Genomic DNA, 71,623 nt, shown 5'->3' with positions numbered 1-71,623 from the left:
AATTATGAGAAATGCAGTATCTCGGATACAAAAAAATATAGGAGTAAAAAATTGAGACCAGAATTTTACCCTTACAGTATCCCCTGAATATATCCTGAAAGAACCCCATCCTTAAGGTTGAGAATTTCAAGATCAATTATTTTTTTTAAATTGAGTTTTAAAAAATTTGAAAAAATCATAAAAAACGCCACTTCTTGAAAACCAGAAGGATTTGAGCAGTGACTTTGCAGGGAAGAATTACAACCCCTGAAAGTACCATGACAGCACCCCATAAAAAATAAAATGACTTGAACAATCATATTAGGTTGCCAGATTTGCAACTCCTGAGTGCACCCTGAATGCATCCCGGTATGGATTGAACTTAATTTTTTTTTCAGTTTTTCGAGAAAAATTTTTAAAAAATTACAGAAAACGCCACATCTCGGATACCCAAAACGATTTGACCAGTCAGCTTAAGAATCCAGTTTTTAAAACCTGAGTGTACCCTGACAGTACCCCACTATAGGTTTGAGAATTGCTAGTTCGAGTAGTTCTTTTTATATCAGTTTTTTCGAAGAAAAAAAATGAAATCATAGAAAACATCCCAAAAACATCACACCTATAAATTCTAAAAAAAAATGATACAAAAAGATTACAATAAAAACTACACCCGTTAATTAAAAACAACACAAAAAAATTAAGTTTTTTACAAACTCAGCCGGAGAAAACCAAACTCTTGAATATCGTACGACGCCCGCCACATTCTTTCAAAGACGAAACAGTTATGTCAAAATTGCAAGAAAAAATATTCTGAAAAATTTTGATCTTTTTTTCGAAACTAATGAATTTTTCTTTAAAATTTTGGAGTTGTATTTGAAAAACGTTTGAAACATTCAAATAATAAGCAGTTAAATCAATTTCAAATGAAATGTAATTGAATTCAAACAAACCAAACTGAGTAAAACTAACACTAACTCCATGCAATTTTAGTACAAAATAATCAGTAAAATAGAATCCAAAAAACTAAATGATAATTGGAATGCACTAGCGCATGATTCACACCTACAATGCTTCAAATAAATCATTGAATATGAAAAAAGCTTCCTAAAACATGTACTAAAACAGCGATATTTTATGCAACCATGAAGATAAACTAAGCTCATCTATCAGGGGTTTCTTTTCCATAAAAAATGCCACATCCCAAAAATCAAAACGAATTGAGCAGATAAAATTAGAGGGCAGAGTTGATATTCTACATTTTTCCTGGACAGCATCCCACCATAAGTTTAAGAATTTCAATTTCAATTTGTTGTTTTTATCTGTTTTCTTTGAAAAAGTATTGAAAAAATCATGAGAAATGCAATATCTCGGATACAAAAAAAAATACAGGAGTAAAAAGTAGAGACCAGAATATTACCCTTACAGTATCCCCTAAATATATCCTGACAGAACCCCATCCTTACGGTTGAGAATTACAAGATCAGTTGGTTTTTTTTTTTAAATTAAATTTTAAAAAATAAAAAAATCATAAAAAACGCCATTTCTTGAAAACCAGAAGGATTTGAGCTGTCACCTTGCAGGGAAGAGTTGCAACCCCTGAGAGTACCCTGACAGCATCCCATAAAAAATGAAATGATTTGAGCAATCATACTTGGACGCCAGATTTGCAACTCCTGAGTGTACCCTGACTGCATCCCAGTATAGGATTGATTTTAATTTTTTTTTTTTAGTTTTTCGAGAAAATTTTTTAAAATTCATCAAAAACGCCACATCTCGGATACCCAAAAAACGATTTGACCAGTCAAATCAAGAATCCAGATTTTCACAACCTGAGTGTACCCTGACAGCACCCCACTATGGGGTTGAGAATTGCTAGTTCGATTAGTTCTTTTTATATCAGTTTTTTCGAAGAAAAAAATGAAATCATAGAAAACATCCCAAAAACATCACACCTATCAATTCTAAAAAAAATGATACAAAAAGATTACAATAAAAACTACACCCGTTAATTAAATTAAACACAAAAAAATTAAGTTTTTTACAAACTCAGCCGGAGAGAACCAAACTCTTGAATATCGTACGACGCCCGCCACATTCTTTGAAAGACGAAACAGTTATGTCAAAATTGCAAGAAAAAATATTCTACAAATTTTTGATTTTTTTTTCGAAACTAATGAATTTTTCTTTAAAATTTTTGAGTTGTATTTCGAAAAACTTTGAAATATTCAAATAATTATCAGTTAAATCAATTTCAAATGAAATGTAATTGAATTAAAACAAACCAAACTGAGTAAAACAAATACTAACTCCATGCAATTTTAGTACAAAATAATCAGTAAAGTAGAATCCAAAAAACTAAATGATAATTGGAATGCACTAGCGCATGATTCGCACCTACAGTGCTCCAAGTAAATCATTGAATATGAAAAGATCTTCCTAAAACATGTACTAAAGCAGCGATATTTAATGCAACCATGAAGATAAACTGAGCTCAATTATCAGGGGTTTCTTTTCTATAAAAAAAGGCCACATGCCAAAAACCAAGATGATTTGAGCAGATATAATAAGAGGTCAGAGTTGATATTCTACATTTTTCCTGGACAGCATTCCACTATAAGTTTAAGAATTTCAATTTCAATTAGTTGTTTTTATCTGTTTTCTTTGAAAAAGTATTGAAAAAATCATGAGAAATGCAATATCTCGGATACAAAAAAAAACAGGAGTAAAAGTAGAGACCAGAATTTTACCCTTACAGTATCCCCTGAATATATCCTGACAGAAACCCATCCTTAAGATTGAGAATTTCAAGATCAGTTAGTTTTTTTTAAATAAGTTTTAAAAAGTTGAAGAAATCATAAAAAACGCAACTTTTTGAAAAGCAGAAGGATTTAGGCAGTCACTTTGCAGGGAAGAATTGAACCCCTGAGAGTACCCTGACAGCACCCCATAAAAAATAAAATGATTTGAGCAATCATACTTGAACGCCAGATTTGCAACTCCTGAATGCACCCTGACTGCATCCCAGTATATTCAATTTAAGTTTTTTACAAACTCAGCCGGAGAGAACCAAACTCTTGAATATCGTACGACGCCCGCCACATTCTTTCAAAGACGAAACAGTAATGTCAAAATTGCAAGAAAAAATATTCTGAAAAATTTTGATCTTTTTTTTCGAAACTAACGAATTTTTCTTTAAAACTTTAGAGTTGTATTTCAAAAACTTTTGAAATATTCAAATAAAAAGCAGTGAAATCAATTTCAAATGAAATGTAATTGAATTCAAACAAACCAAACTGAGTAAAACTAACACTAACTCCATGCAATTTTAGTACAAAATAATCAGTAAAATAGAATCCAAAAAACTAAATGATAATTGGAATGCACTAGCGCATGATTCGCACCTACAATGCTTCAAGTAAATCATTGAATATGAAAAGATTTTCCTAAAACAAGTACTAAAACAGCGATATTGAATGCAACCATGAAGATAAACTGAGCTCATCTATCAGGGGTTTCTTTTCCAGAAAGAATGCCACATCCCAAAAACCAAACTGATTCGAGCAGATAAAATAAGAGGGCAGAGTTGATATTCTATTTTTTTCCTGGACAGAATCCCACCATAGATTTAAGAATTTCAATTTCAATTAGTTGTTTTTAAATCTGTTTTCTTTGAGAAAGTATTGAAAAAATCATGAGAAATGCAGTATCTCGGATACAAAAAAATATAGGAGTTAAAAGTTGAGACCAGAATTTTACCCTTACAGTATCCCCTGAATATATCCTGAAAGAACCCCATCCCTAAGGTTGAGAATTTCAAGATCAGTTAGTTTTTTTTAAATTGGGTTTTAAAAAATTTGAAAAAATCATAAAAAACGCCACTTCTTGAAAACCAGAAGGATTTGAGCAGTGACTTTGCAGGGAAGAATTACAACCCCTGAAAGTACCATGACAGCACCCCATAAAAAATAAAATGATTTGAGCAATCATATTTGGACGCCATATTTGCAACTCCTGAGTGCACCCTGAATGCATCCCAGTATGGATTGAACTTAATTTTTTTTCAGTTTTTCGAGAAAATTTTTAAAAAATTACAGAAAACGCCACATATCGGATACCCAAAACGATTTGACCAGTCAACTTAAGAATCCAGATTTTCAAAACCTGAGTGTACCCTGACAGCACCCCACTATGGGGTTGAGAATTGCTAGTTCGAGTAGTTCTTTTTATATAAGTTTTTTTGAAGAAAAAAAATGAAATCATAGAAAACGCCATATCTGGAAAACCAAAGTATTTGAGCAGTCATACTTGGACGCCAGATCTGCAACCCCTGAATATACCCTGACTGCATCCCAGTATAGGATTTAATTTAAGTTTTTTACAAACTCAGCCGGAGAGAACCAAACTCTTGAATATCGTACGACGCCCGCCACATTCTTTCAAAGACGAAACAGTTATGTCAAAATTGCAAGAAAAAATATTCTGAAAAATTTTGATCTTTTTTTTCGAAACTAATGAATTTTTCTTTAAAATTTTGGAGTTGTATTTCGAAAACTTTTGAAATATTCAAATAATAAGCAGTTAAATCAATTTCAAATGAAATGTAATTGAATTCAAACAAACCAAACTGAGTAAAACTAACACTAACTCCATGCAATTTTAGTACAAAATAATCAGTAAAAGAGAATCCAAAAAACTAAATGATAATTGGAATGCACTAGCGCATGATTCGCACCTACAATGCTTCAAGTAAATCATTGAATATGAAAAGATTTTCCTAAAACAAGTACTAAAACAGCGATATTTAAATAAATTGTGAAACAAAAATGTTGACAGCGCTCCAACCCATGAGTAAACATTTAAACCCTTGCAAAAATGGCCTTTTACTAAACAAAGATATCTCAAACATGTGCCACATGAAATTTTTTAAGCAATAAAATATATGATTTAGCTTTAACTTGAAAAATTTCTTTCGTTAAACATGCAAGAAACAAAACATTGAAAAAGCTTAAGCATGTCAACCTAGAGACTTCTTTGCTTGTACAAGCACAGCGGAAACTAAGCCAACAAAAAATTGAGCATGAACAAATTTAACTTTCTCCTGAAAAAAAAACTCCAAGACTTGTATACGAGTACTCACTACATTTATTACTCTTAAAAATGCCATAAGAAACTGTTAGCATAAATAAATGTTGAGCAACCAAGTAAAAACAATTGAACTTTTACAGGACAACCTACCTGATTTCTTTAATAAACCAATTTCTGATTTGAAGCGACACAAATGAAGGTAACTAAGCCAATAAAACATAAGCCGAAAAAATTTAAGCCGAAAAAAAATTTCAGCGAAACAAAAACAAAAAATGGAAGTATACGAATTCAGGGCTAGTAATTTTTTATATTATAGGAATTCATCAAGAACACTTCCATCTACGACGAAAATTGCTGACAGCAGAAGAAAATTCCCAAGTCGACAAAATATAAGCAGGCGAACAAAAACAGACACTTTAATTTTTCCCGGAAATTTGTTTATAGTTTGATACTTACCGAAAAAGAGCAAGGTCAGGCCGCGAGTCGAAACCCAGAAGTTAGGGTACAAATACAACCGCGCTACCTCTAGGCCAAATATGAAGCAGTCTCGAAGTTGCTACGGTTGACTAATAAACTAACTTCAGTTTTAAGAAAACGTTGTTTACGGAAAAAAGCGTAGTTCCCGATTACAAAACACTTGCTTTCGCAAGCGTAACAAAAAGAATAACTGTTTAAGATGAAACTGGTGACTTCCAGCCAGAGGAAAAGATGCATTTTAATAGAGTAAGGGACACCAAAGACAATTCAAACTTCGCAAGTAAACTCAAATGGTAATTACTGTAACGAGAATGATTTCAAATATTCAATCTTACATTGAACAAATTTGATATAAAAGTAGTTACGCAGAGAATTTTTTGTTTACAGCGGAGATGAATAACCGTTTTTTTGGTAATGGGGTTTGCGAAAATCTGAAATCAAAATAGCACAAAGGCCCGGCCATAATAACAAAAAACTAAATTAAAAACGGTTTCAATTTTTTCAAACTGTGTCCTTGTTAGTTCGTGGTGAGAAGAGAGGATCTGAACAAAAACCTAGAATAGGCATATATTCAAAAGAAAAAGTATATTAGGCATCATTGGCCCTAATTTTTTTCAAAAAATGAACAGAAAGACAAAAAAAGTAAGTAAATCAAAACATTATTCTTTTAATTGCAGAATTTTTTTGACTTTCTATTTCCACTAAGGCGGTGAAAAAAAAAAGAGTTTATTTTATTGCAGTTAAAATAAATTTCCATAGCTTAAATAAAACCCTGACGTCCTTTTATATGCCTACTCACTCGCTCGCTTTATTTGCTCGAAAGAAACTAGACTTAACATCTTTCCATTTTTAAGGTTGTTCGATTTAAGCTCGAAAAGTCTTTACAGACAAATAGCAGTTCTAGAGTTCTTAAAAGTTCAATAAGATGGAGTATGAATTAAAGCCTCGAATTAGTATAAATTCTGCGACTTCTCGCACTCGAAGCTACCACCTATGGCATAGAAATTTGAAATCTCACGCACTAACCACTCAGCCATAGAGGCTTAGTCCATCAAACACTAGCCACAAATAAAGCCGAGAACAGATGCTTTACCATTTCCAATGCTACAGAATTGATTATAGCTAAAAGGCACACAAGTGAACTTATATTTCTTTCTAACCTAACTCGCAAATAACGAAGTTCACTATTTTCATTATTTATTTCCAAACCGTCAGCATTTAGCTCTTCACGTAAATTTCTTGGCACCGGTTTTGCTCAAAGAACTTGTCAAAGGTCTTGATTGAGATTCAAAAGCAGTAAATTGCCAACAACTATGCATGGGATATTCTTTTGCTACCGTCACAGAAATTACAATTTTTTCCGACATGTACTTACGTTCCAACCAGTCGATACAACAAGTTAAATAACGTTTTAAAGAGTTACATTCAACGCCAATTAAGAACAGTCAGTCATAACAAACATCCGATTCGCTTACCTTTTTTGGGTGCATTCAAATCCTTTTATATCGCGACATAATTGTCGCACGAACTTTCGTTCTGCGGATTTGAACGATGAAGGAAAAGTCAATTCTGTCGAAAAACACAGTAAATCATTTTCCTGTTAAGGAGACTAATACTGTCTATATTTTCAATATTTTTGAAAGCAATAACAATTCCTGGGACAGTATTTTCACTATGTATAGATTTCAACCACTATCAGTTTAAATCTTCATTTGAAGTTTCAGGTAACTAAGGCGACAGCTGTAAAAAGGAGTTTCTTCCAGTTATTTATGAACTTTACGACAACAATTAAATAAGCAGCGAAATTGGGCAGTCACTACTTCAATTCAAGTGATAATATTTGCGTGCCTAGTTTTAGATAAAAACTAATCAGAGGACTGAAAATTTATTTAGACGTCTTAATGACTTGTCTTCATAGTGTCCTGTCGTCTTATTTACCTAGCACTGTCCCAGACTTACACCAACTTACTTTTTCTAGGACCCTTTTACGCTTTAAATTTGAATAGTAGTTTGAAGTACTTATTTTGAAAGTGTCTTCACCAGAATCTTAATTTAGTCTTGCATATAAAACTGCATGTTAGCAAAAAGCAAAAAAACTTTCAATTCAAATATAACAAAAAAAGTAAATAACCTTTCTCTTGATCTTTGCACTGAAAACGTTTGACAGCGCTGATAATTGCAGTTTCAATAACTTTTTCGACGCTTGTCTGAGCCACCATTTGACCAGACGATTGACGAATCAATCCCGTTTCTGGACTGTTTTGACTTCTCATTAATGAAATATGAACTTCTTAACTTCTGAAAATTGCAAACCTCAATTTCAAAACCCGACGACACATATCACACCAACCAATTAAGAAATAGGTGATAACTTTGTAGATACATTGAAATAGATTGGATCAAAACATTTTATTCCAAGCCAGACATAGAAATAAACCTTTGAAATTTAGAGTCATCAAAATCATTATTCAAATCATAATAAATTTCTTTGAGACCACTAGAAAAAGTCTCAAATTCAATCTTAGTCATTTCAAGTTGTTCGCATAAAGACTTCGTTAATGTTTTTATATATACAATAAGCTGCCTAGAACTCGTTGAGTCGTTTTCAATATCTGATTCATCGGTACATTCGTTTTCATATCCATGGAGTTTAAGCATCGATGTTAGAAGAAACTTGAGATACCATAATTGGGCCGATCGCTCACAGCTAGTCGTATTTTTCAAGTTCATAATTATTTCGCATCGCTTGTCGTGAGTTATCTTTAAAAACCAATCGACTAACTGCAGATTGAACTCGCTTCGATGATCATCACAAGCGATTCCATAAAAACTTATACATCGTGAGAATTGGCAGAAAGTATCTAGATCAGCGTGAATTTCTTCGATTCTAGAAAGCATAATGAACAGAAACCCGCTTACAGTTTTTGCTGCCGCAGTATTGGGGTTCCGTTCAACCATCTCCGCGAAAACTTTAATCAAAGTTTTATAATTCGCCGTCTCATTTCTGCAAAAATCATTCAATACGGTATAAAAACTTGTCTTCAGCTTTTCATTGGCATCTTGCAAATGATCAAAAACAAATCGCGCCAACCGAATGATTTGTTCAGTCTTCAGAGAGCTACAATTTTCCAATATAGAAACAAATTTTAAAAGAAATCGAGACGTTTTCCCTTTGCCGCAATGTATAATAAATCCATCTGCTAAATTTAACAACTGAACTAAGTTTTTGTTGTTTGAACTCAAAGTCGCATTTTGCACGTAACTTCCCAGGTACTCAAGTAAAGATTCTGACAGTTTCAAAATATCTGACCGGCTGCTGAATATTGGAAGTAAGCTCACCTCCATTACACAATGATTCAACTGCTTTCCGTAGAGCATCGGTTGACCTCTTAAAGAAACTCGGTACGGGAAAGACTGCAGAACATACCGTGAGAAGTTTGATGCCAGGAGCGTCCAATCTAAATTGTATTTTATACCCAGAAACGGCTTTTCATGTAGAATGATGATATCTTTTAGCACCTCAAGAGCATAGTATAGACTTTGCAGACATTGGTCGTAGCTGGTTGGATTTGAGACATTCTCTGATAAATTTTGACTAACTGATATCCAAATTTGGAAAAGAACATTGGTCAAGGTGATCATTGATGTCGAGATTTCGTCCATTCCTTCGTCATCAGGCGACTCGTGTTGCGACGTGAACAGCGAGTGCAGGTTGATAGATGGCGTGTTGAAATACTGCACGTGGAACCCACACTCTTGATTCAATTTTGGTTCTATGGTCTGAAACGGTTTTAAGTTAATCCGAGAAATAGCTAAAGTGATCTATTTTATATTGAACAGACGTTAAGTAAAATTGAGACACCCACGCCTTAAAAACGCACTGCTACAAGTCAATGACGTCCATTTCTATAAGAGCCATTTATTTTTCAAAGAATTATGACTGAACTAACAAGAAATTTGGTTTGGAAAACCTGTGATTATGAGAGGGTCTGATAATGAAATTGGATGACACCGCCAGAAATTGCTCCTTATGTTATTAATTGATTTCTACAACACGAACGGGATAAAAAACTAAATAGCTCAGATACGTCCACAATCCCTAGTTTCAAAATTATTGTCTGAAACCGAAAAAAATTATCTGCACTCCAATGCACAGTAAAAAAAATGACAAACCTTTTCGGCAAATCCGTTTTGTGTTTCATTCTGCTCGACGCACATTCGACTTAGATACTGGTGCACTCTTTTCATAACTTCTGTCTGCTTCGCCATATCGTCAATGTTACAGGATGAAGCATACTCGCCTGGTTTAAGTGATTTGGATCCGGTGAAAGAGTGAAATCTTTTGGCGATTGTGGATACCGGCAGAGGAGCTAGAATATGCACAAGTACAGGCAGGACTCGTCTCCCTTGTTTGACAGCAAGCTGGCCGTAATTTTCAAACACTGAAAAAAAAACAGATTTTTTATTGAAAACCCCGATAATGTACAGCTTACCACGGATGGCCTTGATAAGATATCATGTTCGGGACATCATAACCCAATTATTACCTCGGTAGAGAAGCAACAATGCACTTTTTTGTATCGCCTCGTCGACGTGTGTCAATGCATTGCACAGATGCGCCAGGAAAACATCAAACAGTCCTTCGAAATCACGCTCGGAAACCGAATCGCAGATTTTTCCGAACAGCGAACAAGCCAGTTTTCGCACTTGCAGGCTGGCGTCACACAAAACGACACAAAGTTTTCGTACAATCGCACTTAGATTCGCCATGAGATCTGATTTATTCACAGCTTCGAGAGGAAAAAGAATTTCATCCAAAGATGTCACCGCGTCTGCACGCATATTTTCGTTCATATGACAAACTTTAACTAGCAATTCAGGGATTGTACGTTTCTTCTTATCGACAGATGAATGCTCATTTATTCCTGATTTAAGCTGCGATTTGATTATCAATTTCTTTGTCTGCAGATCAATCTTGGTAACGTTGAGGTTTTTAGGAAGAGTTTTACCAACTTTCAACTTGGGCTTGTTGAAATCAGATTTATTCAGCTTCTTTTTACGTTGACTCACCATATCTGAAACCAAATAAATCAAGCGGCGCAAATAGAATAGAAGAAACTGCGTCCTTGGCTCGAATATTTCAATAGATCATAGGTATAATATCATCATGAAATGGTTCAAACCCCTCATTTAACAATGATAAGAGAAAAGAGTCTATCAAAACGAGTGTGAATAATACGAAGTATAAACTAGCCAAAAAAGCGCAAACTCTATGAGCCAGCAGAAAAAAGCCTCATTTGACAAACCTTTTTATATAACATTTACGAACTTTCGGCTGGCTGATATACTTCGGTTGGTTCATACACAACAATAAAAACTAAACTGTTCATATTTTCAAAAATTTAAATAAAAACAGAGTTCAAGAAAATCAAGGATAGCCAGCTGCTGTGCATGTAGCACAAAAGTTTTTTCGAATCTTTGTTAGTGAGTGGTGTGATCAAAAAGATCTGAACGAAAAGCCTGAAACCGTGGCATAATTGACAGTTAGAGTTAAATAGGTAAAATAAACAACTGTTTTCGACGAAAAATGATTAGAAAACAAAAAAATCACAAATTTTTTCTATTTTAAATTTTGTTTTTAAGCGCCGTTTTTATTCCCAAAATGGCGCTTAAAAACCTCCAAAAACTAAATTATCTGGGGCTTGAATAAAAGTTTCACGGCTTATCCTTGTATAAAATATTTGCCGGCTCGCTCGCTTTACTCGCTCAAAATTGGACAAAAACTCAAACATTCAAACCAGTTTTCCTCGACATTGCGACTATTTTGTGATTTTTTTTACATAATGTTCGAATCACCACTGAGAGCTTTTTTATGATATATCACGACCCAGTCCGATGTTTATTACCTGATTTTGCTTGTAAAATTATAAAAACTGAAACACCCGAATGTAAAGCTCCTCCATTTTCACTGGTCGGAACAACAGGAACACAACTTCCCGCACACTAATGGATCATAGGGGGTCCTTCAGAAATTCAACAAAGGCAAATAAAATTTTTTGCATAACTAAGAGAAACATTTTTTAATCAAACAATTCCATAAAAGTTAAAGGAATAGTCGGATATTTCATACTCATTGAGGTTCTCGAGATGAAAAAGTCAGACTCCATTCAATACAGAAATGAGAGGGATATCCCGACATTGAGAAAAAATTAAATTGAGAAGAAAAGTGCAAGACCAGAAAAACAGTGGAGAAACAACTATCAGGATTTAAAAAGCTGTCTTTTTAAGTGCGGTTAATAAGCCAACAACACGTGAATAGGAACACGTTGACCCGAAAACAAAAACAACTCATAAAAGAACAATGTCTCTTTTGCAACCATCCTCATGAAACGCTCATCGTTTGCGCATCAAATTATGCACAAGGCGACGATGCGATGCGATATACAATAAGCCAAAAGCATTTGATCTTCTAAAATTTACCAACTTGGATAATCAAAAATAAGCACCAGAGCGACTATCACTTAAAGTAAAAAAAATAAGCCGACAAAAAGTGTACAGATAAACGGAGGTCCGACTATTCCATTTTTCTTAGACAAAAATTAAATTTCATGCATACTGAAAAAGAACAAGAACAGACCAGGATTCGAACAGCACACCTCGCCGTGCGAATGCGCTCGTAACACCTCTAGTTCGAGTGAAAAGGATCGAATAAATTGTTTCGATAGCAAATCAGGTTCAATTTCTTACAGTTGGTAAAAAAAATGTTTCGGGAAAAAAGTCAACCATCCGATTTCAAGTCACTTGCTCTCGCAAGTGAAACGTTCGTTTTCCAAACTATGCACTTCTGTGACTCTTCTGCTCTAAAATAAAAAAGCAATAACAATGATAGCCGGTTTTAAAAAGCGCCGAGCACAAGAAAAAAGTTAATTTTTTTTTAATTGTTTCGTTTTTGATTCATGGAAAACTTAGGCTTATTCGACATATCAAATTACGCATATTGGACAAAAATGTTTCTCCAAGGAAAAAACTCCGAAACTGAATTTGACTCCAGTAAAATTAACTTTTCACAACTCATATAATGGCTTATTGCACTATTTTAAGCCTGATCTCTCGCTTTATTTGCCCGAAAATAGACTGAAATCCAAAATATCAAACCGATTTTCTCGAAACGCCAATAACCTTTAAAAATTTGGTCTGTAGCTCGAATTAAGGTTAAAAATGCTTAAAGTTGCTATATCAATCGACCCGTTTCGATGATTATTTTAGGTACCAAATTTGGAGTGGAAAAAAACTTTACAAAAAAATTGAAAACATTTAAGACAAAGTTTCTCCAAACGTCCACATCGGGTCCAAACAAAAACAAAATACAAGGATAGCCAACAGACAGCTGGACAAAAGTCAATGAACGCAATTACACAGAAAAAAAAACTAACTTATTTTTTTTTAACCAATTTTAAAGGAAAAACAGACTCACTTGAAGCTCTTTGAATTTCTAGAACAATTCATCACTGACACTTTCTCGATAAAATGAACCCAATTTCAGAAAACTGCATCAATAGGGAAACTTTTAATTTCACTGGGAAATTTGAAAATTAAATTCCATATCGAAACTAGAAGTCGATCACGTTTTTCGTGCCCTTTTAAATTTCGCTGTTCGATAATGGAGTTTGCTTTCCTTTCAACAAAAGAAATGAACTGAACTTAAAAATAAAACAAAAGTCGATCCGCAAAAATTAAATTTGAGCCCGAAGAAGTCTTTTTCTTGAAAAAAAAATCACCAAGACCTATATGAGAGTGCGCTCTAGGTTTATTACTCTTAAACATGCCATAAGTTCACGAGACTTATAAGAGTCTGAACTACGTTCATCGATTCTTAATAAACAAAAAATTCTGTGGTGTGATAACTTTTCAAGGCAAATATTACAAATCGAGGTCATTTTGGCTGTTTGTCTAAACCAACCTTGCAGAAGAATATGGTACGGTACATACATGTGTTTCGAAAATCCTGACGTTAAACATTTTTCTTAGAAAAGTGTGAGTGTGGCATAGAGAGAAGTTTCTGTTGCCCTCCGACATTTACCCTTATCTCCCTCTAGTAAATTGCATCGTTTCAGAAAGATACAATAATAGCCAACAGACAATTGGAAAAGAGACAATGAATGCAAGTAAACAAAAAGAATACTGACATTTTTGGAAAAATCTGATCGATTTTCAAACTTTCGATTTTCAAAGACAAAAATAGATGGCTTTAGAGCTCTGTGATTCCAAAACAATTTATGATTGACACTTTTTTGATAAACTGACTCATTTTGAGAAAACTGCATCAATAAGTGAACTTCTGTTTCGCTGAAAAATCTGAGAACTAAATTTTTTTTCAAAACTAGAAGACGATCACGTTTTTCGTGACCTTAACACTTGCTGTTCGATACTAGAATTGGCCTTCCTTTTAACAAAGGAAATGAACTAAAACCAGAAAGAAATCAGAAGTCAAACCGCGAAAAAAAAATTCATGAAAAAAAACAAAAAAAATCATCATGACCTATATAAGAAACTGAACTACGTTCATCGAATCCTAAACAAAAACACGCACATTTTTCAAAAACTATTTTTGGTAAATTTAAACTATCATATGTACAAAGATATACAAATTTCGATTTACAATTTCATTGAGAATGATTGTGTTTGATGACAGATCAGAAGACATGTGCGAACGGCAGCTCTGCTTTGTTCGGTTGTAGTAGATCGACTAGGAAGCAAATTGTTCCTGCCCATCCCTCGTACAGACTCCAGGGTTCGTCTGGACTCCGAGCGCCCATCTCAAAATCACTGAAACAAGGGAACATGAATTTACTAGCAAACCTTCTCACTTTACTTTGGAGTTGGGTCATATAACTAGTGTTTCAACTTAGGAATCAATATAGTTTTATGAGCACATTTGCAGAAGTCCTCGTAGATACTCGGAATTATCATTTAACCTCATATTTTTAGGAGCTATTCGGACACAAAATTTTAATCGAAAACAGCAATGATTCACCGGTGACTATAGTTGAACTACAAGGACCAAACAAGCAAAAATGTCAAATAATCAACTTCCTTCAAGCAGTCCAAAAAAGACCGATTTCCCAGGTTTTTGGATACTTCTATCAGATTTTCGAATACTGAAATTTGATTGGCTAACATATTTATCGGGTAATCAGTGCTTCAATCTTAGGAATTGTCCCAACTTACCTAGTGAAAATGAATTGAGCGAACTGAAGTGCTCGGTGGTAGTACATGTCATCCCCAGTCAGTCTGTACATGAGGAGGAACGCGTACCCATTACCCGCTATTCCATGGCAGATACCAGGTCCCTTTTTAATCAGTCCCCGCTTCCATATGCAGTCAGCCGCTTTGATGCAACCCTGTATCAAATAAGAACTTCATCAGATTGTTATACGAAATAGTCATAGGATGATCTATTCATAGGACCATCGGAGTGCAATCATTGAAGCGTTCACTTGGAGGAAATTTCCATAAAAACACAAAAGTCAGACGAATCAGATACGAATTAAGAACACTATAGTCTCCACACACTCAAGCTATTTTTGCATAATTGAAACAAGATAGCTGATCTAATTAATTTGCCACAGTTAGCTGGTTTCGAATCTCAAAAACTTGATTGACAACCTAAATAAGGGCTCCGTGCAGATTCTATAGACATACCTGCAAATATTTTTCCTCTTTGAACACCAAGTACGCTTTGGCCAGCAAATTTATAACACCAGGTGCTCCGTGGCACCAATGGACAAGTTCGTGCTCGGGGGGTCTCTGAAACGTCAGTTCGTTCGTTCCCGGGTGGAAGTTTCCATTGGCAGCTTGTGTTTGAAGAACGAAGTCGACTGATCTCTTCACTTGCTGAATACTCTCTGCATTTGCATGCACTGATGGTTCATTGAGCAGAGCTAGTAGAATTCCCGTGAGACCATGAGCCATTCCTAAACAGTCATTTTCATTCTAACAATTCTAGTTAAGCACACCGAGAGATCTGAAACGTCAATGTTCTTCAGGAAAACACGCGTTCTCATTATAATCAAATTATTGGCTTATTGACATGCACTAGCAGGGTGGTGTAGTAAGCCATCCGTCTAGAAATTATTTCGGCTGCAAAAAGTACTTCAGTCCAAAACCCAAAAAATTCCACCATTAATCTCACGGCTGAAAAACTACTACTCCACCTAAAGCAAGAATTCATCATAACCACGCTTAGTATGAGTTTCACAGTTACCTAAGTATTCCTCTCCGTAGTAGGCATACATGAGAGGGCACTGTCCCGACTTTCTAAATTGGGACTCGGAGGACAGTCCACTCTCCAACATGGCAGTGGTCAGCTTCTGTCTGGTTGCACTGTGCACGGGTGATCCCTGACCCAGCACTCTAATCGCACTCTGCACGGCTGTGAGATATCCCGCTCTGCCCACGAACAGTTCGTCACTTCCGTGTTTGTGGAATCTGATTGGCTCGCAGATGCCACTTGCAGCACCCAGACGAACAATCATATCTGAACAACCCAAATGTCACTTTAAAACATGCATTTTACAATGCAATCGCAGTTCGCATCTGTACTAGTTGGAAATTAAAAACTTTGTTCTTCGTCCAACCCAATAAAGTGTAAAAATGACCGAAAAAACGACAAATACAACTATTTAATAGAGCAGAAAATTTCTAATGGTAACTTTTTTGAAATTTTTAAATTTAAGATGGAAAGACCGGGTAACTCGATTGCATAGCACTTGAATTAAGGATTTCAAAGATCAGCACTTAATTTTTCTCATTAACGCGATACCACCACTGGACCATACAATCAAGCTTATTCCATCTGTGAACCGCTTGTTTCGGACAGAGCTACACCATCTCAATTGAGCGTCCACAAAAAGGTGAAAAAATTAAGACGGCTGCCAAGTAGCAAACGAGAAGTCCAACTTTTGAAAAACCTAGCTAAGTCAGAATTTCGAAATCTTTCGACTGCGCAGCTGCGCCACGCTTTACGAAAAGGGAACGTGCCTCTCTACCCAGGAAACTCCATTCTTCTTTGACGTCGACTCAGAAAGTGAGATGGTGCCTGCTTGAGGTGTACGACTTGAGAATGAATTGAATGAGAATTGCTATTGGTGTGCGCGGCGGTAATCTGAGCTTGTAGACTGTTGCGAAAAGGCGAAAAAAATCCCATATTTACCTTTGCCTCAAAATATGGATCAGCGCAAAAACAACTTTCGGCCTGGCAATCACCTGACGAGCAGCAGCGATCTGAAAGCATTGCAGACCTCTGAGCGTCTCGACTTTGTCTTTATTGACGACCAATGGTAGGTCTATTGATACTGTTACCTATATATGACTCCTTCAAAATAAAAAAAATCGAAATCATTCATACCTTCTCAAGTACAATTTCTGGCAAGTGAATTCTGGGTATTGGAACCACAACCCTCAGCTAAACACCCGTTAGCAAGCAATTATGGGTTCAGAAATTCGAATTGAACGCATGTTTAAAATATTTTCTTAGCTTTAACGTAATTTAATTCTTAGCTTTAATGTAATTTCTAAAACATTCGTAAAATCGTTCACATCTTCTTAATTACGAGCTTCTAGAAACTGCAACGCCCTAAACTACGCCCCAATCAATATGCACCCACGAGTACAAAATTTTGAATCAAAAACTTTGATTTAAAAATTTAAACTATGTAAGATTCATCAAAAAATACCTCTGGCGTAAACCTGAAAAATAAAATAACGTATTTGGACCTCGGCTTGATCAAAGTTTCTAAGTTTCTACTATATTACGCCTCGTTTTGCTCCTTTTTACCCTGAGCTTCCCAGCTTTGCCTTGCGCTGCCTCTCCGTACTCTGCTCTGCCCTGTCCTCCTTGCTCTGCCCTGTCGTCCTTGCTCTGCGTTGTGCAGGCATGCCTTGCCTTGCTTTGCGCTCCCCTGCCTTGCCTTAAGCTGCCCTGCCAATTCTTGCCATGCGCTGCCGTGACTCACGTTTCCCATCCTCTCTTTGCGCTGCCCTGCCTTGCCTCACACCACCCCACCTTACCTTGTGCTGCCCTGCCTCGCCTTTAACTTCCCTTACGCTTCTCTGCCCTGTCCTGACCTGGTTTACCCTTCTTGTATTCCGCTGTCCTGCTTTGTTCTGCCCTACCTTGGTTTACGCTGCCTGCCTTGGTTTGCGTTTCTCTGCCTTGATCTACACTGCCTTGCGCTGCACAGCGTTCAAAATTTCACCTGGTCTGGACATTTCGCCTTGATCTAAGACACTTATTCAGACTTCGGATTTGAAAACTTCTAGAATATTGATTTTTTTGAACTGCCTTAGGCTACCCTGCGCTGCCTTGCCTTGCGCTCTCCTGTTGCCCCTCCTTGCATTCTTTTACGCTGCCCTGCCCTGCCTTGCATTGCGCTGCCTTGCATTGACTCGCCCTGCGCTGCCCAGCCCCCTCCTTCATTTTGCTCAAAACTTCCAAGACGTCTAGACATTCGACCTTAACCTTAATAAACATCAAGTTGAAATTAAGCGAGACGTTTGGGTGAATGAAGCTTCTAGGACATTGATGCCTTTCTCTTAAACATTGTCCACAACGCCTTTTGTTAACGATTGACCCAAATGAAAATCGCTTAAATGTGGCCCATAAAGCATTTGGCGTTGCGTTTAAATAAATAGATAGATAAATAGATAGATTACTAAACTGATAAACAGTCAATCGAACAAAGTTAACTTTATCTACAATTGAAGCCGTACTCCGAATGACAGCGGTTAATAAAAGCACTCGTGACAGCTTGAGGCAAGTAGTCGCTTACTGGTCGATAAAAAGATACCGCTCCATCGATGTCTCTCTTGATCCATTCAGGACAGAGAACGTTCTGGTCGCTTTTAATTTTGGACGATATAAGTATGAAAACCTTTGTGAAACCGTAGTGAAATTTACGTCCCCTTCAATCGAATTGAGTCACTGGCCAAAAATACAACTATTGCGGCCATTCAAAAATTGTAATTCACACAGAAGCAAACGAAAAAAAAAAACAAGAAAAAAATTTAAAATGTTAAAAAAAGATGACTAGGGGCCCAGCTAAAGCAAGAGGTAGGTGTTTTGATAAACTCATACACCGATGTGCGATGAAAATAGTTCACTTCAAAAATTGGACTTTGCCCAAAACGTTTACTACTAAAACCATTTCCCAATTAAATTTAGAGAAGGTGGAAAATTTACGAGAAACTCGAACAATACCAAAGACCAAAACATTTTTCTTGCAAACAATTAATGAGACACCGCTTCTGCAAAAAAAATTCTCGCAAACTGTTATTTCGATTGAATTCATCTGATTTAATAGTGTAGCTGATAGGAAATATCAAAATTTTCTAAAAAACGGCCATATGTGCAAAAACTTGACTTTCCGAAATCAATAACTTTTTTCTGCAAAAAGAGAGTCGTTGCCGCGTTAGCAGAGAAGATTTTCAAAACTGGGTTTTTCGATTGACCACTTCACCGGAGAATTAGGAGGGTAGTTGTCGAGAAAAGTCAAATAGTTTCGAAAAACGGTAAAAAAAAACAATTATCGTCGTTTCCGAGGGCCACAACATTTTATATAACACAAGCAAAAATATGACTGACAACGCTACTGGAAAACACTGAATGAGTAAAACTTTGAGTCTACACACTCAAATGATGAGTCTACATAATTGCTAACTGACGCAAGCCTATTATGACTCATTAAAAGTACCAGTCAGTTTGAAAAAAAAAGAAACTTACCAAGTAACATGCCTCAATTTATAGAGCGGACGCATTTTAACTTGTATACGAAAAAGTTCATTAAAAAATCTGACCCTGCTCAAGTTCGAACCCTCTTTTTTTGCTGCTGGTCTCCTTCCCTACCTCTACGCTACAGAACCATGATACCTTGAAGCTAAAGTGCTATTTGTAATATAATAGTCTCTGTTAATATCCATAGCATTGGCTGCACTTAATAGCTGTATCACTCTCAAAACAAACGCGTTTTGTCGCAACCATTCCATCGCAACAATATTTGCGACTTAGGTTGGAAAAAAAGAAAGCTCATAGTATAACACAAGCTATGCTTGTGTAAATAGGAGGTAGATTCCAGTTAAATAGCTGGATCGCGCTTTGTTATACTTCGAGCAGTATTTATAATTTATTTCCAAGCCTATATAAATTCTTAGGCAGAAGAAGTTTGAACTTTTTAATAACATTCATCTGACAGAGTTATGTATATGCAAAAACTATCTTAGACGCATGTACAATTGATTGAAAACAAAATTACTATATTATGCATTATAGTTCTCAAAAGTAATACATGCACTAGTACTCAAATAGTTCAAAATTACCACTTTTTGTAACATATCAACCCGATTCGATAACGCTTGCTAATTGCAAGCGTAATAAACTCCGTGGCCTTAAGATTGATTTTTTTCCTGAAAACGTAAGTTTCCTCGTAAAACATACAAAAAATTACCGCGCAAAAACACTTGCTTATAGAGATTGGGTACACTACCTCAATAAATATCATGCCGTATTGGAGAAGTCTCAGAAAAACAAGATAAATTCATTATTATTAAGTTGTCAACCTGAAAAACACTGTCTAGTTCTTCATTTAAAACACATTCTATCGCAAGTGTAACAACTAGACCTGCAACTAGTTATAGACTCTTGCTCAGTATTGATTAATTTCTCTTACATAGTATTCGCTTAAACGACTGTTGTGCAGCCTAGGGTAGCTTACTAGTTCCGCGTAACACTGGTCTTTAGTATCATAAAAAGTTCAGATACCTTTTTTCCCATCAATTTTGTGTATTTGCAATGCATCGCCCTTTCATGCTTGGGGAAATTACGACGCCAAAAACAACTCGTTCTAACCTCGTAATTTCTCTTTCTCGCCGAGTGACTCGTAAATGAAGGCAGCGGCCAAGTAGTTTCCCACATTGCCCAATAGAAAAGCTACCTCGTCAAATGCGTCTACGTGTTTGAGGAAGATCTTGCCCAGTGCTATCTCCATGTACATTTTAGCCGTCTGAAGAAGTCTTGAATTGTGTTCAGGTAATATGCCTGACTTCGCTATGTGCCAGAGACTGTATGCCATTCCACCTAGACCCACATACAGTGAGCCTTCTGCTTTGCCTGAAAAAAATCTAGTTAGACATTTACTGAAAGCATTTTGGACACCCGGCATAGTACTTGTTTGCAGTCTCAAAATATCTGGGACATTGTCAACCAATGCTAGAATTATAACCACCGCTAAAAACCCCACAGTAAAAACCCCAGTATTTTCTTTATTGACAATCTTTAAAAAAAACATCCGACAAAATTTTGACTCTTCGCTTATCTCAATCATAAGAGCCTAGATTACTTAAGAATCATTTAGGCAATTCAAAGACCTCACCTTCTGTGGCGGGGTTTTTGGGAACTGGCGGGAACTTATTGATCATCTGATTCGCCAAATCCATGATCTTCCCTTTGAGCATCGCAACGTCTGGACGCACAGTCACCCCCTCGTAATAGTCGCCCAGGTTATTTTCAAAACGTCGAACTGATGCCATTTCGAGCCGCTTCTCACATTAACTTCCTAGAAAGTCGAATTAATTTTAAAGAGAACAATGATGTTTCAAGACTTCAAATGAAAAAAGGAGGCCAATCAACAAAAAAAATGGTCCGAAAGCATTACGAAAATATGTGTTGTATAATTGTCGGTCCCAAAAGATGGGTGGTTATCCGCACAGAGCGCGCCCAACGCATTCGACTGGGAAAGTTTCCATTAGGATAAGTACTTTTATCTTAACATTGCTTCAGCTTTCTGCTCTTGGACCATTCTGCTCAAAGTTCAACCTCAACAACAATGATAATGACACAATTTCCCATTATAGTCAATGTCAAATTGTAGGCAAAATTCTTTACGGTCAACTTATCTATACGAAGTAAATTATTATAAAACTGCTTATTCTGACGTCGGATTTTAGTTTCATTGATTTCAACGTGTTAAAATGGGGTCTAGGACAACAAGCCGACGGGACTTCAAGCCGAAGGGACTTCAAGCCGAAATTAAAACTTTACAAGCACCTCAAAAACACGTTATTTTTCAAAAATTTTGGCAAGTTTAGTCCATAATAAACGTAATTCGGCTCTTTTCCAGTTCCCCCCTTGTTAAATTACAAAAAGAGATGTTCAAAAATTGTTCACACGGCAATTTTCATGTTAAAAATGTTGTGAAAATTTGTTCAACTGTTCACGCTGACACGTTTTAATGCAGTTTATAACATTAAAAATTATTTTTAAAAGACTTTCATGTAATGAATTTCAGAAAAAATGAAAGGGGGGAAACTGGAAAAGAGCCCGTAATTCATGACAATGCACCACTTGTGATTGGCATCCGTTAATAACATCAGCCGGTTTTTGAAATGCATAAATTATAAACATGAAAAATGCCTTCAACCATGTTTTACTTTTCAACTTTCCGAAAAATCATTTGGAGGCTTAAATTTTATGAAAACGCCAATAACTTGTGAAGAAAGATCATGAACTTCAGAAATTCTTCAAAAAAGTTTTCAAATTAATCATATTTCACGATTCACGAGTTTATAAGGAACTATTCGGCTTGAAGTCCCTAATTTTACGATTCGGCTTGAATTCCCGTCGGCTTGATGTCCGGCACCCGTTAAAATGGTGTACTACAAACTCATTAACCTAAAACGCTGTAGTTTTTGACAACTTAAATTGCTCAAGGTCACTGACATTGCCAACAATTTGGCATTAACTATATAACTTTAAACAAATTTATCGAACGTCTAGAATTTCTGAAATAAATCTGGTTGTATATATTAGGCAAAAAGTATGTTGGGCGGAAAAAATTGTGTTCAAATTAGGCGAACATTTTGATAAAAAGTATATTGCAGTAGAAATCCCCCTAATTCTCCAGACGACACTGACATGAAGCGGTTAAAGACTGTAAAGCCGTTTGTCGTTTCACGGTCGCCGGCTCTACATTTTGCATAGAGTCGCACCCTGTTGGCAAGCTCCCAACACGTTGGCGCGACTGCAGTGGTCACTATTTTACCGCTGATATGCCGTTTGAACAAAATTATCGCTTATTGTTAAGTTTTTTTTCGCCTTACAAAGTTTTCTTCTAAAATAGCCGCACCCAAAAAAAAATTGAAATTACAACCAAATTTTTGACCATTGCATGTGAACTGTCACAAGAGCAGACCCAAACGGTTTTTTTTGAGAGGTCAATTTTTTTTAGGTCAATCAAGACGTGCAATTTTTCAGTAGAATATAAACACATAAATCGCCGCCAAAAAAGTAAGCGCGAAGCTGCTAAGAACTTTTTCTAATAAATTTCAGCTTAAAGGTCAGATTTATTTCGAAAATTTGAAAGGTTTCAGGCAAATTTGGCACACAAAAGCTAGTTTTTAAGAAAGAAATATGTCTCAATGTCACTATAAACTCAAATTAGCATGTCAAAAAAGGCTCAAAATTGACTGATTGCTCTCTTTTTGCAACTCTCTTTATATAATAAGTTTAACAGACAAAAATAATTAACCAGAGCAATCTGCCAATTTAATGCAACTTTTGCATACTATTTTGAATTTTTAGATAACCTTGAGTTATAGTTTCCGTCAGAAAAATCAACTTTTGCATGCAAAAACTGTCTGAAATAGGTCATTTACACTTTTTAATTCATGTTGTCTGTTCCACTTTTTGCAACTCTCTACATGCTGATCTACATCAATCAACGAGTTTTATAAATTGATATTTATCTACAAAAACTTTCAATTTGAACTGCTGCATAAGTTTTTCGAAAAATTCAACGTTGAATGTTCAAAACTCAAACCGATAACAAATTCTCAATTCATTTTCAACATCAACAATTCAACCAAAAACAAACTCATATGCATCAAACAAAAATCAAATTCATTAAGAAACGTTACATCAATCGTTAATGGGATAAACTTTAAAGAAGAATGACGTTTAGAGGAAGCAATATGTTGAACTGTGCGCCAATTGAGCAGTAAAATTCACTCCTGAAAATCGATCAAAAAAAATTTCAACTGCGAAGTTGAATTGTTTTTTGTTCGCTTTTCAGGTACAAATAAAATCAGATTAAACTTCAGATGAATTTCATCATAATAAGATATTGTCGGCACATAAACTATATGAATACGATCTAATAAAATTTTGTCTCCGATCAGTGAACAAATAGCATTCAAATAACTTTTTGAATCAATTTTTTGCAGAAAGTGAAATTGATTATAATACCTATAGATCATCACTTCAAGCTTCCAAAAAAACGTGTGTGTTTCAAGAATCTGCATCGTTGCAAAACCGTGGGGCATAGCTTCTCAACGTATCATGCGAAAATTGTTTAACACCAGATACATATGAACAGTCAGCAAATTTTTCTTTTTCTGCACAAATTAAAAAACAAACTAAATTCTAGGAAATTCAGAACTTCGCTTTGAATTTACTTTTTTTTATTTTAATTTTTTAACCCGTATTTGGATGCTGTCGGGTTTTATAGGCAGGGTTGCGGATCTTTCCTGAACAATGGCTTGCGAGATATCTATGTTTCTTTTTAGTTTGCGAGATATCGATGTAAAAAAATCGAAAAAAAAAAAAATCATCACCAATGAATTTCAAGATTCTATCGTTGAAAGCTATCTACTTGTTTTAATGTTCCGACAAATCTCACGGAGCGGGAAAGAACTATGACGTGAGAAAAAATTTTTTTAGCCGAATTTTTCAAAACCCGAAAAAAAATTTTCAAAACCCAAGTGTGGTATCAGACTTGAATAATTTGTCAAGATTTGCTTATTAAAAAGATATTGCAAAAATTGACTCGATATCGAGAAAAAGTGGTGTGAATACTTTAGATTTTAGTTGGTTTTTGCTCCTTTGCTTTAAGCATGACTATAGAAAAATTTATATATATATAAATTTAGGCAATCTTATCGAAAAGAAACTTAATTTAAATCACTACTACTCTCTTTGAAACTGGTCAATATTATATTGTACACAGAGTCGAAGCGGAGCTTCGCACAACTTGCAATAAAACACAAACATGAAAAAACATGAGCCGAAAAAAATTGAATGTTGAAAAAACTGGGTGAACCAAAAAGCCTGTTTGATTTTAAATGAACTTGCTATACTGATGCGGTACGATAAACGTGATTTCAAAAAACGGACTGTGATCAAAACCTTAGTTGTTTCTTTGAAAATGAGCGTGAGTAAAAAAAAATTTCCCAAGGCGATAACATTTCTCTTCAAAAAACTAAGGATTCGCAGCTTCAGCAGAAACCATTATCGCAACCGGTTTTTTCAGTTGAACTTTTAAACCCAGATTTGATTGAGCAAACAAACGACTCTAATAACTGTCAAATCATTTCCAAAATTCATAAAAGTTTTCTACAAAAAGCATGTTATAGCCGATTAAGCACAGAATATTCCCATAACTGGGTTTCTCGAGTGAAAGCAACCTGAGAATCGGCATGGCAGTTTTCGCGTAAAGTCAAAATTTCAACAAAAAAAAACGTTTCAAAACTTCGACTTGTTTGAATGCCACAACTTTATTCAAACGAACTGATCACAGCAATATTTAGAGATAGGCTTTTAACAATCTGTTGTTTTCATAGTCCAAAAATGGTCAACAAATCAAAAAAATTGACATTTCCGAGAATCATAGCTTTTTGTGTGAAAAGTAGGGCGTAGCCGCTGATGCAGAACAGATTTGCTTAGCCTGTTACTTAGATTGAACCCGAAATCTCAGATTTGGTAGAGTAGTTCTCGAGAAAACTCAAAAACTTTTAAATACAACTGTCAAAAAAATCAAAAATTTTTTATTTTTTCAAGGGCCATAACTTTGTATCAGAAAAATATGGGAATAGTCGCATAAGCAAATAAGCTTATCACAACCCGTTCTTTGAACTGAACCTAAAACTGAGATATGGCAGGGCAGTATTTGAAAATTACCAAAAAGTTTAACAAACGTTCAACAAACCAAAAACTTGATTTTCCGAGGGCCAAAACTCAAACCAAAAATATGTAAAAAGATTGTGAGTGGCCGCTAATGCAGAGGAGCTTTAACTACCCGTTATAACTATGGAAACCACAATATCAGATTTGAGAGTTCAGTTTTCGAGAAAAGTTAAGAAGATTCACAAAACGGTCAAAATAAAAAAATTGATTACTCCGATGATCATAACTTTGTGTTCAAAAAATTGGGCTTAGCTGGTTGCTCATGTGGGGAGCTTTTCAAAATCATTCTCTTCATTGAAACCAAAAACACAAATTTTAGAGGGGTAGTTTTCGAGAAAACGAAAAGAAATTTAAAAAATATAAGTCAACTAACCGATTGGTAAACATACAACCAATTTGAAAAGTGCGGAGAGAAGTCTTGAAAATTGGTTGTGTGGAAATTAGGTCACTAAGCCGGTGAAAAATAGGACCAAACAATTTGTGCCGAGGAATGTTTTTTTAGCGAAACAAAGAAAGAAATACGAAGTCAAAGTAAGTAAAATTATCAGTTGTAGAAGTAAATCAAACACTAAAACCAACACTAAAGAAAAAGCCAACAACAGATAAGCAAACAAAATAATTCGCCACTATTTTATTTGAAACTGAGAATTTCCCGTTTGAAAAAAAAACAGGTCCTGCTCAGATGCAAACCCAGGACCTTTGCCGTCCCAGGCATATTCGTTAACACCAGGCTAAGTTGACCGGGAACGCATAAAAGATTAAAATCAAAATTAAACAAGATACAAGTGATTCTGTTAAACAAGTTGTTCATCCCAAAAATCGTCTATATTCCAGTTTGATAACGGTTGCTAATCGCAAGCGTAATTATGTATTACAAAAACATGAAAATAACTGCGGTTGTTTCATGATCAGAAACTCAAATACAATTCCATCGATAAAATAAGTACTATCATAGCAGATCAATGTGAAAATTCAAAAATTTGATTCACTGATCTGCTTCTAGTAAAATTTACATTTCGTTTAAAGGGTTTTTTTCCTCAAGATATCGGAGGAAAAATTGACATGAATCTCTTTTTTTTCGATATTGAAATCCATTTACTATATAAAAATTTCTTTTACCACGTCCTTTCTTTTACCAAGTCTCTTATCTTTCTGATTAAAAAACCTAAAACTATTCAGTCCTTTTTTCTCACCTAGTGCTAAAAAAGCCAGAGGAAATTACCACAAGGAAAAAAGTTGTATTTCTCTGTGGTGAACTTTACAGAAGACTCAAATCTTATTGCTACTATAGTCTAATCACAATTTAATCTATTTTTTGATCTCAGTGAGATATCTCCGGAGTGTGTTTAAGGTAGACTAACTTTATCAGGTAGAAAATCATTTAAAAAGTCATTGGGTGATAATTTAAAAACGCCAGAAAAAGGTAGAGAAAACATACTAAAAACCATTTGCTTCATCTTAGCAAAAAAATCGTATGCAGACTCATTGTTTTCTACCTTAAGACTTTTACGAAATCTTATTCTGGAATTCGAATCAAGACTGAAAAATAGTTATGATGAACGCAACTAAAGCCGCAGATCTTTCTTTCAACACTCAGATCAAAAATGTTGAATTTTTTTTCATGGTGTTAATATGGAACATGATCGCTAAGCACCCAGACTGTACATTAATTCAAAGAGAAAACTTCCGATGATTTCAATTCCAGTAAGTATTCAGCTTTGTTTAAAAAAAGATCATCTGCAGGAATTGCTGTTTAGCACGCTGCATCAAACCACTAAAAAAACAAGTTTTGTGCGAGTTTATCCATTTTTCAACTGTATCGAAAAATACATTATTATTGCACAGAGACGAAGTGGAGATTCGCAACACCCGAGATTCAATGAAAACATTGCATTACAAAATTTGAACAAGGAGTAAGTCTTTTTTTTCAAAATTGAGCTGAAAAATTAACTTGAAAAAAGTCCAAGAAACTATCTACAAACTGTTCATGTCTTTGTCTCGGACGATGACCGTAAACAGCCTTAAGAAACAATGAGATTCATGAAAGAGCGGCAACTAAGATGAAAAAACATGGGTCGACCTTCGTTAAGCCAAAAACGAAACTGTACACATAAAAAAATAGTCAAGCTAAGAAAAACTTGTTAAAAATATTAAGAGTCTACACCTTAACCACTCAACCACGGAAACCTAAAATTTACTAAACACTAGCCACAATAAAAGCAGACAACAGATGCTATGCAATTCCAATGCTACAGTGAAATTTCCAAATAAGTGAAAATTTTTAATGAACACTTTTATTTGCGAGTTAGGTTAGAAAAAAGAAGGTTCAAAATAATACACTAAGCTGATCGCTAGTGTAAAAAGAACCGCTTGAAACGCTCGCGAGATACTGTCAATTGCATTTGAAAAAAAACGGTAAGTCAGTCGACAGAAATTAGGACAAAAAACAAAATCGAAAAAATTTCATCATTTTTTCTATAATTATATTTGTAAATCTGATTTTCTTTATTATGATTTGAAATGTAGTTCTTTTTTCTAAGAAATTGAGCATCTCAGCCTTTGAGCATGTCAGAAATAAACATGTCGGCAGAAAAATTAAGAAGAGTTGTTTACGTGGAAAAAAAGTCCAGTTCCCGATTACAAGTCACTTGCTCAAGTTACAGACAACACATATGTATCCCATATCTTTGCCATATCCGATTCCAACCGAAAACAGATTGCATTTTTTTTTAATTAACAGCTTTTTTTCGGCCATATTACATAAATCGAGTTTGATGGACTGGTTGCGCTTCGAGGACTATAATTTTTGATTCCCTTCAAAAATCTGAAATCTTTTTTGCCATCAACTATTGTCATCGGGCCCTCTTGGATCAGAACTAGCGCACATAATTGTTGCACTGTTTGGACTATCTGATTTCCTGACCAATAGTTTGAATGCCTCGATGCACCAATTCAGCGCCGTTATTGCAATGGGCTGCGTTTCCACTTGTCAACATGGAACAAGTTAAGTCTAAAGCTCTCACTGGATCCTGACTGGTCCACGAACAAAAATCATTCGCACCACTCAAAGTACATTGTGTAATAATTAAGTAGCTGACATAGCTTCCTCGGCTCGCGACTAAACTAGGCACCAGAAGTACTACTCCAGTTACTAGCTCAATCACCAATTGTCATTTTTCATCTAAGGTGATATTTTTTCTTCTTTCAAATCGAATTTCATACATACTGAAAGAAAAACAAGGCCCCGAAGCAACTCGAACGAGACCTTAGGGCGACCACGCAAAGGCGACCACGTTACCTCTAGGCCAAGTGGGAATGAACCTGAAAGTTGTTAAGGTTCAATAAAAAGCAAGTAGGATTTGTAAGAAAAGATGGTTATGGGTAGAAGACTTTTTTCTTTAACAATTTTTCGTCCGAATCCTTCTTGCTTTTTATTATTCCCGATTACAAGACACTTGCTCTCGCAAGTGTAATTAACTGTATTATAGGCCCATGATAAAAGTTTCTAGGCTTCTGTATATCGTATCCGTAGCTGCTTTAAAATTCATAAAAAATTGTTGTTAAAATTATTTAAGCTATCTTTGTTAGCATTTTATTGTTTGAAGTTTGATTTGTGTATTCATTTCAAATTGCACATTATTTCCAAAACAATTTTCTTTGAAGGCATTTAATTTAGTTCATGGGACAAATTTACGGTTAGCTCTTTGACTCTAACATTTTTTGACAATTCTATCCTACCGAAATTGTAGACTTTCTTCTAGAAATAAAAGTACTACCCAATCGCTGCAATAAAACAACAGAGCTTCAAAACAATTATATCTCCTTCAATCGTTTGAATTTTCAAGTTTATCATAAACACTCAAGTTTCAAGTTTTCAAACGTTTATCGTTAACACTTTTTTTGGCAAAAAAACCCATTGTGAGAAAACTGTATCAACAGGTAACTTTTTTATTTCATTGAGATTACTTACAATGAAAAGCCATTTCTGAAAGTAGAATGGTCAATAACACTTGTTATTGCAGAGTGTAGTTTGCTAGCAAATTTGTTTAATGAATTGGACGGTGAACTTTAAAACACAGAGCCGAAGAAGAGTTTCTCACCACTTGCAATACAAAACAAATGTCAGTGATCGGGAGTAAAAAATGACTTAAAATTACATTTCATATTTTCTAAAGATTATACAGTATTTCAAGAGACGACTAGCCATTCTCCAACAAACTCTTGGTTCGTAAAAGTTCATTTTACACACTCGAAACAAACGATAGCTCCGATTTGATATCGCTGTTGTTCCGGTTTGACATCGCTGGGTAGTCGCAAGCGTAAACCTCAAAAGTTAACCACCAAAATATAAAACACACAATAGGGTGAAACTTCAACTTTTTCCTGAAAAAAAACTAGACCTATATAAAAAAGTATTCATTGCTTTCATTCAACTAAACAAACATAGATAAAGAAAGACAAACAAACAAATGAACAAAAAAGAAATCGAATGACTTCTAATTCAATCACTACTATTCATTTGTTTTTTGTTCATGAAGAAAGTATTTTGCCCATCAATCATTGTTTAAAGAAATTTCAGAATAGAAGTCAAACCGGAAACCGCAAAAGACCATAAATGGCTCGAACAAGTTTTAGGAAGTTTTCCGGAAAAAATATCATAAAAGCCTATGTAAGTGTTTTCACTACGTTCATTTACACTTTGCAAAAACAAAACAAACGCTCCAGTAGACAAAAATCATCTCCATTTTCATTGATATACATAATAAACCAATGCATGTAGCACTACGTTACAATATAGTCATAGTAGACCCAAAAAAATTGTTTCCAAAACCAAAATTCAACAAGGATGGCCGGTTACTGTGCAAGTAGCACCGAATGTTCCCATCATATTCTTTAAATACTGAGGCGAAGCGGAGCTTCGCACCACTTGCGATACAACAAACATGAAAAGCCAAAAAAAAATTGAAAAAACTAGGACATATCATCTTTCATATGTCTCGATTGAAGTTCATTCCAGACAAACATGCCAGACACTTGAATTTAAAATTAGCAACAACAGAACAAAATTTACGAAAGCAAACAAAGGCGACAATCTTTGAGCAGATACAAGTTAAGCCGAAAAAGATATGATTTTAGAAAAAAAAGTTTTAATTCACTGTAGTTGCAAGAACATGCATTGTCCATCTTGCACTTTGTTAAACTAGTTGATAACTAGAAAAAAGGCTATATTCCAGTTTGATATTCCAGAAAAATGACAACAAAAAAAATCAAAAACAAAATTTTTTTGGCAGAAATTGATTCGAATCCGTAGAAATTGTTTCGAAGTTTTTTATTTCAAAAATGGCGCTAAAAATTTTTACTGAAAAAAACTTAAATTTTATGGCTTATCCTTCTATAATAAGCCTGCTCGCTTGCTTTACTCGCTCGAAGTTAGAATAAAACTCACAATTTTAAACTGGTTTTTTTCTGCTCTGAGAATTGTTTGAAATTTTTTTAATGTCGTTTTGATCAGTACTGAAAGAGATTTAATATGAAAAATCCATCCCGCATTACGATAATTATTTGTGCTCAAGGCTTTTGGTTGAAAAACAAAACAAGCTTGCTCGCTCACCTTATTCGCTCGAAATTAGACCAAAAATCATAAAAATTTCAAACTGGTTTTTCTCGACAATAGGCCAACTTTTTAAATGTTTGAATCACGACTGAGAGGGCTCTTATATCATAAATCACTCGATCCATCCAATGATTATATTTAGTACCTGATTTTGCGTGGAAAACAAAAGCTGAAACACTCGAAAATAGAGTCCCTCCCCATTTTCAGTGGTCGGAACTAGAAACAGCTTCAAAAAAGGCGCCTAAGCAACAGTGCCCGAACAAAAATTTGCTAGGCCGGCAACTTTCAAGTGGTCTAAGAAATCAAGTCAGGCCAGTTATATGATTAATTGCGCATGGTTTAAGATTGATCGGAAAATAAACAATATAATCAATGCTAATTAATTCATTTTTTGACACTCGAGAAAATCAAAATGATATGACGCAAAGTTGCACTTTGCATACCCAAATTTACAAAAAATGTTGAAAATTGTGAACCATTTGAAAAGATTCAAGAACCCTTAGAATATGAGAATTCTTAACTCTGTCATCCGGTCCGGATTATTGCAATTGAAAATCTTTAGATGACAAAAATTATTCAGGGTTGCCTGCCCAGTTTCATTCAATTATGGTAGCGTAATTTTCAAACGATCATTAATTACTTCTGAACCAATAGACATTAAACGACATTAATTATCATTGCTTGGCAAAAATAGCAGCTTAAAAACAGCTTTTCAAGGCAGCCTATTTTTGTTCATTGCCATTTGTATTCATCAAAAGAATATTTCTGCCATTCAAAAATATTATTGCTGCCAGTATTTTTGGCATTATAAATTTGCTGTCAAAGTAATGGAAATGACAGCTTCTCGAATATATTTTCGGTATGATCGAGCTGAATTAAAGCCCAAGTTGACATGAATTCTTCAAGGACTCAAATCAGTTGATGGTTTGATCCGGTTTTCATGGTTTTAGCCATCATGGTTTTAGCCGAATGAGCTTAGATCACATTTTGATCTGTTTTGGGCATCATTGCTCAAGTTTTCTACAGAAGGCATGATTTTGCTCTCAAATGATGCCAAATTTTGTACAGCGTATTTACGCTTGCTCTCAAGTGAAACAAGGGACTTGCCTTCAAGTTTCATTCAACTCCGAAGAGGCTATGGCTATAAGGCTACTTGTTGCCCTCAAATGGCATGCCATCATCAAAGCAATGATCGAAAAGAATAAGTCAGAATAATACAGTTCAATTTTTTAGCAAAAGAAGCATATATTCAGTTGAGTCAACACAATAAATCGTTTCTATTGAAAATCACAAAAATATCTCCAATAATTTAACTTTGAAATCAACCTTCGAACAATCGATTGAACCTTTTGATCAAGAGGTTGAAGAACGATTTAAAAATCGGAAAACTCTTAAAATCAAAAAATTTCAAGAGCGACCGAACGTGTCGACGATTTTATAACAAAAACTAAAACATGCACGAAGGAAGTGGAAAGGTTCGAGTCAAGATGAGATCTCAGTTTGAAATTTTGTCAGTGGGAATAGGACTGAGGGGACCTAACAACAGTCTTAGGACAAATGTGCCCGCTAGCTAGCATAAGAATTCTTGGACGAGAACTCTTACACCTATAGCAGATACTTAATCCTTACTGTTGGCGTAGGCCTCCAGATCAGCGTCCAGTTGGCTGGCATCTGGCGTTCCCTTCATCATCATCTGCTTCTTGCCTCCCATCTGTCCCTTCTTCATCATGTTGAACTTGGCCTTGTTGACCAGCTGATTTGCGATTCCCCCTGGCTTCTTGTTGAACTTTCCGAATTGTTTGTTCATCATCATACCCGGTCGGTTGTTCATCAGTCGCTTCATAGGAGACACTCGCATTTGCATTTTGGGTCTGAACTGCTGACCCTGTTGCTGCTGCGGTCTATTCTGCATCTGTTGAGTTCTCTGTTGTTGCTGAGGCCCACCTGATACTTCCAACTTCATTGGTCGGCCATCGAGGGTGACTCCGTTGTACTTCTGGTAAGCTTTGACGGCGCTGATATGGTTCCTGAAGACTATTTCTCCGGATCCCACTGATCGTCCGGCTGCCGAAAAATTGACCCCGTATCTGACCATTGGACCGAATTCGAAGAACAGCTCTTTCAGATCGGTGTTGGTGACTCCGAAATCCAAGTTCGAGATGTACAGCTTGGTTGGCGGGGTTTGTGGTTTGTTCATCATGTTATTACCAAATGAGCGATTCTGATTCTGTTGCATCTGCTGTTGTTGAGGTCTGTTGTTATATCTCATTTGAGTTCCCATGAATGGATTGTTGTTAAAAGGTTGCCTTCTGAATTGTTGCACTTGCTGGACAAATCCCTGGTTTCGCTGTTGGAACCCGCCGTTGTTGAAATTGTTGAAGTTTCGTCGCATTGGGTTGAAGTTCTGTCGCATCATACCGCCTTGTTGGTTCTGACGCTGGTACATGTTGTTTCCGAAGCCAGGTCGTCTGAACTGTTGACGCTTCATGCCTCCGAACCCGCCGAAGCTTCGAACAACATTACCTTTTGGTCGCATCTGGTTGAAGCCCTGTTTTCGGTTCTGGAAGAACATTTTTCCGCCACCCTGATTCTGATTATTGAACTGCTTCTTTTGCTGCCCAGTGCCAACCATCTTTCCGTTGAATCTGATGTTTTTCGATTTGACGACTTGATCCAAAGTTTGATCCATTCTTACTTATTTTTCCGGTAGATTTCAATTTTAGATTTGAAAAATTTGGGAAAACGGAGTCGTTACTCTCTGAAAAAAGGAAACATATGTGAACAACTTGATCGTCTGAACTTTGTTCAGGAGGCGGAATGAACATATTAACCATTAAAGTACCTTTGTGAAACCCGATGAACAAATGTTGATTTGCTTGTTTCCTGTAGTATGTCCGACACCAGTGGTCAATTAAATTTTGATCAAAACTAAATATTTGGACCAAAAATTTGAGGCGTAAAGTCGGTGTAAATTCTGTTTAAAAGGAGTGACTAACTTGTTTCTTATGCTTCAATTCAGATATACAAAAAACGTGCAATTCAGAAAATAAGGGAACAGAATGCAATTGCAAATTTAAGGAAAATGAAATACGCAACACGGTTACTGTTCAGGATAAAATATGGAAAGTAGATCAGAAACAGGAAATAGACGCAAATTTCGCACAGGAGCTTAGCTTATCGAAGCGACTGCGTGCAACTTTATCTGAACTGGAAACAAAGAAATGTGGCTAAGCTTACAACACGTTGACGCAATAAGGACCGAACACAAGTAATAAAATTTGCTTGAGCTCCAACCAATAATTATAGTATATGAGTCATGGACCACGCGAGCTATGGGGGATTTTAATATTTGGTCCCCTTGCACGCAGCAACATGTTGTTGTTTAGCTTAATTCTACGGATTGGAACGTCCAATGAAATATAAATATAAATTGGTCTGAACACACTGACTATTTTATCATGATATCAAAAACAGCTCAACTTGCTCTTAATTATCCCTATTACCCACTAATTAAGCGCATGCTTCAAAATACACCATATAAAAATTACGAAAACACGATATTTGAGGGCATGAAATAGGCCTAATGAAAAACTGAGCCAAAGTACCAATAACAACTGCAGTTCGTAGTTCTCTAGCCTCTAGATGAACACAGAATTTACATAATTTTGTCCAAAAAAACGACAGCTGGAGCTCGTTTAACACCACATTCGTTTTTATTGCAAATAGTCAAGCAATTAGTTCCCCGCAAATGCAAGCCACTTAAGTTTGAAAATTGATTTTATCTTAAGAAAGAAATCCGGTAACAAGACAACTGCAAATCAAAATCTGAATATAAATTAAAACTTCCGGAAAAACAGCTTACTATACAAAAAAAACAACGAAAAAAATTGCCCGTTTAAATATGTGACCTCGTATTCAACAAGGGTCGTCTTGATAATTCAGTTTGTGCCGCAGGTAATGGTGTGAAAAACATGATGCTTTCAAAAAATTTAATCGAAACTTTAAACCGGAGCCCAAAACTACTCCGAGGAGTTGAAAGTAACTTATCTTCATATAAGTTACTTTCATATAGGTAAACGATAAATACATTTGAACAATTCGATATAGGTAAATATGATTTTGAGAAATTCACAACATTAAAACCACGTCAAATTTACATCCAAGCAATTTACATCTGTTGAGTCGAATTTCCATTCCATGTATTGTTTTCATCATCGTCGTTGTCTTTTGAATTAAGTCGATGAATATTTCTACTTTCTGGCTTTTCTGTATCTTTCTTTCTTCGCCTCAGGTCAGACGAACTCGAACCCGCGACCTCGCGACTTGAACTTTGACCTCCAGTGGTTCTCGCTGATTGACCGTCGGTCAGATTTCTCTCCCTGTTGCCTCCGGTGAAAATTGACATCAGGAATGTGAAAAAAGCAGCAAACAAAGCAAATATTTGTCCAATAAAACCAACGGACTGATTACTTGAGTTAGCTGAAGGCGCACTTCGTGTCTGCTTTCCACGCAAAGGCAGCACGACTAAAACAGTCGAGGGAATCAGCGACAAACTCTCAAGTGTCTCTGACATTTCTTCATCTGTGAAGACTCTTCGAGGGTAGGGAACAGCGAGATTGAAATAACCGCTACCGATTCGATCGCAGTAATTTGTGAGCACAGATTGCTTCAGTTCCAGAAGCTGACTTTCCGCAGGGGCTGTCATTGTCTCATGTGTGCCGTCTGGAAACCTCAGTTGGATTCTGACGATTCCGTCAAACGCGGGAGGAGGTGTTGGCTGAGACTGGACCGTGATGAGGTTCGCAGTCTCGCTATCAGCTTTTTCTTTTGAAAACTTAGCTAAAACAATTCTCATTGAAAAAAATCATAAATTCCTTCAATTGTTGGTTAAAAAAATTCAACATATGATTTCGACAATCCAAACTGTTAGCTAAACCCTTCACTATACATCAGATCAGAGCACACATCAAGTCTCAAAACCAAAAACACTCATTTTAATAGGCATTGGCGATCAATGCACTATTTCAGATAAGGGTTAAGTGACATAGGTGAGAAACAGAGAAACATGAGCTTGTTTAATGCATTAATCTCTAGATCAGTCGCTTCTTTTAGTATCCTACCATAATTCATATCCACTACATGTGATGTTACTTTCTCAGTCCAAGGAACAGCTAAAGAACTTGTTACACAGCTATAAAGTTGAAAAAACTTGATAACAATTACACAGAAGCGAAGCAGAGCTTCGCACCACTTGCGATGCAATGTAAACAATTGTTAACAAGGAAATGGCAACGATAGCCGGAAGCCACCAGTAGAAAAAGATCAAAAACTCAATAAACAACTCAAAAACTTCATACGTCTAAAAAAACTCAATTCGAAATTGAAACCTCTCGCGATAAAATCTCTAAATTATGAGCAAAAACTATAATATTGTCGAAAAGTATCATCTGATCTGATAGCAATTAGATCGTTATAAACCCACGTCTAGTATCTCAAATCGTTTTTACAGCAAAACACCAATTGACGAAAAAAACTGATCGAAAAAATATACCATGCAATCGCACAACCACCCATGATATCAGTTATTTTCACTAACAAGAATAAGAAAAGTATAGCATGTCACTCCGTGAACAAAAAAAAAGTTTTTTTTTTAATTAAAAAAAATGATTTTTTTTTAAAAAGAGTGTCCAATCACTTGAATTAAAGCTTTCGCGACAATATTGTCAAACATATATTAATTTCAATTGATAAATTTGACTAGATAATTGAAAAAATAACAAGGTAAAAAAAGCCGAGGGAATTAAGGCCGACACGCAAAAAGCTGAAAATACACCGAGACTTTTTGGAATTAATTTCTAGAAAAACGTGTAATTCCTAGGAATTTGAATTCACGATTGGTCGAAAAATAATGATCTTTGAACCTACTTTAAATCTCTTTCATATACTAGCAGACGAAAACTGAAAATTGTTTCGATCAATACTCCATTGAAATGATAGCATTTGGTGTACATTATACTGCAACCGTACATTACATGGTGTCCGGCAAATAAGAAGACAGCTGTTAAGACGACAAGTGCTTTTGCTGAAAATTTAAGACGACAAAAATTTGTCTTAATTTTACACAAAAATTAGATTAGAATTTACCGCTATTAAGAGAAAATATTATGGAATCACATTTCAAGAACCTGCACGTACCACCTACAAAAAGCAATCACGAACACCTACATAACCGACGGCACATGTAAGATGAAGGTAGTATATTAGTAATTTACCAATTCTAAGTTCCTTCTAAATTGACCATGCTGTGAACAAGTTGTTTACTTGGAAAAAATTCTAGTACTCGGTTGCAATACCCTTGCTTATCGGTAAGGCAACTTGGAGTCAGCAGCATCTCTCAAAACAAAGAATTTTCGAACATTGATTGGCCTTTCTCATAAAGTTCAACAAGTTCGAATTGACACACCATTTTAAAAATTAAAAAGAGACAAAGCGGAATTTTGTACTTTCGTTACGCCACTAGCCGGAAAAAAAATAGGACAAAAACCACTGATTCGAAAAAAAAATTTTTTGTCTCGAAGGTGATTGATTTTGAAGAAAGATACTGAGATACACAATTGCCGGTGTTAAACAAAAACTGCAAACACAGAGATGAAGTAATCATAAAAATCATAAAACAATCATTCAACACAAATATTAAAAAAATAAAAATGTTGAAAAAAACAAGGTGAACCAAAAAATTCGTATGTCTTGATGAAAGATAGCTAGGGCTCAGCTAAAGCTGGAGGTGCGTGTTTGATATTTTTTGAATATGTTATATTGATGCAAGACGCAATGCGTAATTTAAAAAATTGAACTTTGCCCAAAACCCTAGTTGCTTTTCTATTAAGATAAGTGAGGAGAGTGAACAATTTTGAGATTTTAGAATTTTCTCAAAGACATAGCCTTTCTCTTACAAAAAAAAATTAGGGAGCAGCCGCTTTTGCAGGAAAAATTCACACAAACGCTTCTTTCGATTGAAATTTTCTTATCAGATTTGATCAAGTATTTTTCTAAAAAAAAAACGGTCGAAGTTCAAAAAACTTCGCTTTCTGAAATCGGTAACTTTCTTCAGTTAAAATCAGGTCGTGGACGGTACAGTAGAGAAAATTCACAAAATCAGATTTCTCGATTGAACATTTAACCTGAAAACTGGCGCGGTAATTTTCGAGCTGAGTAAACAAACTTTATTATAAAGCTACGCTTCCAACAACCTGATGAGTCGATTAAACCTATGATATAATATTTTGCAAGATAGTTATCGTAAAAAGTCTAAAACGGTCAACAAATCAGAAAGTTGACATTTCCGAGAATCATAGCTTTTTTTTTTTTTTAAATGAGATACGCCGCTTATGCAGAAGAAATTCACCCAATCTGTTATTTCGATTGAACCCAAAAACCTAGGTTTGTTTGGCAGTGCAGTTCTCTAGGAAAGTTAAAAAAGATTATAAAACGATCAAAAATATTAAAACGTTGACTATTCTGAGGGCCATAACTTAATGGGTAAAAAAATTGGGCATAACCGCTTATGGAGGAGAGTTTTTCAAATCCGTTCTATTCATTGAAACCAAGATTTCAGAATTGGCAGGTTAGAAAAAAGTTAGAATTTAACTCTTACCTGCTCGATCAGCTTTGTCTTGTGCGATTCTGGCTTTGATTGCCTCCCTTGCGAGCCTGTCCTCCTCCTTCTCCCGCCTCCTCTCTTCAGCTATCTGCTTCATTTCTCTCTCCTCTGCCTCCTGTTTTGCCCTTGTCAACTCAGACATCTGTGCTTTCCGCCTTTTTTCATCTTCAATCTCAGCCGCTTGAGCTTCCGCTTGTTTCTTTCGTCGAATCTCTTCCAATTTTTCTTGAGCATATTTAGTCCGCTCTTCGATACTTGCAGAAGATGGCGCAGCGTTTGAGGCCTCTTCTGACGATGGCTGGACATTCGATCTAAATCAGCACGTCTATATTAACTTAAGAATAGTCCTTTCGTTGTCATTTGCACTGCACATATTCATTCTAACATTTCACATTCTGTTTCGCTTTTGATTAAAAAAATGCCCAACGACAATTTTTCAATTTTATGCAAATAGCTGTCAGTTTATTAGAGTCAGTGCGAAATTCATTGTTGAACAGACTCATATTACATCCCGTGATGCCAGATCTTGAACTCTAAAAACTGTTTTTCAAATTAATGAAATTTAAAAGAAAATCTGGTCTTCATATATAAGCTTTCTACTCACAATTCCGCCTGCTGGCGAAACTTTTCTTTCGTTGACTGAATCTTCGATATTAAATCCTCTTTTGAGCATGAACCAGCAATTATTTCAAGAGGTGTTCCATTGGGTGCTATAAGATAAGTTGTCGGAACTATCATAACTGGATAAAATTGTGTAAATTGCGTAAAGGATGTTGTAGATTGCTCGACTTTAATCAAAACTGAATCAGTTACGACGTTTGCAACGTCTGAGTCGTTTAAGGTGTCTTCCATTTCTTTAGTCTTTTCGGAGCTGTCGCAAGCAAAAACAATGAAAACAGCATTTCGTCTTTTTGATTCCGCGATTGACTCGGCGATGCTGCCTGCAAACCAAATGTTGGCCATTTTGACTTCCAATAGAAGTTCTGAAATGTTCCATCAAATGAACATGGTATCGTTTTTTATTTTTATCAAAGCACAGAGGTTAAACAGAGCTTCCAACCACTTGCTATTCCAACCACAGACAAAAAAGAGCGGGAGTCTATAGTTGAAAAAATTGTTGGGATAATATCAGAAACTACGTTTTACAAAAATTTCCATACGTTTGCTTTGAATGAAGTTAACTTTGAAGAAAAACGTCCAAAAATGTCAGCAGTAAACAAACATTGAATCAAGTTTTATAGGCACTGGGTAGACGCCCAATTGGCTAGGCCAATACAAATTGGGTAGACAACCGTTGAGTGAAAAATTACCAGCAGCACAAATCTCATGAAACTTTGATATCCACTTCAAACAACGCAATACAAAGCGACTAAGCCGATATAAGATTAACTGAACATTTTTACGAACCAACACACAATTTATAGAGCGGACGCGTTTTAACTGGTATACGAAAAAATTCATTAATAACATCCGACCCTGCCCAGATTCGAACCCTCTTATTTTGCTGCTGGTCTGCTTCCCTATCTCTACGCTACCTAACCATGATACATTGAAGCTTAAGTGCTATTTGTTATATAAAAGTCTGTTAATATCCTTAGCATTGGCAGTACTTAATAGCTGATTATTGATCAAAATGAACACTTTCAAAATGAACACATTTTGTCGCAGCAACATTTGCGTCGCAACAATTTTGCAACTTAGGTTGGAAAAAAAGAGTTCATGCTATAACAAAAGCTTTGCTTGTGTAATTAGAATGGGAATTTAAAATGTTGACATGCTCAACGTATACCTGTTGACGAGATCTGTATGCTGAAGAAATGTACAGTTCAAAAATTTCGTATACTTTTTCGATTTCTGTTTTATAAACAGCTTAAATAATAATTTTTGGTGAGTTCTGTGATAAGATACTTGTTTTTGTGTAACTTCATTCTAAACAAAAAAATTGTAGACCCAGTTCTTATTGTCTAAATTTACTAAGACTTATCGTCCAGATTATGTTATTTTACGGTCGTTCAGTTTGCTTGTCTCAATTTCAAGGCCCCCTGTCCAGTCTCTAGACAAAAGAGCTTTATTAGATTGTCCAAAAACTATTGCAAAAAAATATCATATTGCAATAAGTTGCTTTTCACAAAAAAAACACCTTATTTTAGATAAGTGCAAAAAAATACGTGAAATTGAGCCAAGCATGTTGATAAATTGCCAACTTTGAAACCTTAATAACAGTTTAAAAAAGGTAGCAGCTCTAAGAGCTCACCGCTTGTATATTTTTCAAAGATTACAGAAAGAATAGAAATGGCCTAAGAACTCTTAGATTATCTTGAAAAAATTATGATTTACACTTTTTTCGAAAAAACTAATTTTAAAAATGAATCAAAAAATAAATGATTTATTCCCTGGGAAATCTGAAAATAAAACTCCACTTTCGAAACTCGAAATTGACCACGTTTTTCATGGCCTTTATAATTTAGCTGTTCGATACTGGAGTTTGCTTTCCTTCTAACAAAGAAAGGAACTGAACTTAAGTCATCAAAAATTAAACTGCGAAAATTAAAATTGCACTTGAACACATTTTAAGACTTCCTGAAAAAACCGAAAAAAATATCATAACCTATATCAGACTCTGAACAAGGATCATCATTACATGTTCATCATTAAACGTTTGATCATTACAAACATTTCGAATACATTTCGTAAATTAGAGCCAAAACAAAAAGTAAAATTTGAATTGGACGGATATTTCAAATGCTAACAAGCTAAAATTATAACCAAACAGTAGATGAGTCCTGTGAGCAAAGTTATTTACGGGAAGAAGTCTAGTAACCGGTTGCAAAACACTTCTGATTGCAAAATCAAGATAACATTCAAAATGTTGTTTTCAGCAAAGATAGCATTTATAATACTTAAATGGTACATAGACTGCTACCACTTTGAATCATAACAAGGGTAGCCGGTCAACTCCGAGTACCATTATTTGAATCACAAAACGCACAAATATATAGAACATTTTCATTTGACTTGATTTAAATAAACCGATTATAAAGAAACATCCAAAACTTAAAACACTCAAAAACAAAACAAAAGAAACGGAAAATCGTAGAAAAAAGAATTACTGTTTTTTAGCATAACCATAAATAATTTAACTTACTTCCCTCCAGTTTGAAAACAACTAAGTAAAAAAGACAAATGAAAGGCGGACAAGAATATCAAGGCCAGAGTTGAAAAATAGTTTTGCAAGGCTGCAATAAAAATGCTATTCCCAAGTATGATACCTTATTTTAGATCGGTGCATGAAAGCGCAAAGAATTTAGTCTAGCATGTTGACAAACTGTAAAACTTTAAACCTAAACAACCGCGTCAAAAAGTTGGCAGCTCTAAAATGTTTCTATATCAGAGCTCACGGCGTGGATATCACAAAAAAAAAAGAGTATAAAAATGTATCTCAAAAACTAAAAAAAGATGCCCAGTAAGCTCTCTGAATTTCTAGACAATTTATTATTTTTACTCTTTTTTTGATAAAATTAACCCAATTAGAGAAAATTGAATCAAAAAAATTTTTTTCGCCGGGAAATCTGAAAATTCAATTCTGCTTTCGAAACTAGAAGTCGCCCATGTTTTTCGTGACCTTTTGCGCTTCAGCTGTTCAATCGTGGAAATTGCCGACCTTAAAAAAGAAAATGAACTGAATTTAAAAAATCAAAAAACCGTGAAAATATAGATTTGTGCCTGAACAAATTTTAAGACTTCCTGAAAAAACTACGTTCATCGACTCCTAAAAACTCACGAAAATTAGTTCAACTTTCACTCGCTGCCAACAATCTCTGTCTTCTAAATTTTGAATAAATTCTTCTCAGAGTTGATTCTCCTTGTCGTCATATGATTCAGTAAGCACCAATTATTATCATTATAATTACATCTTAGTAATTGAAATTCAATTCTCAGGAATATAATGAAACTATGAAAAAACATTTTTTGTACGTAACCTAAAACCCAACAAATTGTATACATAAAGTTCTGCTTCTCAATTCCAAAACATATTTATCCGAAACTTAAACTTTAGCTGCTCTTGAGAATGTTCTCGTAATACCGATTTTGAATCCAGTCCAATAGTTGAAAGTTGTTATCACATCGCGTCATGCATAGATTGACAACGTGAAGAATTGCTGCAAGCTCCAGGAACAAATTCATTTTAAGCAAAAAACAGGACAAACATGATGAAGAATACAATTAGCACTCCAAAAACTTTAAACATGAGCCACCTATTGGAGGAAACACTTTGGAAATATTTGAGGATCTCTCCGTGCGCAGCGTGGACATTCATCAGACTGTCTTCAACATTGTGGTCCATTCTTCCGATCATCTCATCCTGCTCCTTGACCATAGTGGCCAGTTGAGAGAATATATGCCCCAACTCAACCACCGTGCTCTCTATGTTCTCCATTGCCGCAGCTCGCTCTGTAACATATGAATCAGTCTCCTCCAGAAGAGCCATCTGCTGCACATGTCTGTTCCGCACCATACCGCCAGCTCCACTGGAATCTATCTGACCGCTGCTGCTTTGATATTCATAATCGGGCATGTTGATTGCCGATGAATTTGCGCCTTTTGCACTCCTCTGCTCATTGGCAGCAGCCACTGCCATTTGCTCGTCTCTGAACAACACACTTCTGTCTGGCAGATGACCATTCGGCTCCCTGACCCGGTCACCTACTCCACTGACATTTGCACCCGTAGAATTTGAGGCTTGCTGTGTTGAATACTGGTCTCGCCTCCACTTCGAGGCCTTCAAATTCTCTGATCTAATGTCAAGTGCTGATTTGAAATCCGTTGACAAGTTTGCCAATCTGGACTGTAGTGCCACGACAACTGTGGACGAGTGAGTTTGCACGTGCTTGTTACTCGTGCTCGATCCACTTCGTGATCTGTTCCACTCTGACAAATTACCTATCTGCTCATTTAATGAGTTCAAGTCCTGTTTTATAATATAAGTCAGCTCTTGAATCTCGAGAGGTTTGTCATCGAATAAAGTTTTCTTTTTGGCTAGCATGGATAATTTTTCCAGTTTGACACAGGTGCTAGCTAGATCTCGGCCAACTTTTTTCGCCAACTTGGCAAATTCGGTTCTTTCTTGGATAGTTCGGTTTACGTTTGTTGGCTTAACAGCGCCATTAAGCATCTGACGGCTTTGTAAGCTCTTCACAGTTGACCCGAACTCAGTTGTGCGATCCCGGAATGTCATAACTGGTTTTGTGTCAATGTTTTCCGGGTCTTCACTAACACTAGAATCAAATGCTGAATAGGAAGTTGATTTCTGAAGAGCTAATCCGATTTCACCGTTTGCATATACATGATTTTCAGCGGTTAGCTCTGTGAAACTATGAGTTAGTCTTTCAGCGACATTGGCAAATCGATTGCGCAAATGGTCTGTCATATACCCTTGTCAGCATGAATTACCTTGACAAGATCATATGCACCACTAAAACAGATGTCATTTTCACGTTTAGATATTTAGTAAATCAGCCAACAAGATTAAAAATAAACGCGAATTAAGGTTTTGATACCCTAAAAGCCTAAATTTCAGAAACATTTTGGACAATATCTTCTTTGCATTACAGCAAAACTTTACATCGACCGTCAGCAGATGATTTTTTGAAATTTCAATTTACAATTTGAAGCAAATACCAGTTTTTTCAGGCTCTGAAAATGCCAATTTTCATCATCGGCAAAAATTATTAAAAAAAAACAACTGAGCTTAATTAAGTGATCATACTGATTATATGAACTACCATTGGCCGAATGTTCCACATCGCATGGACCTCTTTTTTACTACGCTTAATCGAGAGAGAGTTCACAACGATGCAAAAACTAGCGCAGACGGTGATAAATGGCTTTTTCATACCCAGAAAAATTAGATAAATGCTTCAAATTCGAAATTGAGACTTTTAGAGAGGGTAAGTCCGATCGGGGCGTTCAACAGTGCCGAAGTACAACAGTGCCGAAAAAGGCGGGAAAATTTCAGAATAACTTACACGCATTTTCTAAAGAGCGGGAAATTACTGACGCTAATTATCAAAGAAAATCACTCCAATTTCGGCGCCAAAATGTCTGCAACAGCAAATTAAACAATTATTTTGTCGCCAAAACGTCTAAATTTTAAATTTTCTCTCCCAAAATCTTTAATTGCCACTTAAGATTGTAAACGATCGCTGTTTAATTTTTGATTGACGCACTTAATATGTTGAAATTTGTTCAAATTTTCGGCACTGTTGAACAAAGTTTTCATTTTCGGCACTGTTGAACAAAGTTTTCATTTTCGGCACTGTTGTACTTCGGCACTGTTGTACTGCCCCGTCCGATCATTTGCTTTCGGTCAATATAAGAACTTGTAATATTCTCCTGAAGTACATACCGACGGAAATGTAACATTCGCCCGGATGAACATACCGACACATAAGGACGCTAGGTTCTAAAACCAGTGGCTAGCGTCAACACAGACAGCTTTACATGCTTTCAAACCGTCTCTACCAAAGCCAATTCAATGTCTGTAACAGTCATCCGCTTACGTCACATATGAGGTTAAGAGAAATAGGCCCTATAACTAATGGCTCAAGTGTTTTTGCATCTCAATCTGTGGGAGCCATGTGCCATTCCCCCGGCTGATCGAAAGCTGATCAAAAGTCGTTTGACTGACGGCCTAAATATGGTAACTTTTTACTTAGCCCTAAACAGACCAGAAAATCAACTGGATTGGTCTAGTCGATGAAAAACGGGTAGAATTTAGGTAACTGACGGCGGCCAGTCGTCTAGGTTCTTTTTATACTCGCCGTCACTGTGCAGTATTTGTGCGAATATTACACCAATTCAGTTCGCTTAAGACATAGGACATCGAGATCGTGTTACAGCTTAGAGGTAAATACCAAACTACCCCCACACTAGAAATAAGAACGTCCCAATGACTAGGTCTCTAAATACCTAAATCATGCAAACGCCATTAAAGACAGGGTTGGAAACTAAAGCAAATACTATTAGTTTTTTATTGGACTGTGGAGCTTTGATCTATTTAAGGTGGATCAACCTGAAACCCGCCTTACCCGCCTTACATGGTACATAGACGCATAAGACCATCATGATCAGCAAATGTTTCAGCAACGAACCCTCCGCTCCAGGCGTATGCCCGAGTTAGAGGCCTTAATGACCTGTATTGTATTAGGTGGAAGATACCGACCCTCCGCCTGGTGTTGCTTGGCTTTTTAACTTAGTTCAGACCAAAAATTCCGGGGGCCGGAGGGTTAGGTGGGAAGTCATGAGCCCGCTTATCCAAAGGCCCTAGAACCAAAAACAATTGGAGAGAAAGCGTAACACTGATCAAAAATAGTGTATAACCAAGAAAAAACCAAAAACAAATTCGCTTGAAAGCAGAAAAGTACAAAAACAGTAAAAGAAAAGAAAATCCAAAAGACCAAAAACAGTAAAAATTAAAAAATGGCAGTTTATGTATTATTTCCGGACAAGATGTAATCTGACTCTCCTATTTTTTACTGTTTCAGATTTAATTAATTTCAGAGTTAATATCCCAGAAACTTTGAATATCGGAGTTTTTCGGACAACAAAAAAAGCTTCTGCGCAGTAAGCTACTACGTAATTTGAGCCCCCTAACGAAAGAAACCGTGCGGAATAAGTTTTAGTAGAAGTTGGCAAAAATAAACTGTTTCGATCGAATCTTTTGTAATTTTCCGAATTTCGTCAAAATGTTTTGAGAATCGAGTTTATTATTTTTGGAGTTAGAGCGATAAAAATTATATGAGTAGTGAAAAAAGCCAATTTAGCAAACGCGTTTTTGTTGATTTCTCGTAGACTAACAAACCGATTGGAATAATTTTGGTACCATAATAGTTTTGGTAGTTTTTGACCTTTTTTCTGAACCGCAACCGTTTTTAGGTTGGTAACTTCAGGAGAGAAAATTTTTTTTTAAATTTGTTAGTTCGCAGGGTCCACATTTTAGGGAACCCTCCGAGCGGCAAAAACTTTTATAAAACCACATTTTTATCCTACTGGGTAGGTTGCACGGGTCAACCCACCTTGTTTCAAGTCAGCTACACCGTGGTCGTAGGCTTTAGAGCGTGAAAATACTTCTTTTCATGATTTTTGGGGAACCCTCTGAAGCAACCCTCCGGAGTCAGTTAAGCCCCTTAACAATCCTCTGGCTGCTGCACTCGGATATAGACCTCACACTTAGCCCGAGACAGGAGAAGAGTAAGAAAACTATCAAGTCCAATAGTAAGTCCAATTCGCTATCAAGACCAGTGTCAGATGGGATAACGATGGGAGTATCCTCGACATTTGATAGGCTGATGATGTCAATCCTTTTTGTCATGTACTGTCGCAGTTCCTCAAGGCCTGTCATTACACCTGCAAACATGTCGCCAATTAAGTGAGCGACATGTTTGCAGGTGTAATGACAGGCCTTGAGGAACTGCGACAGTACATGACAAAAAGGATTGACCGAGAAAGGGGTCAACAAGGCCATCAAAGGTTAAGAGAGTTGGCGGACGCAAAATCACAAGCCAGAAGCGACCAGGCCCACTTGATTCGGAACACTGATCAAGGCCTTGCAGAGAGCTGGGCTGTAGCAACCAAGCAGTCAGAGGAAAAAGACATTAGGATGACGAGAGAGATCGAGCGACTATTGAACGACCATGACAACATGTATGCTCATACGATGACTATCCTGGAGAAAAGATTAGATACCAAAACTGACCTTGTGATGCGGAAGTTTGATGAGATCCTGAGCGGCAGCAACCGAGAGAATCGTCCCGCTCCAATGGAGGACTCGCGTGAGGCAACTGACGGATCCGGAGCCCACATTTATGCAGAGGTCCAACCGAGATCAAGAGCGATCAAAGGCAGCCCTGTCGAGGGCGGGTTGGACAATTGCGGACCCGCCAGAAGCGGATGCTTTATTAGGAGCATGCTTACCGACAATGCCGCAAGTCAGATTAGTACCAGATCACGAAGGACACTCAAAAAGCCGAAATCGTACAAGGACAAATCGGGGAAATCGGAAATGGATAGAGGTGATGAAGTTACCCTTTGAAGAGGAGAATCTCTCTCCAAGAAACAGGAAGGTAGCGCACTGCCAAACAACCTAGAGGGCACAGCCCTGAGCTGTGTAATGGCGAAAAGGACTAATGAACGAAACAGTGCTCGCAAAAGGTTCGACATTTTGCTGAGTCGTTTCGGGTCGGGTGTACAGGGACATCAGGCTATGTTGAAGTTTGAAAAGAGATGATGAATCCATAGACAAGTTTTGATGATGACCTCGAGCTACTCGGAAGGAGAAGTAAAGCCGACGAGAGAATCTCGGAGCGGAACTTGGTCATTGCCTCAAAGTTCATGGAAGGAGTAAAAACTGATGAGCTGAAAACCATGTTGCCCACACACTTCACCTTATCAGCAGACTCAGTACCCACGCCCGATGGTTTGCGCATGAAATCGCGTGAGTACTTGCTCATAAGACCAAGGGCCCAAAAATGTTACAGCAATTGTGGCAACTACAGCGGAACGAATACTGACGCGAACCACAGTTGGTATAGACCTCGTGATGACATGGATAAGAGGAAGTCATGTGCGAATTGTGGTTAGATGGACCACGAATATTCAACCTGCTCTACTTATAAGCAAAATTGGAAGGCGATAGCTCACTTTCTTGACGACATTGATGCAACTAACGAGGACCACGAAGAATGAGTGGGAGGACTCATTATGAAGTATGGACCGAGATGATTCTTCTGCAATTTGGAAGGACATTTCAAATCAGATTGCGCTCAATTCTGAGATGCAGTAGCGGACGCGAAGCATCCCCACCATGAAGAGGCACTTTCAGGGGTCAAGGCTAGCCGAGCACGCCTAATGAACGAGGCCGAGTCGCGGAAGAAGGAGGTTACACAAGGCATATTGACGACAAAGAAGGTGAAGACCTTACCTGATGTTGCGATTGCCTCGAGCCTGGAGCCAGAGTCAGCCAGTGCGCTCAAAGTAAAATATGGCCTAGCGGCACGGACCGCACTACCGAATATTCAGCAAGAATTGGCCACGAAAGAGGTTGAGCAGTGGGTAATGTCAGAACTGGAAAACACAGAACTGCGTGAGAAACTTAACATTCTAGGAAAAACGGCGAAAGAATAGGACAACCAGGAACCCAAGAAGCAGGTCTAAAGTTGAATGTCGTCTGGGGAAGACCTTCAGCATGACAAGAGAGGGGACAAAAATAATGTCAATCATATGGGTCGCAGGCCATCAGGTGGTAAAGAATTTGAGTGAACCGTCCGAAATCACGGTAAAACACCTGGACATCTACGCGGACTACCTGAGACAGAAAGATCCCAAGTTGGATTCTAGGGCCATGTGAGCGGTACTCACAACAGGTGGCGCGAGAATAATGAATGTAAATGGGCATTACATCGAAGTCTATTGCCCTTATCCAACTCTGATGAATGTGGACGGCATAAACATTTACACGAAAGCTCACGTGACCGATGCAAGTGACCAAGTAGGCCGGATCTACATCGGTCGAGAAGAGCTCAAGAAACGAGGAATAGGACACAATGCCATGCTTGAACAGGACGCAGTCCACATAGGCTGTGAAGCCGATCTCGCAGCGCATGTACTAGATGTGCAGGGCAGACAACTCTCCGTGAAAGTACTATTAGACACCAGACCAGTGGTCAGTGTTATGCCTGTGAGCACTTGGACTGACATGGGCGTCGACAGGTCGGATCTGATACCGAATAATATCAGACTGGCAGCGGCCAATCAGGGCGCAATCTATTTGACAGGACGGACTCCGATCATCTCACTGCAGCTAGGAGGAAGGCGTCTTTGGATGAGTTTTCTGGTTGTCGAGAATCTGGACGAGTCAAACCAGTTCAACCAGATTTTGCGCTCAAATTAGATGTCACGATTGACCTCAACGACGGGTTAATAAGAATCAAGGACCCAGAGAGCAAGTATAAAAAAACCCCTTGACAGAATCTTGATTAACCAAGCGAAGGTGCCAATTTTTCTAGATCGGAAAGGTGAACTGAAACCAAATCAAGCTGTAGTAGCAACTCTTAGGATGAAAAATTTGAATGAGCTTAGCAAAATTAGACAGATGTGTCTGGCACCCAACCCAAACAGTAAGAGCTCAGCTATTTTAGGAAGAAGCTTCTTCTCAGAACGGACTGCGTGTGAGTGTGTTGTTGATCACAGAGGCAACAACGGTGACGATACAACGAGGGAAGAAGCTTGGCTACGCATTGCCTCTGAGCACAGAGTATCAGAGTGTGAAGAACTTTAGGTGATATAAAGTAACTGAATGTCCTTTACATGCCAACCAAGAATGCATATCAAAAAGGATTAAGGAAATGAAGTCTTTTAAAAAATTGTTTACAAAGAAATCGGATACAGACAATGGGCAGTCTAGTTTCTCAAGTTTTCCTGAGAGACCAACAGAAACTGAATTAGTATCGAACAAGCCAGTTCTAACTGAGATAGAGCACCTAAAAAGAAAATATCGGATAAGGAGTTGGACTCCCTCAGAGCGGTGTTGAATCGGAACGCAGACGTTTTTTCGAAGCACAAGGCTGCTGCAATTTTGTAGAACATGATATAGAAGTAGAAGAGAGTTCGGTACCTCATAGGGAGGGAGCTAGGAGAATGACCCCACAAAAGCCAGAAGCATGCAGAAAAGAAATCGAAACGTTAATGGAATATGACATTATTGAGCCGTCGAAGTCCCCGTGGGCTTGTGGCGTAGGCAAAGCTAAAAGGAAGGGGTCAACTTGGATTTTCTTGTGATTTCCGTTTCGTGAACGCGGCAATGATACAAGAGATACCCGTGTCCCCGTATCGATGAGAGCCTCTCCAAGTTGGGAGACGCGAAATTCTTCACGACAGCGGATTTCGGCTCTGCGCTCTGGCAAGTGCCCCCCTGGGAAGCAGGATCGGGAGAAAACGGGCTTAGCTTGTGAACTGGGACTGTTCCAGTGCAAAAGGATGCCGTTTGGACTGTGGAACGTGACAGCTACATTCCAGCTATTAATGGCCCAGACACTCACGAATGTGACCAAGAAATATGGGAGCCTCATTATGTGTTACGTCGATGATGTGGTGATCGCAACACCAACCTTAGAACACAATATAGAGAGATTAGACGAAGTCTTTCCTGGCATAAAACAAGCCGGCCTGAAATGTACACCCTTCAAATGCGAAATCCTCAGGGACTCAACCAAGTATCTTGGTCGCCTTGTAGAAAAACACGGGGTCAGACCGGATCCCGAAGCGGTTGAAGCAGTACTGACCTGGAAGGCACCGAAGACTGACACGCAATTGATGAGCTTTCTAGGATTCGCTAAATACTACCGAGAGTTTACTAAAGGGTATGCTGACAAGATATACCCTATGCAACAATTGAGGAGAAACAAGGGTAAGAAGTTCAGCTGGACTGCCGAGGATCAAGTCTCCTTTGAGAACATCAAGCGCGAACTTTGCGAGGCTCCAGCCCTCGATATGCCGACAGAGAAAAAGAAGTTTGTGCTTAATACAGAGCATCAGTAGTTGCGATATCGGGCATACTTCACCAGGAACAAGATGGGATTGGGAGGACTGTTCTCAGACCAATAACTTACGGAAGTAAAGTCCTGAGCGCGACACTGAAATGAAGTACGGTGCACCAAAAGCGGAGATGTTCGCGGTGATCACTTTTGTTGAAAAATACAGAGCCTACTTAGGGAGTGCTCCCTTTAAGTTGCGTGTAAACAATAGTGCTCTTGCCCAGCTAAAGACTATTTTGATGGACGAAAGCTATATTGGTCGCCGGATTGTGCGTCTGGACGGCTATCACATGATCATAGAGCATCGAACCCGTGACAAGCAGCAGAACGCCGACAACCTCAGCAAAAATACAGAGTTTTACGAGCGATTAGAGGAGAAGCAAGCTAACCAGGCAGAAATTAAGGATTGTTTTTCATTTCTGGATAAAGAGACCTATGACAAGATACAACTCACCAGGTGGCTTGACAAGGCTGGGAACCCCATACCAGGACACCCCAAACTTCCGGTAGAAACGGCCGCTGAAAAAAAACTCGGCCACGGGTGATTCGGTTCAGTTGGATTTGCTAGTTCGATCAAACCAAGTGCAGCAAAAACTTACCAGGCTGGGTATCAACAGCATAGCCTTGCTAAATGGGACGGTGACCGTAGCACCAAATCTCATGAGGAAACCTCGTGACCTACCAGACAGAGAAGTTGAGAGGCATGATCATGAGTGGATGGAGACCACGCAGCGGCTGACAACCACTGAAAGAACAGAGAAGAGACCGGAGTCGGGACGTTGAACGGGATTGCCGGTCGATAGTGAACCAGCTAGTGAACTCGATACCAAAAGATGCCCTGTTGAGGACTTCGTACGTGGAAAATTGAAAAGAAACTCGTACCCAAATCACTGAACAGGTCAGTGTTAAATCAAAGTCCAGCGTGGAAAGAAGGATTCAGTTGGCCGATGCGAAGGAGGAGTACGAGCAGTGCTCGGACTGTTCATCGGGGGACGAAACATTGTCCGGGGAGTCTTGCAACTTCAGGCCCGGACAGAATCTGGTCCAGCGAGCCGACTTCAGAGCGACCATGGGACAGAAACTTGTCCGGGAAGTCGAAAAACATCATAAACAAGTCAGAAGACGATGATGCAGTATCCATCAGCTCAAGTGATGACTCGAGGCCTCAGTTCTGGGAGAATGCATCGGAAACTACTTCCAACTTCGACGTCTCGGAGATTGCGATTCATTCTTTGTTAGTAGAAGGGAAACAGCGGGGGTTGAATCGATAAACACATCAAGACCCAGACAGCGAAAGATATACCTCCGATGAGGAGGGCACTGTAGTCGATAATACCGCAGATTAACTCGAATTAAAAGCAGTGTCGAAACGTCCGACTAGATTACTTCCGCATGCTACGGTCGTCCGTACCAACCTGGAACCATCAGTGCAAGAAGCGACACCTTTGAAAAGATATGATGTGTCAAATTGATGGACGATGCCCATGCCTCGGAGATAATTAGCCGACAAGTAAACGTGATAAAGACATATCTCAAAGTTTGAACTCGAATGGCTACATGATCTACGTGCAGATCCGAAGGAGGCTATCTTGACTATTCAAGATGTCGATCAGACAAGCATCAAATGCATCAGTCACGACAACACCGATCCAACTGGGTCGCTCCAGATGGTCCCTTACGTGTTCCAGAATCCAATCGCGATCTGCTCGATTCTGGGGGATTGACGGGGACGTCGATGGACATTTTTGTCCGGGAGTGGGGGGTAAGACTCACCCACACCTAAAATTTTAGGATCAAAAAAAAATCGCGGATGTAAGTTTTAAAACAGCACTAACGGCCGACTTTAAGAGAAAGTACAAGAATATCGAGTTCTTATGGAAATAGAGACTTGGTGTGGGAGGGATGATAGCGCTGCCCCCTGTTGCATCACAGATATCAGGGAAATATATGTGTTTCCTGGTAGCTAAGGCGACTAATAGACAACAAGTGAATCCCGAGAGCTTGGTGCTGGCCTTAACTCGTCTCAGGGATTTCCCGGTTGGGAGAGGAGTGACCTCTCTCTCTCTCTCTCTCTCTCTCTCTCTCTTTACCAGTCTAAGATCCCAATAGGGGAAAACTGCATCCAAGAGAGCTATATGCCCTAGTACATGCAATATTTTCAGAAACGGACATAGAGGAATATACTTGCATGAGAAATATTATCTGAGCAACTGCTGAGAGCCACGTTCAGTGCCAAGTAGTTTTTATTAGATTTACTTTTTAGGGATTAGGATTAGGTTCTTATGTGATATTCGTATGTTCTGTTATCGGTAGGTTATGTTTTATGTGATGTTTATGACATGAAAACCTGGAAAACCAGCTCGTAATGAATAATCTAAGTCTTGATTTGTCTTTTAGATCGTGATTGATCGCAAGCTTGTTTATTGAACTCGAATTGAAATCGAAGAAAAAAAACACAAGATCTATGCAAAGAAGAATGAGTGATACTAACAACTTGATGGATTTCATCTCAGCGAGCCTAGGAACGACTCTAGACGAGATATAACAACTCTTGATGGATCGTAATTTCGCACTAGAAGACCCGGAGTTGGCGATGTTCACCGTTGCACTCCTTAATGCAATGGGGAGAGAAGGCCGTGGGGACCGCCCCACGACGGAAATGGTCTTGATGTTGACCTTCGTCGAGTTCAATACCGCCGAGAGAGGCCGAAACAGACTCATGAGATGGCGACGAGGAGAAATGTCTGGTCACGACTTTGCTCGTGAACTCGGACTAGGCGAGCAAAGGAATCACCGGCTAGGGGAGATGCCCCTACCTGTTCGGCCTGTGCATCCTCTCATTGGAGCCAAGCGATCACGTGGTGGGCCCATCACATTCAGCAGATTCCCCAACAGCAGCAGCTCTACCAAAGAAAATCAGGATGAGCGAAATGGAGATCCAGACTTAAAACAGCACTAACGGCCGACTTTAAGAGAGAGTAATTATGGAAACAGAGGCTTGGTGTGGGAGGGATGAGAGCGCTGCCTCCTGTTGCATCACAGATATCAGGGAAATATATGTGTTTCCTGGTAGCTAAGGCGACTAATAGACAACAAGTGAATCCCGAGAGCTTGATGCTGGCCTTAACTCGTCTCAGGGATTTCCTGGTTGGGAGAGGAGTGACCTCTCTCTCTCTCTCTCTATCTCTCTCTCTCTCTCTCTCTCTCTCTCTCTTTACCAGTCTAAGATCCCAATAGGGGAAAGCTGCATCCAAAAAAGCTATATGCCCTAGTACATGTAATATTTTCAGAAACGGACATAGAGGTATACTTGCATGAGAAATATTATCTGAGCATCTGCTGAGAGCCACGTTCAGTGCCAAGTAGTTTTTATTAGATTTACTTTTTAGTGATTAGGATTAGGTTCTTATGTGATATTCGTAAGTATTGTTATCGGTAGGTTATGTTTTATGTGATGTTTATGACATGAAAACGTGGAACACTGCAGGTACGAAAGGTGACAGCGCTCAATTATGTTAATTTGACAAGATCGCAGGTGGACGATCCACCTTGGCGCTAGCCTTTAAACTAAGAACAAAAAGAGAATTTCAATTGACTGTTTTTAAAAGATGCATATGATGTTTTGTCTTGGAGATGAAACAGCTCGTAATGAATAATCTAAGTCTTGATTTGTCATTTAGATCGTGATTGATCGCAAGCTTGTTTATTAAACTCGAATTGAAATCGAAGAAAAAAACACGAGATCTATGCAAAGAAGAATGAGTGATACTAACAACTTGATGGATTTCATCTCAGCGAGCCTAGGAACGACTCTAGACGAGATATAACAACGCTTGATGGATCGTAATTTCGCACTAGAAGACCCGGAGTTGGCGATGTTCACCGTTGCACTCCTTAATGCAATGGGGAGAGAAGGCCGCGGGGACCGCCCCACGACGGAAATGGTCTTGATGTTGGCCTTCGTCGAGTTCAACACCGCCGAGAGAGGCCGAAACGGACTCATGAGATGGCGACGAGGAGAAATGTCTGGTCACGACTTTGCTCGTGAACCCGGACTAGGCGAGCAAAGGAATCACCGGCTAGGGGAGATGCCCCTACCTGTTCGGCCTATGCATCCTCTCATTGGAGCCAAGCGATCACGTGGTAGGCCCATCACATTCAGCAGATTCCCCAACAGCAGCAGCTCCACCGAAGAAAGTCAGGATGAGCGAGATGGAGATCCAGACTTCGGAAACTACTGAGACCTTAGACAAGATGGAGAAAAACTGACAGGAGTTGCATGCCAAGTTGGAGGAACACAAGGCGATAGCCCGGGAACAAGACGAATGGAAGAAGAAACCTGATGAACTACAGATAACTCTCAAGGAGGAAAAAATAGAGTACCTTAAAGAGTTGTAAACTGCAAAGGTGAGCCAAATATCATCGGAGGTCCTGGCGACGATGAACTCAGATGGGTCCAAGGACGCGCCTTCCAAGACGAAGACACAGGAGCTGTGTATCTTCAGGGAGCCCGTGGCCCCGTCGCACACGTCGTTATCTGCCTCGAGTTATAGGAACACAATACCTGACCCTTCGGATACCTATGTGGCTCCCCAATTGCAAGAGTCGTTCAATCAGGTAGCCAGAGCGGCGATGAGCGAAATCATCAGGACCAGTGGACGAACGCTGGGCAGGGTCGTCCCTTCCCAACGCAGGGACCGCTCTTCGAGCATTTCATAGCGAACATCACGAGCCATAGTGCCAGCGGGTCCGGCACGCAGCGAGACTGCCTTGAGATCTCGTGTGGTGGACATCAGGAGGAATCTTGCGTTCCGCAATTTCTTCTTGCAAGTGGCTGCGCAGCATCCTCGAGCCTGCCTGAACGGCATGCGCTGGATCTCTGCCATAAGTAATCAAGCAATTCCTTCAGGGAGTCGTCATCTGGCGATAGCAGATAGCTTACTGAGGGATCTGAACGAGATCTTTGTGAGTGGTCAGACCACTTCCTATCTTTTGGAGGGGCCTGCGTGGCCCAAGCCATTTAAATGATTGAGTTGCAAAATGAAGACCAGTTGGACATATTGATAATAATGCTGGGCACCAATGACATTTCAAGGGCACCGGTTACCCCAGAGGGCAAGTGGTAACCCCTGCTGGTCTGCCTATTGGTTGAGTTAAAAGTCAAAAATAAGCCGAGGCTCGTGGTGCTATGTTCAATCCCGCAGAACCCGGATGTGGGTACGCCAGTGGCTGATTTTCTGAATGCTAACGTAACCCGATGGAATGAGATGATCCGCAACCTAGTGAGGAACAATCAAGGCGAGTTACGGCTCATGGATCTCGAAATCACGTTGCGTATGACTGGCCATCTCGCGCTCACCAGGGATGGCATACACTTCAAAAAAACTGCAAGGAAGGCGATGGATCAATGACGTCTTCCAGACAAGGATCGAGGAAATAGAAGGAGAGTTACGGACGCTGACTCTCTGGCTCGGACCAGTTTGACTGGTGAAGGAAGAGTGGGAGGCAGTGTGCCAGAGCCACTCGCCAGCCGTCTTGGGCCTCTGGTAACGGAAGCGAGGAGTTCTGCTCCCGCGGCTCCTAGCTCAGACGTGAGAGAAAGGCTGAGGACTGCTCCCCCTCCTAGAAGACAACCGTTGGAGAGCCGGCTAGGGAGACCTAATGATCAGAACCAAACGACTTGTCAAACCTCAGCAAGGGCAAGTAACTTGCCCGCGACGACCCGTGCTCCTGCAGGAAACCCATCGGCGAGTACTGCATCGGCAGAGGACATTCAACCAAACAATTTGCTGCTCTGGAACCGTCCAGATCCCAGCGGTTGGCGACAATATGAAGCTGACATGCTGGCGAGCTTAAATATGAATAAGTTAACGTGCCGATCATATGCTAGAAAATTGATGTACGGAGATGGCCCCACGGTGTCGGGATTGTACCGGATACCGATCGTGAACTGGCTATTGGCAGAACAGGAGCAGTTTAGCTCCGCTACCACGCTCAGGTTTGTGGATCTCGATGAATTGCCTCAGGACAATACCTTCGGACCCCTGAACCTACGTCCGTCGAAGGGCCAGAGACTTGACACGACCACCCGCAGGGGCATGTTCGTGGCAGAAAACAGGCCCAACAATAAACACCACAAAATGTATTGGCAGTTCTCCAAGCCACCGGACCAATTGTCTGATGAGTACTCGAGAGATTATCCTCGAGCGACCTCGGTGGAAGGGGACGATAGGAGATATGAAGGACTGAAAGTACCAATGGGTGATAGTCTGTTTGCTGCCTATGACCCCCTCGGTATCAAGAGTGCCAAATATCTCATATTGGCTAGTTCAGACTATCTCTATACGCCTCGCTCTCTCTTTTGGCCAGACGTGATTTTCCTAACAGCTCCCGAACTGGATTGGGGACAGGCAGTGGGCATGAGGATAAGCGTGCAGAGGACTGTCTTCATCGACCAACAAATAATCATAATAATAGCCAGCTTGAATGATGACCTACGAAGCAGAGAGCTGATGACTCGCCGCACGGATGGATCAGTTCCCAGTAATGTGGTAATGGGAGAGGCAATTATGACACTACTTTCGGCCATGACCGAGGCGGAGAGATCAGTGCAGCAACGCTTCACCAAAAATGTAAGGAAGATTATTTTTGTGCTATCACCGGGATATGCTGCATTGCGTGAACCATTGCATTTTGTGTACACGATGGATACCAGGCTAGCGGAGGGACGATTCAACGTGGTCATCCCCGCGCTGAACAGATATGTCGATCCCAACAATTACTATCCACTCGCTCTTAGCTTCCTGCTGTCGGGGTGGACATATCGAACGCCATCCAAGGGTTCAAGCAGCATAGCACGACGCGTGTGGTGCTGGATGAAGTCCTGGTGTTGGAAATTTCCAACGTCGTCAGGTTGTTAAAACTGAGAACAGGAGTGGATGATGACCATGTACTGGTGGAGCAGGTGGCGAATGACCTCTGGTTCAGACAAGTGTATTACGTCAGGAACGCACAGGGAAGGACTGTCAGAAGGAGTCTGACATCAGGAGAAGAGGAATTCATGGCACTGGCTTTGAGGACAAAGCCACACACCAATTTATGGCTGTACCTGTCATCGAAGGTGTGTACCTTGGGAGAAGACGCGTTTGAACATGCTCCAGTGGTAATCAAAAAAATACATGTGTACCCGAAGAATTTGTTGAACGAAAAAGAGCTAGCTGGAGGCATGATGCTACAATTGATGCAATATGTGAACACGATGTCGTTGGACAGGTTCCAGACGGACGTTTTGACCACAATGGCACAATACGAAAGATCTGACGCAATCGTGGGAGGAATGGTAGTGGGATGGACGCCATTCTTCTTGTCCACGTGCTATCCGAGGGCCTCCAGGAACCTGATCGCAGCCTTCGTCAAGCATAGCAGGAAACTGTCGATTGGCCTAGTGTTGGCACTATATGTGACGTTTGGCCATAAAAACTTTGTGAAGGGGCCCGAGAATCTCTTCACTCAAACGTTTGTGGACCTGAGGCTGGATGGACTCCTCACCTAATCACGATGACATACGGTCGTTTGGGTGACTTATTCGTGCTCCTGCGTTACTCCGAAAAACTAGAGTGGACGAGCCGAGATCTCAACGCGCAGTTGGAAACCGCCCCATATCGGAAGATGAAAGATTGGAGAATGTTCCTGATCCAGTAACTCTTACAACAGAACAGGAGCGTCACGGGAGAAGACAAGGTTGCTACGGAAATAAGTGAGTGTAGGCAGTATTATGGCATGACTCTGCTAGCAGATCTGGCCGTGACGATGCGGATCGATCCGCTGGCTCTGGTCTTTGGACTAAAGGAATTCGTCACGGTGATGTATGGACGTTGATGTCGCACGCTTTTCCTGATGTACAGGTAAAAGCAAACAGGAATTCAATATTGTATGTCAACTTAGTTTCAGTGGTGGATTGTTCCGTGTTGAATTTGTTGGAACAGAAAGAGCCGACAGGGCTGGCAAGCGACGACCCACCGAGATCTCAACGCCGAGATCCGAGATCTCGAGCCGACATCTCAACGCGCAGTTGGAAACCGCCCCATATCGGAAGATGAAAGATTGGAGAATGTTCCTGATCCAGTAACTCTTACAACAGAACAGGAGCGTCACGGGAGAAGACAAGGTTGCTACGGAAATAAGTGAGTGTAGGCAGTATTATGGCATGACTCTGCTAGCAGATCTGGCCGTGACGATGCGGATCGATCCGCTGGCTCTGGTCTTTGGACTAAAGGAATTCGTCACGGTGATGTATGGACGTTGATGTCGCACGCTTTTCCTGATGTACAGGTAAAAGCAAACAGGAATTCAATATTGTATGTCAACTTAGTTTCAGTGGTGGATTGTTCCGTGTTGAATTTGTTGGAACAGAAAGAGCCGACAGGGCTGGCAAGCGACGACCCACCGAGATCTCAACGCCGAGATCCGAGATCTCAACGCCGAGATCCGAGATCTCGAGCCGAGATCTCAACGCGCAGTTGGAAACCGCCCCATATCGGAAGATGAAAGATTGGAGAATGTTCCTGATCCAGTAACTCTTACAACAGAACAGGAGCGTCACGGGAGAAGACAAGGTTGCTACGGAAATAAGTGAGTGTAGGCAGTATTATGGCATGACTCTGCTAGCAGATCTGGCCGTGACGATGCGGATCGATCCGCTGGCTCTGGTCTTTGGACTAAAGGAATTCGTCACGGTGATGTATGGACGTTGATGTCGCACGCTTTTCCTGATGTACAGGTAAAAGCAAACAGGAATTCAATATTGTATGTCAACTTAGTTTCAGTGGTGGATTGTTCCGTGTTGAATTTGTTGGAACAGAAAGAGCCGACAGGGCTGGCAAGCGACGACAGATTGTTTGGAAGAATAGCGGAACCGGGATATATATTGATGGACTTCAACAATAGTTTCAAGTGCCGTATGAACCTTGAAGACCTTTCTCATATTCAGTTTAACCCCTAGCTCTCAAATCTACGACCAGTAGTGAAAGACACGGGAGAGGCGATTCGGGTCCCGGCCCGACCGAGGCGTATGCACACGTCAAAGAGAATCAGCAGGTGTGGCTTGCAGGGTCAAGGCCACCGCCGGACCAATGTCCTCGATACCCGCCGATAAGGAGAATGCTGCTGGGAGTTACGTCTCCTGTCATAGTCATTGCCCCTCGCATCGGAGCAGCTCGCGACGCAGGAGAGAGAATGCAGAAATGGAGTAAAGGGATGGAGCTGCCCTTCATCAGTTGGAATGTGGCTGCGATGCACACCTTTGATTTTAGCTTCCCCGATGCATGGAGCCGAAAGAAGATCAAGACATCACCCTCCAGGAAACTTAGCCGACAAGTAAACGTGATAAAGACATATCTCAAAGTTTGAACTCGAATGGCTACATGATCTACGTGCAGATCCGAAGGAGGCTATCTTGACTATTCAAGATGTCGATCAGACAAGCATCAAATGCATCAGTCACGACAACACCGATCCAACTGGGTCGCTCCAGATGGTCCCTTACGTGTTCCAGAATCCAATCGCGATCTGCTCGATTCTGGGGGATTGACGGGGACGTCGATGGACATTTTTGTCCGGGAGTGGGGGGTAAGACTCACCCACACCTAAAATTTTAGGATCAAAAAAAAATCGCGGATGTAAGTTTTAAAACAGCACTAACGGCCGACTTTAAGAGAAAGTACAAGAATATCGAGTTCTTATGGAAATAGAGACTTGGTGTGGGAGGGATGATAGCGCTGCCCCCTGTTGCATCACAGATATCAGGGAAATATATGTGTTTCCTGGTAGCTAAGGCGACTAATAGACAACAAGTGAATCCCGAGAGCTTGGTGCTGGCCTTAACTCGTCTCAGGGATTTCCCGGTTGGGAGAGGAGTGACCTCTCTCTCTCTCTCTCTCTCTCTCTTTACCAGTCTAAGATCCCAATAGGGGAAAACTGCATCCAAGAGAGCTATATGCCCTAGTACATGCAATATTTTCAGAAACGGACATAGAGGTATACTTGCATGAGAAATATTATCTGAGCAACTGCTGAGAGCCACGTTCAGTGCCAAGTAGTTTTTATTAGATTTACTTTTTAGGGATTAGGATTAGGTTCTTATGTGATATTCGTATGTTCTGTTATCGGTAGGTTATGTTTTATGTGATGTTTATGACATGAAAACCTGGAAAACCAGCTCGTAATGAATAATCTAAGTCTTGATTTGTCTTTTAGATCGTGATTGATCGCAAGCTTGTTTATTGAACTCGAATTGAAATCGAAGAAAAAAAACACAAGATCTATGCAAAGAAGAATGAGTGATACTAACAACTTGATGGATTTCATCTCAGCGAGCCTAGGAACGACTCTAGACGAGATATAACAACTCTTGATGGATCGTAATTTCGCACTAGAAGACCCGGAGTTGGCGATGTTCACCGTTGCACTCCTTAATGCAATGGGGAAAGAAGGCCGTGGGGACCGCCCCACGACGGAAATGGTCTTGATGTTGACCTTCGTCGAGTTCAATACCGCCGAGAGAGGCCGAAACAGACTCATGAGATGGCGACGAGGAGAAATGTCTGGTCACGACTTTGCTCGTGAACTCGGACTAGGCGAGCAAAGGAATCACCGGCTAGGGGAGATGCCCCTACCTGTTCGGCCTGTGCATCCTCTCATTGGAGCCAAGCGATCACGTGGTGGGCCCATCACATTCAGCAGATTCCCCAACAGCAGCAGCTCTACCAAAGAAAATCAGGATGAGCGAAATGGAGATCCAGACTTAAAACAGCACTAACGGCCGACTTTAAGAGAGAGTAATTATGGAAACAGAGGCTTGGTGTGGGAGGGATGAGAGCGCTGCCTCCTGTTGCATCACAGATATCAGGGAAATATATGTGTTTCCTGGTAGCTAAGGCGACTAATAGACAACAAGTGAATCCCGAGAGCTTGATGCTGGCCTTAACTCGTCTCAGGGATTTCCTGGTTGGGAGAGGAGTGACCTCTCTCTCTCTCTCTCTCTCTCTCTCTCTTTACCAGTCTAAGATCCCAATAGGGGAAAGCTGCATCCAAAAAAGCTATATGCCCTAGTACATGTAATATTTTCAGAAACGGACATAGAGGTATACTTGCATGAGAAATATTATCTGAGCATCTGCTGAGAGCCACGTTCAGTGCCAAGTAGTTTTTATTAGATTTACTTTTTAGTGATTAGGATTAGGTTCTTATGTGATATTCGTAAGTATTGTTATCGGTAGGTTATGTTTTATGTGATGTTTATGACATGAAAACGTGGAACACTGCAGGTACGAAAGGTGACAGCGCTCAATTATGTTAATTTGACAAGATCGCAGGTGGACGATCCACCTTGGTGCTAGCCTTTAAACTAAGAACAAAAAGAGAATTTCAATTGACTGTTTTTAAAAGATGCATATGATGTTTTGTCTTGGAGATGAAACAGCTCGTAATGAATAATCTAAGTCTTGATTTGTCATTTAGATCGTGATTGATCGCAAGCTTGTTTATTAAACTCGAATTGAAATCGAAGAAAAAAACACGAGATCTATGCAAAGAAGAATGAGTGATACTAACAACTTGATGGATTTCATCTCAGCGAGCCTAGGAACGACTCTAGACGAGATATAACAACGCTTGATGGATCGTAATTTCGCACTAGAAGACCCGGAGTTGGCGATGTTCACCGTTGCACTCCTTAATGCAATGGGGAGAGAAGGCCGCGGGGACCGCCCCACGACGGAAATGGTCTTGATGTTGGCCTTCGTCGAGTTCAACACCGCCGAGAGAGGCCGAAACGGACTCATGAGATGGCGACGAGGAGAAATGTCTGGTCACGACTTTGCTCGTGAACCCGGACTAGGCGAGCAAAGGAATCACCGGCTAGGGGAGATGCCCCTACCTGTTCGGCCTATGCATCCTCTCATTGGAGCCAAGCGATCACGTGGTAGGCCCATCACATTCAGCAGATTCCCCAACAGCAGCAGCTCCACCGAAGAAAGTCAGGATGAGTGAGATGGAGATCCAGACTTCGGAAACTACTGAGACCTTAGACAAGATGGAGAAAAACTGACAGGAGTTGCATGCCAAGTTGGAGGAACACAAGGCGATAGCCCGGGAACAAGACGAATGGAAGAAGAAACCTGATGAACTACAGATAACTCTCAAGGAGGAAAAAATAGAGTACCTTAAAGAGTTGTAAACTGCAAAGGTGAGCCAAATATCATCGGAGGTCCTGGCGACGATGAACTCAGATGGGTCCAAGGACGCGCCTTCCAAGACGAAGACACAGGAGCTGTGTATCTTCAGGGAGCCCGTGGCCCCGTCGCACACGTCGTTATCTGCCTCGAGTTATAGGAACACAATACCTGACCCTTCGGATACCTATGTGGCTCCCCAATTGCAAGAGTCGTTCAATCAGGTAGCCAGAGCGGCGATGAGCGAAATCATCAGGACCAGTGGACGAACGCTGGGCAGGGTCGTCCCTTCCCAACGCAGGGACCGCTCTTCGAGCATTTCATAGCGAACATCACGAGCCATAGTGCCAGCGGGTCCGGCACGCAGCGAGACTGCCTTGAGATCTCGTGTGGTGGACATCAGGAGGAATCTTGCGTTCCGCAATTTCTTCTTGCAAGTGGCTGCGCAGCATCCTCGAGCCTGCCTGAACGGCATGCGCTGGATCTCTGCCATAAGTAATCAAGCAATTCCTTCAGGGAGTCGTCATCTGGCGATAGCAGATAGCTTACTGAGGGATCTGAACGAGATCTTTGTGAGTGGTCAGACCACTTCCTATCTTTTGGAGGGGCCTGCGTGGCCCAAGCCATTTAAATGATTGAGTTGCAAAATGAAGACCAGTTGGACATATTGATAATAATGCTGGGCACCAATGACATTTCAAGGGCACCGGTTACCCCAGAGGGCAAGTGGTAACCCCTGCTGGTCTGCCTATTGGTTGAGTTAAAAGTCAAAAATAAGCCGAGGCTCGTGGTGCTATGTTCAATCCCGCAGAACCCGGATGTGGGTACGCCAGTGGCTGATTTTCTGAATGCTAACGTAACCCGATGGAATGAGATGATCCGCAACCTAGTGAGGAACAATCAAGGCGAGTTACGGCTCATGGATCTCGAAATCACGTTGCGTATGACTGGCCATCTCGCGCTCACCAGGGATGGCATACACTTCAAAAAAACTGCAAGGAAGGCGATGGATCAATGACGTCTTCCAGACAAGGATCGAGGAAATAGAAGGAGAGTTACGGACGCTGACTCTCTGGCTCGGACCAGTTTGACTGGTGAAGGAAGAGTGGGAGGCAGTGTGCCAGAGCCACTCGCCAGCCGTCTTGGGCCTCTGGTAACGGAAGCGAGGAGTTCTGCTCCCGCGGCTCCTAGCTCAGACGTGAGAGAAAGGCTGAGGACTGCTCCCCCTCCTAGAAGACAACCGTTGGAGAGCCGGCTAGGGAGACCTAATGATCAGAACCAAACGACTTGTCAAACCTCAGCAAGGGCAAGTAACTTGCCCGCGACGACCCGTGCTCCTGCAGGAAACCCATCGGCGAGTACTGCATCGGCAGAGGACATTCAACCAAACAATTTGCTGCTCTGGAACCGTCCAGATCCCAGCGGTTGGCGACAATATGAAGCTGACATGCTGGCGAGCTTAAATATGAATAAGTTAACGTGCCGATCATATGCTAGAAAATTGATGTACGGAGATGGCCCCACGGTGTCGGGATTGTACCGGATACCGATCGTGAACTGGCTATTGGCAGAACAGGAGCAGTTTAGCTCCGCTACCACGCTCAGGTTTGTGGATCTCGATGAATTGCCTCAGGACAATACCTTCGGACCCCTGAACCTACGTCCGTCGAAGGGCCAGAGACTTGACACGACCACCCGCAGGGGCATGTTCGTGGCAGAAAACAGGCCCAACAATAAACACCACAAAATGTATTGGCAGTTCTCCAAGCCACCGGACCAATTGTCTGATGAGTACTCGAGAGATTATCCTCGAGCGACCTCGGTGGAAGGGGACGATAGGAGATATGAAGGACTGAAAGTACCAATGGGTGATAGTCTGTTTGCTGCCTATGACCCCCTCGGTATCAAGAGTGCCAAATATCTCATATTGGCTAGTTCAGACTATCTCTATACGCCTCGCTCTCTCTTTTGGCCAGACGTGATTTTCCTAACAGCTCCCGAACTGGATTGGGGACAGGCAGTGGGCATGAGGATAAGCGTGCAGAGGACTGTCTTCATCGACCAACAAATAATCATAATAATAGCCAGCTTGAATGATGACCTACGAAGCAGAGAGCTGATGACTCGCCGCACGGATGGATCAGTTCCCAGTAATGTGGTAATGGGAGAGGCAATTATGACACTACTTTCGGCCATGACCGAGGCGGAGAGATCAGTGCAGCAACGCTTCACCAAAAATGTAAGGAAGATTATTTTTGTGCTATCACCGGGATATGCTGCATTGCGTGAACCATTGCATTTTGTGTACACGATGGATACCAGGCTAGCGGAGGGACGATTCAACGTGGTCATCCCCGCGCTGAACAGATATGTCGATCCCAACAATTACTATCCACTCGCTCTTAGCTTCCTGCTGTCGGGGTGGACATATCGAACGCCATCCAAGGGTTCAAGCAGCATAGCACGACGCGTGTGGTGCTGGATGAAGTCCTGGTGTTGGAAATTTCCAACGTCGTCAGGTTGTTAAAACTGAGAACAGGAGTGGATGATGACCATGTACTGGTGGAGCAGGTGGCGAATGACCTCTGGTTCAGACAAGTGTATTACGTCAGGAACGCACAGGGAAGGACTGTCAGAAGGAGTCTGACATCAGGAGAAGAGGACTTCATGGCACTGGCTTTGAGGACAAAGCCACACACCAATTTATGGCTGTACCTGTCATCGAAGGTGTGTACCTTGGGAGAAGACGCGTTTGAACATGCTCCAGTGGTAATCAAAAAAATACATGTGTACCCGAAGAATTTGTTGAACGAAAAAGAGCTAGCTGGAGGCATGATGCTACAATTGATGCAATATGTGAACACGATGTCGTTGGACAGGTTCCAGACGGACGTTTTGACCACAATGGCACAATACGAAAGATCTGACGCAATCGTGGGAGGAATGGTAGTGGGATGGACGCCATTCTTCTTGTCCACGTGCTATCCGAGGGCCTCCAGGAACCTGATCGCAGCCTTCGTCAAGCATAGCAGGAAACTGTCGATTGGCCTAGTGTTGGCACTATATGTGACGTTTGGCCATAAAAACTTTGTGAAGGGGCCCGAGAATCTCTTCACTCAAACGTTTGTGGACCTGAGGCTGGATGGACTCCTCACCTAATCACGATGACATACGGTCGTTTGGGTGACTTATTCGTGCTCCTGCGTTACTCCGAAAAACTAGAGTGGACGAGCCGAGATCTCAACGCGCAGTTGGAAACCGCCCCATATCGGAAGATGAAAGATTGGAGAATGTTCCTGATCCAGTAACTCTTACAACAGAACAGGAGCGTCACGGGAGAAGACAAGGTTGCTACGGAAATAAGTGAGTGTAGGCAGTATTATGGCATGACTCTGCTAGCAGATCTGGCCGTGACGATGCGGATCGATCCGCTGGCTCTGGTCTTTGGACTAAAGGAATTCGTCACGGTGATGTATGGACGTTGATGTCGCACGCTTTTCCTGATGTACAGGTAAAAGCAAACAGGAATTCAATATTGTATGTCAACTTAGTTTCAGTTGTGGATTGTTCCGTGTTGAATTTGTTGGAACAGAAAGAGCCGACAGGGCTGGCAAGCGACGACCCACCGAGATCTCAACGCCGAGATCCGAGATCTCGAGCCGACATCTCAACGCGCAGTTGGAAACCGCCCCATATCGGAAGATGAAAGATTGGAGAATGTTCCTGATCCAGTAACTCTTACAACAGAACAGGAGCGTCACGGGAGAAGACAAGGTTGCTACGGAAATAAGTGAGTGTAGGCAGTATTATGGCATGACTCTGCTAGCAGATCTGGCCGTGACGATGCGGATCGATCCGCTGGCTCTGGTCTTTGGACTAAAGGAATTCGTCACGGTGATGTATGGACGTTGATGTCGCACGCTTTTCCTGATGTACAGGTAAAAGCAAACAGGAATTCAATATTGTATGTCAACTTAGTTTCAGTGGTGGATTGTTCCGTGTTGAATTTGTTGGAACAGAAAGAGCCGACAGGGCTGGCAAGCGACGACCCACCGAGATCTCAACGCCGAGATCCGAGATCTCAACGCCGAGATCCGAGATCTCGAGCCGAGATCTCAACGCGCAGTTGGAAACCGCCCCATATCGGAAGATGAAAGATTGGAGAATGTTCCTGATCCAGTAACTCTTACAACAGAACAGGAGCGTCACGGGAGAAGACAAGGTTGCTACGGAAATAAGTGAGTGTAGGCAGTATTATGGCATGACTCTGCTAGCAGATCTGGCCGTGACGATGCGGATCGATCCGCTGGCTCTGGTCTTTGGACTAAAGGAATTCGTCACGGTGATGTATGGACGTTGATGTCGCACGCTTTTCCTGATGTACAGGTAAAAGCAAACAGGAATTCAATATTGTATGTCAACTTAGTTTCAGTGGTGGATTGTTCCGTGTTGAATTTGTTGGAACAGAAAGAGCCGACAGGGCTGGCAAGCGACGACAGATTGTTTGGAAGAATAGCGGAACCGGGATATATATTGATGGACTTCAACAATAGTTTCAAGTGCCGTATGAACCTTGAAGACCTTTCTCATATTCAGTTTAACCCCTAGCTCTCAAATCTACGACCAGATGTGAAAGACACGGGAGAGGCGATTCGGGTCCCGGCCCGACCGAGGCGTATGCACACGTCAAAGAGAATCAGCAGGTGTGGCTTGCAGGGTCAAGGCCACCGCCGGACCAATGTCCTCGATACCCGCCGATAAGGAGAATGCTGCTGGGAGTTACGTCTCCTGTCATAGTCATTGCCCCTCGCATCGGAGCAGCTCGCGACGCAGGAGAGAGAATGCAGAAATGGAGTAAAGGGATGGAGCTGCCCTTCATCAGTTGGAATGTGGCTGCGATGCACACCTTTGATTTTAGCTTCCCCGATGCATGGAGCCGAAAGAAGATCAAGACATCACCCTCCAGGAAACTCGGCGTTTCCTCCGATGTATGGAATAACGATACACACCGGCTGACGATTGGTCCAGGCTGAAGTGGCCAGGATAAGCGAAGGAGGTGTTGTTGGGATTTTCAAGGGAGTGTAGAGGAGGCATCTACATGACGGTCGACGAGCTGGCTCCACATGGCGACGAGTCGGTGGAGTTCCTGGTGAACGATGAGTTATTTTACCAAGCAGGAGACCTGACTGTGCCGGCTCGGCCGGACTCGGGCAAGGACATGCGCCAGGGCACTTCGAGACCTTGACCAAACCAGACGCCAATGATGACGACGTTATGGACCAGGATGACGATCCCATAGAAGGGAAGGAGGACAAGACGAGTGGACAAGAATTAAGCTCGTTGGAGAAGAACTTGCTGGTGTATCAATTCAGTAAAGATGATGACGACGGGGAAGTCGATGAGCCCCTATTATTGATGACGACATCTTCATTATTGATGACGACATCTCCAGCAGCCTGTCTCCGGTGGACCGAGTAGGCCTGGCATTGGACTCCCGAAATAGGGAGAGACAGAAACTGCTCCACGAGTCACCTAGGAGAAATGGAATTGATGAGACGATGAGGGTATCCTTCCTGGAAACTTTTCCAGAGGAGGAAAGGTAGAGATACCAAAATGAACTGGACGCAAGACGGGAATAGCCTGGAATCGAATGGCCTTCGTGGAGAGGACTTGGGACATCACAGGTAGGTACGGGACGCATTCCGTTACAAAGGGGTGTTGAATCAGCCCATTATGCGCGAAGTTCTAGGGAAACTGATGAGGTCTGCAGAGTCTGACGTTCTGACCGAGTCAGTCACGGAAGACAGTGCCGATGATTATCAGATCACGAGGAAGCAACTCGTCAAGCGAGCCAATAAAAAGCTGAAGAGGTTTTAAAAGCAGAGTAGGGAGTAAAACAGTGAATCAAAGAATAATAAATTTAAAGGTGAATGCGGTAGTGGCCTCGTTAGTGAAGGTATCTTGCCCGAATTAGAATGGATAAGGATTGGGTGGGGGAGAAAAAGAAAACCTGATACCACCTATGTTATTGGTTGGCTTGATCTCAACAACCTCGAAACCGAAGAAGAGTGCACGAACCTTGGCAGATACGACACTAAAAATGGAAGTCATCAGCCAATGTGGATCTGGTGGGCTTGATGATTATAAACCCTCGCGAAAGAACATGGCACGGATGAAGCTGGAGTGACAACTTGGCGTGGTTGAGTACAGTCGGATCACAGTACCCGACTCAGTCCACATGGGTGATCCCGCCGGGGTTACGTGGAGATGCTCAAGGCAAGGAACTCGGCGAGGGGGCACTTGATGGCCTGGAGTGAGAAGAAAGCCATTCAAGATGACCTACAAGAATTGACGGAAAACTCTAGTCTGAAGCGAAAGGAGTATGGTACTGTGATGTCCTCAGAGATGAACGAAATTGGACTGGAACAGTTGTTAAAAATCTCCTGGAGGGCCGCCCTCCAGAAATACTTCGACGAGACCATGTATGCGCCTGCAACGGTGGCGGCGTACCTGGAATACCCATGCGCAAGGACCGACTTGCAAATACGGTTGGCCTGGTGCTTGATGGGAGTTCTTACATCATAGTACGAGGCCAGTAACGATTCGAGATCGAAGGAGCAGGAACTGATGGAAGCCCTGCGAGTTTTGATCAGCAGAGATGACTCTGCGATAGACTGGGCTAAGCGCAAAGATGCCCTTTGTTTTGCGAGATTCCTGGTGGATCGCATCCCCACTCCTGTACTGGAAGAATGTATAAAAACCACTGGGCAAGGGGAGTTGATTTCTTCTAAGGAATAAGAACCGCCAACTAGCTAAATTGTATGGAAGATTAAGTATCTCGGACAAAAGTGAAATGGAATTAATTGCGAACTGCCATGGATTAACGGAAGTGAACCTGATTACTGCTTTGGGATTTTATAGCATGACCAGCTCGATGGAGTCATTGGAACGCCTGGAGCGTGCCCATGGCCTGGTTACGTCCTTGAGTGTGGAAGTGTTACCTGGAGCATACAGACGGAGCAGAAAATTGAGGTTGGAAAACGAGATGAATTTGAAAGATAGTGAGGCTTATCTTAGACCTACTGGCTCAAAATATCTGGTGGGTTTGAGCTCCGCGCCATATTGTAATAGTAAATATCCTACGCATATGGTGGTTGTCATACCTCAATATATGAGCGTGATTATGATGAAATCGAGCGGATTGATGAATGCAGCCGTAAACGGATTGATGAATCCGAACGGATTGATAAATGCAGCCGCATCAAGGTCAAATGACCAAACAATGTATATAAATATGTTCATCAAATTAATAAATAACAACGTTGATAAATTTACTGATCCGTACCGGATGACACTCCCTCTTCTCTAAAAAATTTAAGTTTCAATTTTTGAGTTCTATAGTCCCATTTTCTCCCTCTTGCCTATTTTTTGCTATTTCATCGTTTCTTCCACTTATTGGTTGTTGTTATCATCTTCAAGTTTTTCGTGTTCCTCTTGTGTGGCATCATTAATTGTGATGTTGTCCGATTCAATGCTGCTTTTTTATTTTCATAATTTAGGATATCAATTTTGTTCGGGCTTTCGTCTGACGAAATGAGGTCGATAACTTCGTCCGCTTGTTTCGCCTCGTTTTTCGGGCTGATCGCCTCCAGAAAATTCATAGACGCCTGATACTCGGGTGATTTGTCCGCGAAGCCCATTTCCTGAATGAGCGATTTGAGGTTTGTTTTCGTCGGAGGGTATATTTGATCTGATGGCGAATCAATGTTGAAATTCACCGGCTTTCTGTGTGTGGTTGACTCTTCGATGGTATTTATCGGGATGGGGTCCCCAGAAGCTTTTGCCAAGGCTGACTGATGTTGGCGAGTGGAGCGTCTCTATGGTGTCCTGTTCGCTGAAGTTGAGGCTGTTGCTGGCGGTGTTTTTTTTTGGTTAGCCCTTTTGGGCGATGGTTCGGCCGATTCTGAATTTGAAGAC

The 71,623-nt window shown here is 40.0% G+C and overlaps 6 protein-coding genes across 6 annotated transcripts in view; all 6 read right to left on the bottom strand.

Moving 5' to 3' along the window:
* LOC134848629 (3'-5' RNA helicase YTHDC2-like) overlaps window positions 1-7,835 on the bottom strand; it is a 139,817-nt gene extending 131,982 nt beyond the window's left edge. Inside the window, exons 1-2 of the mRNA XM_063866147.1 lie at window positions 7,673-7,835; window positions 7,017-7,110 (exon numbers count right to left, since the gene is read on the bottom strand). Of these exons, the coding sequence (XP_063722217.1) occupies window positions 7,017-7,110; window positions 7,673-7,814 (236 nt within the window). The 5' untranslated portion in view covers window positions 7,815-7,835. The remainder of the gene's footprint in view (window positions 1-7,016; window positions 7,111-7,672) is intronic.
* A 115-nt stretch (window positions 7,836-7,950) lies between these two features.
* Window positions 7,951-10,626, bottom strand: LOC134848628 (uncharacterized). Its single transcript, XM_063866146.1, has 3 exons — window positions 10,089-10,626; window positions 9,715-9,983; window positions 7,951-9,321 (listed from the first exon to the last, which is right to left on the bottom strand). The coding sequence occupies exons 1-3, from the start codon at window positions 10,612-10,614 to the stop codon at window positions 7,951-7,953; spliced, it is 2,166 nt and encodes a 721-aa protein (XP_063722216.1). The 5' UTR covers window positions 10,615-10,626.
* A 3,504-nt stretch (window positions 10,627-14,130) lies between these two features.
* On the bottom strand, window positions 14,131-21,216 carry LOC134848235 (lanC-like protein 3). Its single transcript, XM_063865618.1, has 6 exons — window positions 20,967-21,216; window positions 20,444-20,704; window positions 15,806-16,078; window positions 15,244-15,515; window positions 14,770-14,942; window positions 14,131-14,367 (listed from the first exon to the last, which is right to left on the bottom strand). Exons 1-6 carry the CDS (start codon window positions 21,121-21,123, stop codon window positions 14,235-14,237), a joined length of 1,269 nt encoding a protein of 422 aa, XP_063721688.1. The 5' UTR covers window positions 21,124-21,216; the 3' UTR covers window positions 14,131-14,234.
* An 11,156-nt stretch (window positions 21,217-32,372) lies between these two features.
* LOC134848233 (aly/REF export factor 2-like) lies at window positions 32,373-34,420 on the bottom strand. Its single transcript, XM_063865617.1, has 2 exons — window positions 34,009-34,420; window positions 32,373-33,924 (listed from the first exon to the last, which is right to left on the bottom strand). Exon 2 carries the CDS (start codon window positions 33,853-33,855, stop codon window positions 32,785-32,787), a length of 1,071 nt encoding a protein of 356 aa, XP_063721687.1. The 5' UTR covers window positions 33,856-33,924; window positions 34,009-34,420; the 3' UTR covers window positions 32,373-32,784.
* Window positions 34,421-35,141: 721 nt separating this feature from the next.
* On the bottom strand, window positions 35,142-40,694 carry LOC134848424 (UBX domain-containing protein 4-like). Its single transcript, XM_063865863.1, has 3 exons — window positions 39,431-40,694; window positions 38,821-39,137; window positions 35,142-36,005 (listed from the first exon to the last, which is right to left on the bottom strand). The coding sequence occupies exons 1-3, from the start codon at window positions 39,787-39,789 to the stop codon at window positions 35,335-35,337; spliced, it is 1,347 nt and encodes a 448-aa protein (XP_063721933.1). The 5' UTR covers window positions 39,790-40,694; the 3' UTR covers window positions 35,142-35,334.
* A 1,973-nt stretch (window positions 40,695-42,667) lies between these two features.
* LOC134848441 (syntaxin-5-like) lies at window positions 42,668-44,296 on the bottom strand. The gene has a single exon (XM_063865902.1). It carries the CDS (start codon window positions 44,252-44,254, stop codon window positions 43,013-43,015), a length of 1,242 nt encoding a protein of 413 aa, XP_063721972.1. The 5' UTR covers window positions 44,255-44,296; the 3' UTR covers window positions 42,668-43,012.
* Window positions 44,297-71,623: the final 27,327 nt, after the last annotated feature.

This window comes from Symsagittifera roscoffensis, chromosome 6 (assembly GCF_963678635.1).
Source record: "Symsagittifera roscoffensis chromosome 6, txSymRosc1.1, whole genome shotgun sequence".
Taxonomy (NCBI): domain Eukaryota; kingdom Metazoa; phylum Xenacoelomorpha; order Acoela; family Convolutidae; genus Symsagittifera; species Symsagittifera roscoffensis.
This window is presented reverse-complemented; position numbering and strand designations above follow the sequence as displayed.

Coding starts and splice junctions, on each gene's coding strand:
- LOC134848628 (XM_063866146.1), bottom strand. CDS start 10,614: ATGGTGAGTCAACGTAAAAAGAAGCTGAATAAATCTGATTTCAACAAG. Junction 9,984..10,088: donor ATTGTTGCTTCTCTACCGAG/GTAATAATTGGG, acceptor TTTTTTTTTCAG/TGTTTGAAAATTACGGCCAG. Junction 9,322..9,714: donor AAAACGGATTTGCCGAAAAG/GTTTGTCATTTT, acceptor AAACCGTTTCAG/ACCATAGAACCAAAATTGAA.
- LOC134848235 (XM_063865618.1), bottom strand. CDS start 21,123: ATGGCATCAGTTCGACGTTTTGAAAATAACCTGGGCGACTATTACGAG. Junction 15,516..15,805: donor CTACGGAGAGGAATACTTAG/GTAACTGTGAAA, acceptor ATGACTGTTTAG/GAATGGCTCATGGTCTCACG. Junction 14,943..15,243: donor AAGAGGAAAAATATTTGCAG/GTATGTCTATAG, acceptor TATTTGATACAG/GGTTGCATCAAAGCGGCTGA.
- LOC134848233 (XM_063865617.1), bottom strand. CDS start 33,855: ATGGATCAAACTTTGGATCAAGTCGTCAAATCGAAAAACATCAGATTC.
- LOC134848424 (XM_063865863.1), bottom strand. CDS start 39,789: ATGGCCAACATTTGGTTTGCAGGCAGCATCGCCGAGTCAATCGCGGAA. Junction 39,138..39,430: donor TTTCGCCAGCAGGCGGAATT/GTGAGTAGAAAG, acceptor GTGCTGATTTAG/ATCGAATGTCCAGCCATCGT. Junction 36,006..38,820: donor AGACAAAGCTGATCGAGCAG/GTAAGAGTTAAA, acceptor GAATTGTTTTAG/CTAAGTTTTCAAAAGAAAAA.
- LOC134848441 (XM_063865902.1), bottom strand. CDS start 44,254: ATGACAGACCATTTGCGCAATCGATTTGCCAATGTCGCTGAAAGACTA.